This window comes from Nicotiana tabacum, chromosome 10, assembly GCF_000715075.1.
Source record: "Nicotiana tabacum cultivar K326 chromosome 10, ASM71507v2, whole genome shotgun sequence".
Lineage (NCBI taxonomy): Eukaryota > Viridiplantae > Streptophyta > Magnoliopsida > Solanales > Solanaceae > Nicotiana > Nicotiana tabacum.
In genome coordinates this window covers 47,560,710-47,632,798 of record NC_134089.1, presented here as the reverse complement: position 1 = coordinate 47,632,798, position 72,089 = coordinate 47,560,710, and the positions used below count along the sequence as shown (strand labels likewise).

General features: G+C 39.3%; 1 protein-coding gene across 1 annotated transcript; it reads right to left on the bottom strand.

The window, feature by feature from the left end:
* Positions 1–39,853: 39,853 nt before the first annotated feature.
* On the bottom strand, positions 39,854–45,540 carry LOC107816607 (uncharacterized). The gene is made up of 6 exons (XM_016642336.2): positions 45,494–45,540; positions 44,003–44,115; positions 42,552–42,748; positions 41,541–41,738; positions 40,766–40,831; positions 39,854–40,175 (listed from the first exon to the last, which is right to left on the bottom strand). The coding sequence occupies exons 2-6, from the start codon at positions 44,112–44,114 to the stop codon at positions 40,011–40,013; spliced, it is 738 nt and encodes a 245-aa protein (XP_016497822.1). The 5' UTR covers position 44,115; positions 45,494–45,540; the 3' UTR covers positions 39,854–40,010.
* Positions 45,541–72,089: the final 26,549 nt, after the last annotated feature.

Below are 72,089 nucleotides of genomic sequence, written 5' to 3'. Positions count from 1 at the left end.
TCACTTGTTGTTCCTATCATATATTCACTCTTTGTTGTCCTTATTTGGTTTAGTTTTCGTTGTTAGCCTTATATCATCGTACTGATCTGTTGTCATCTATTTCTTTACTTTCGGTTATTAGATTATATTATACTTTGTTCTATTTTTCTTTTGTCTAGTAGGTGTCTTGACCTAGCCTCTTCACCATTATGGTGTACTCATGCTATGTTTTCTGCACATTTTTGTGCAGATCCAGGTACATCTGCTCGTTTCGGACGTTATTAATTTGACCAGATATCTCGGAGACTTCAAGGTATACCTGCTTGACACTCGTAGGCTCCGGAATTACCTACTATTGTCTTTTCTACTGTTTATCTTCACATCAGACAATATTGTAATTTTGAGGTTTCTAGTGTACTTCTTAGAGCTTATGACCCAGTTTCACCGGTTTTCGAGAATTTTTGGTGATTGTTATTTAGTATTATGATATCATGAGACTTATTAGCTAATTTAATTTTTTAGTGGCTATTTCTGTTAAATTACTTGCATGGGGTCATGACAATTTTTATGTGAAATTGCTTATAATGTTCAAACTTTCAATTCAGTTTCAAATTACTGTGATCATATTTGTAAAGACCCAACTGATCATTTTGAGAAATTATGCCAGGTTTGGCAATTTGAGGTCATGGGTAGCTTCATCTAGTGTATTATGACTTGCCTACATCATTGGCATCCGATTTGTGATTCTAGAGGTTATTTTGATATTTTGATCGTGCGAGCGAGTTCGTGTTATGTTTTTGGATTGGTGTGGGTGTTTGGTTTGGAACCTCAAGGGTTCGGGTGAATTTCGAATTGGGTTCGGAATGATTTTATATCATTTTTGAGTGTTGATACTGGTTCCATTGCATTTGCAATGTTTCTGCCGCAAATGCGATAATCACATTTGCGAGGTAGTCCTCGCATTTTGAACCTGGGTTGTTGGGGGAAGGGATCGCATTTGCAAAGAAATGTCGCTTTTGCGAAGCCTATAGAGTTCGCATTTGCAGACTCTGTATCACATTTGCGATGTAGGCTTGGGCTGGGTAGGGTCGCTTTTGCAACCAACTGGTCGCTTTTGTGAAAGACCAATGTCTGCATTGCAACCTTTTTGTCGCATTTGCGAAAGTGTCAAAAAATTTCAAGCTTCACTTTTGCGAAGGATTCTTCGCTTTTGTGAGTTTGCATTTGCGAACCTAGTGTCGCAAATACGACATCTGCAGCTTGCTTATAGCTGAGTATTCCGAAACTGAGCTTCACTTTATCATATTTTTGAACCCTAACCTCAATGGGAGGCAATTGTGTGAAATGATTTTCATATCAATACCATTGGGTAAGTGCCTCTAATCAATTTTCAATTATATTTTATGACTATACATTAGATTTACCATCAAATTCATGAGAATCTAAGGAAAAAATTTGGGAATTTTGCCAAAGTTCTGAAAAATAAAAATTTGGGATTTGAGAGTCGAACTGGACACATATATGGACTTGTGGGGCTATGGGTAGTCAAGACTTGCCATTGAACCCAGGTTTTGACCGGGGGGCCCGGGGTTGACTTTTGTTGATTTTTTAGAAATTGTATAAAGATCATAGCTTTACTAATTGAAATTATTTTTTCTTGCATTGTGTGATGTATTTAAGTCGTCTTTGGCTAGATTGAGCATAGCGGAGGTGAATTTTCAAAGGAAAAGCTAAATTGAGTATTGAGTTGGCCGAAATGAGGTAAGTGTCTTCTCTAACTTTGTGTGGGAAAACCTACTCCTTAGGAATTGAGTTAATTATGCTATCTTGTGTGCAACATTTTTCCGGCGAGGATTTCCGGCAAGGTACGTTAATTCTGGCGACTTCTGGTCAGCTTTCCGGTGGGATGCAACAGGACTATCAGTGCCATTGAGCAGATCCGATAAACTTCAGGAAAAATTGCTCCATGTTCTTTCGTTCTATAACTGGTATTCGTGATATTGGTATTTTATTTTATTTTTTATTTTTATTTTTCCATTTTTGCGTGCCGGTATCCTTGACATCCACAATATCTTGTTTAAATTATATTTAGTTAGACTTGTTTGCTTATATCGGTCTCTGTCTTTCTCCTTAGTGTTATAGCCGATACATAGTTGGTCGCTGCTTAGTTGGATCACTTATTAGCACCTTGTGTACCTGTAGGTTTCTATTTAGTTTATTCCTTTCTAGTCTATCCTTTTTGTAGCTTTGTGCTGGTCTAGTGGTCGTGCCGAGATATGATAGAGTGAGGGCATGTCCTCGGGGGGAGCGGGTGGAGCGGGGGGTAGAGGGTAAGGGTGGCAAGGGGATTAAGGCACCTTCTAGGTTGACAGTGGGGTCATGGAACATAGGGACTCTAACGAGGAAGCCTATAGAGTTAGCAAAGATACTCCATAAGAGGAAGATTAACATAGCTTGTGTCCAGAAGACTAGATGGGTGGGGAACAGGGCTCAGGAGGTGGATGGTTTTACGTTGTGGTATTCAGGGAGGGTGAGAGGGGAGAAAGGGGTAGGCATTTTAGTTGATAAGGATCTAAGAGAGCTAGTGTTTGAGGTTAAGAGGGTGAATGATAGGTTGATGGCCATTAAGATAGTCATGGGAGGGTATACTCTGAATGTAGTTAGTGCTTATGCGCCTCAGGTGGGTTTGGACGAGGAGGTTAAAAGACGTTTCTAGGATGATTTGGATGGGTTGGTGCGAGGTATACCGTCCACCGAGAAGTTTATTATAGGGGGTGATTTTAACGGCCACATTGGGAGGTCGCTTGGGGGATATGACGATGTGCATGGTGGCTTCGGTTTTGGAGATAGAAATGGGGGAGGTACTTCGCTACTGGAGTACGCTAAAGATTTTGAGCTGGTGATCGCAAACTCATGTTACCCGAAGAAAGCAGAGCACCTGATAATTTTTCGGAGTGCGGTGGCCAAGACCCAGATTGATTATCTACTTCTCCGAAAATGTGATAGAGTTTTATGTACGGATTGCAAGGTCATCCTGAGTGAGAATCTTACGACCCAGCATATGCTTTTGATTATGGACTTAAAGATCAGGTGGACAAGGAAAAAGAGGGCTATGTCTGGTATACCTAGAGTCAGGTTGGGTGCATTGACTAAGGACAAGGCCCAGGAGTTGAGGGAGAAGTTGCTAGCTATGGGGGCCTGGAGGAGTAGCTGGGATGTGAGTTGTAGTAGTCTACGACAGCAAATTGCATTAGAGAGGCGGCGAGAGAGGTGTTAGGGGTCTCAAAGGGTTTTTCTGGTGGCCATAAAGGGGACTGGTGGTGGAACGAAGAGGTTTAGAGGAAAGTGGAAGCCAAGAAAGCAGCATATTTGAAGCTAGTAGAGAGTATAGATGAGGGGCAGAAGAGTGCTAACAGGGAGGGGTATAATAAGGCTAGGAAGGAGGCGAAGTTGGTGGTTACTGCAGCTAAGACCGCCGCGTTTAGTCGTCTATACGAAGAAATTGGGGATAAAGGTGGGGACAGGAAGGTGAGGGAGCGGAAGGCCCGAGATCTGGACCAATTGAGATGCATAAAGATGAGGAGGGAAGAGTTTTATTGGAGGGGGCACAGAATAGGCAGAGATGGCAGTCTTACTTCCATAGGCTCTTGAATGAAGAGAGAGATATGGGCATTGTGCTGGGGGAGTTGGATTACTCGGAGCGACAACGAGATTTTGGGTACTGTAGACGTATACGAGTGGGGGAGGTTATAGGGGCCATGCGCAGGATGAGTGGGGGTAGAGCGACGGGGCCGTACGAGATCCCAGTGGAATTCTGGAAGAGCGTGGGTAAGGAGGGCTTGGAATGGCTTGCTGGGTTGGTTAACTTCATTTGTAGGACGAAAAAGATGCCCGAAGAGTGAAGGTGCAGTACGATGATCCCGTTGTACAAGAATAAGGGGGATGTCCAAAACTGCAATTAAGTCATACGATGAAAGTGTGGGAGAGGGTGATTGAAGGGAGGTTGAGGAGGTGTCTATTTCCGAGAACCAGTTTTGTTTCATGCCGGGACGGTCAACCACTTAGGCCATTCATATTGTGAGGAGATTAGTGGAGCAGTTTAGGGCGGTGAAGAAGGATTTGCACATGGTGTTCATGACCTGGAGAAGGCCTATGACAAAGTCCTCAGAGAGATTCTATGGAGATGTTTGGAGGCTAGAGGAGTACCTGTAGCATATATTAGAGTGATTCAGGACATTTATGATGGATCTAAGACATGGGTTAGAACATCAGGTGGAGACTCGATTTACTTTCCAATTGAGATGGGGTTGCATCAGGGATCAACACTTAGCCTGTTTTTGTTTTCCCTGGCGATGGATTCTTTGACACGTCACATTCAAGGGGAGGTGCCTTGGTTCTTGTTATTTGCGGATGACATAGTCCTGATTGATGAGACGCGAGGTGGCATTAACGAGAGGCTGGAGGTCTGGAGACATACCCTAGAGTCTAAGGGTTTCAAGTTGAGCAGGACCAAGATAGAATACTTGGAATGTAAGTTCAGCGGTGTTACCCAGGAAGCGGATGGGGATGTGAAACTCGATACGCAAGGCATTTCCAGGAGAGAGAGTTTCAAGTATCTGGGATCTATAATTCAGAAGGATGGGGAGATAGATGAGGATGTCACACACCGTATCGGAGTAGAGTGGATGAAATGGAGGCTCGCTTCCGGTGTCTTGTGTGATAAGAATGTGTCGTTGAGACTTAAGGTTAAGTTCTACAAGGTAGTGATTAGACTGACTATATTGTATGGGGCATAGTGTTTGCCAGTCAAAAACTCTCATGTCCAGCAGATGAAGGTAGCGTAAATGAGGATGTTGAGATGGATGTGTGGGCATACTAGGTTGGATAGAATTAGGAATGAAGTTATTCAAAACAAGGTGGGAGTGGCCCCTGTGGAGGCAAAGATGCGTGAGGCAAGGTTGAGATGGTTCAGGCATGTTAAGAGGAGAAGGGCAGATGCCCCTGTCAGGAGATGTGAGAGGTTGGCCTTAGAAGGTGAGAGGAGGGGTAGAGGTAGGCCAAAGAAGTCTTGGGGAGAGGTGATCAGGCGGGATATAGCGCTACTTAATCTAACCGAGGACATGACTCTAGATAGAAGGGTGTGGAGGTTGAAGATTAGGGTAGAAGGTTAGTAGGTAGTCGTGCATCTACCTTTATCTTCTCTAGCTCGATAGTATTAGCACTAGTACAGTACATTTTTTTCCTTAGTTTGCCATATTCACATGTCTCGTTTTGTTGTTACTTGCCATTGGTAATTCCGTAATTTGCTAGCAGTACTTCGTTTATATTCTCGTCTACTGCCTTGAAATTAGTTTTCTAAATATGTTATCCTGCTACTACTTGTTATTAGTACCTCTTTCATATTATCTGCTGCTATCTCCGATTTAGTTTTCTAATTATTGTTTTGCTATTACTTGCTACCAGGGCTTCTCTCACCTTCTTTAGCTGAGGGTCTATCGGAAATAGTCTCTCTGCCTTCCAGGGTAGGGGTAAGGTTGCATACATCCTACCCTCCCCAGACCCCACTTGTGGGACCATACTGGGTTGTTGTTTTTGTTGTTGTTGTTATGGAAAACCGTGTACGCAAGGTGACGAGTGGGTGCACGGCCTATATGTGGTATTTGACCGGTTTAGATTGTCTAGTCTCTTTCCATGCCTTTAATTGAATTGTCATAACATGTGATATCTCGTTGTTAGTCTACTCTTACATGTTCTATTTGACGTTGTTAGCACTTATCTTACCTCTTACTCGTTATTTTGCCCTTATTTGCTTTAGTTAAAGTTATTGCGTTGCTTATTGTCTTGTTACCTTTTAATTGTTGAGTCCCTTCCATGACTTCATGCCTATTTCCTACTTGTCTTAACTGCTTTACTTGCACACCTTAGTTGTTACGTGCTTTAATTATCCTGTCATTTTTGTAATATTTGGGGTATTCCTTTAATTATTACGTGGTTCCTTTATTATTGTGTACTCACACTGTATGACTGTAGAAATTCTTCTAAATTGATTAATTGATTGGTTATGTTATTGATTTATTTATGGATTGGGTTGGGTTGCACGCCGCAATAGGTGGAATAAGGGTGGATTTATATTGATATGGTGGGATCGGATTTTTCACCGCAACATGTAAAATAAGGGTGGATTGATATGGTAAAATAAGGGTGAATTTTTATTGATACGGTGGGATCGGATTGCACGCTGTAACATGTGAAATAAGGGTGGATTGATATTGTGAAATAAGGGAGAATTATGATATTGACTATGATTATATAGTGGGATTGGGTTTCCCGCCACAACAATATTTACTTATTATTATTGTTATTTACACAGTGGAATAAGGGAGGATCGTGTTGTACATTAGGATCGGGTTGCGCGCCGCAACAGTTTATGTATTTTGTATTCCTTGTTGTATTGTGTTGGCTTCGGTTCTTTCGTACGAGAATATGAGGATTGGTATTTCTTGTTCTTTTACTGGTGTTCGAGGATTGAGTTATTTCCATTAGTTTACTACTTTGCCGCCATTCCCTATTTTGCATTCCTATTACTATTATTTTGGTTAATTGATTTTCAAGATGAAGTTTGCTACACTGAGTCACTATCTCGTTCCATGTTGAATTGTGGTAACATAACAGTTTTTAATAAAAGAATTAATAACATGCTTACCTTATGCGACTGTTAAGTTAAAGCTCGTCATTTTATTCAGTACTTTACTATTTCTAATAGTTATTATTTTTCACTTTAATTGATTTCTCAACTTAATCTCCTTACCCTATTTGATATTTTTACTTTACTTAAAAAGGAATTATTATTATGTTTTAACTTAATAAATTTTATATTAAATTTAGTAGCTTATCCGATGTTTTATTTTTTTTGAAAATGTTATTTTTTCACCCAATTGATTTCTAAAATAAAATTATTTTTCTCATTGATTTCCTACTTGGTTCAGAAACTGTAATTTTACTTTACGGTATATCAATAAATCTCTTGAACATCCTAATTAATATTTGACACGGATCCTATGTACTGGGTAGCACGTGGATTTTTCCATGCAGAAGTAATTTGGAAAATGTGGGTACAAGGTGCCTTATGTGTAAAGTTTGGAAAATTGGGACTTATGATCTGAGATTACGAGAAGTGGTATTTGGGGATAATTTTTGTTGAAATTCGTGCATTAGAAATGATTTGATTGATTGAATTGTTATCGATTTCCCTTGCTTGGACACATTCATATCTCAATTGTACCCCGGCTCTGTTGTTGCTTAATTATTTGGTCGTTTATCGTTGCTGTTCGTGCTCCCACTATTTTCACAGTTGAATGTAATTTGGAATCCTTCTACTATTGGCCTTAAATTGATGTTCTTTTTTCGTTAGCTTTATTTTATATATTGCATAGATTTACATGTCTGGTAGGTGTTTTGACCTGGCCTCGTCACTACTCTACTGAGGTTAGGCTTAATACTTACTAGGTACCATTGTGGTGTACTCATGCTACGCTTCTATAGATTTTTGTGCAGACGCAGGTACTTCGGATCGAGTTGGTTTTGAGACTTATGCTTGTACGGTGGAGACTTCAAGGTACACCTGCTGGACATTTGCAGGCTCTGAAGTCACCTTCTATTGTATTTATTTTCATTGTTTCCTATTATTCTGTAACTGTGATGTATTCATTAGGTATAATTACTTCTAAAAAGGCTTATGACTTATACTACCAATTTTGGGATATTGTATCATGTTGAGACTATTGGCTTATTTAGAAATTTTTGGTTCATGTTCAATAGCTATTTAGTAGAACCTATTATCATTTTTTATGTGTTAGGCTTACCTAGTTTTAAAGACTAGGTGCCATCACGACTCCTTCGGAGGGATTTTGGGTCGTGACAAGCTAGTATCGGAGCTCTAGGTTTAAGGTGCTATGAGTCATAAGCATATTAGTAGAGTCTCGCAATCGGTATGGAGACATTTGTGCTTATCTTCGAGAGGCTACGGAAACTATTAGGAAACTCCACTTCTTTCATGCCTTGTCGTGCGGTATTGATTCAGCTTGAAACATATATCTTATGTTCCTTTGCATCCACTCATGTACGATATTGCACTCTCGGTATCAGCTATGTGCCAGTGATTCGTGATGCTACGGATGGGCTACGAGGGAGTTAGGGATGCTCAAAAATTGTCTCAACGTGTCGTCCAGACTGAGGATGTAGAGGTATTGAGAGACTATTCAGTTGTTCACCTGGGGTTGCAGCGGGTTCTGGCATCTGGTTGATAAGTACGAGCTTGGGAAGGTTTAATTGGTTGACTAGTCATTGCGATCATGGTAGGGTCACGAGGTGGATGTTGATTTGAGTATAGTTGGTGGTATTAGAGACTATGTGGTTCGTATGGAATTTCTACTCAGTGGAAGGTACATATTATCATTTGAGGCACTGGAGGAAGCGAGTTTGATTATCATTAGTTTATGGATCATCAGATGTTGTGTCCTATGGCTTTGCGCCAAGTGGGGGAGTCCACTATCTACGTGCACCTTACAAGGTAAGGTGTTATATCAGTTTTAGCCTGAGGTGTATGTATACGGTATTGAAAGGTTCCCCAAAATTTATATATGATTAAGATATGAGATTTGCATGGTGATGTTTGGGCTTATGGTGTTTCTGCATCATTAATGAATCTACATTTCAGTATCAAAAGGGTTAGAGAAACAACTTCAAATTCATAGAAGGTCTATTCAACGTGGCCATCTCGATTGCAGTATTATGGGGTGCTTAAGAGGAAATACTGTGGTTTATGAGCTTCTGGGCTACATGGTTCGTGCTAGGATTTTCTGCATTGAGCTTTGTTTGGGATCGTTGTGTATCGACAGGAAAAAGTGTTACCCCAAGAGAAAGTCGAGGAGTATCCAAAGAAATAGGTCAGCTTGATGGTGTTGGGTCAGCATAGCAATGGAAGTAATTGGTCCTTTTTGGATGTAAATTATCTACCGGCGTTTGTGGCAGTACTCGTTTGGTTGGACGGTTTGTGTGACTCAGTTTAATTTGGGAGATGCGGTCCTGATCGCTTAGTTTCGTATGGGGAGGTCTCGAAGAGTTCTCGATGGTGTCGACCACAACTTGGGTTGGTTGTCTGCTACGGGCTTAAAGAATATATTGTACATTATGGTTTTCTCCTGGATGGATATTAGAAGTTAATAGAACGCTGGCGTTATTGTATATCGCATGTGAAGAGCGTGCATTTTAGGAAGACACCTTGTGTTTTGACGTGTGGATGCTTGACTAGTGGTATGGTCATTGCCGGATTTTGGGGCTTTTGAGGTTCAGGTTTCGCTACGCGGTGTGGAAGATCTACATGGTTGTTTTCGTAAGATAATGGAGCATGGGTGATGCATCACCCATGTGAGTAACATAGTTGAAATCGAGTATGGAAGTTCTGGTATTCGCGAGATTTTGGGGTGGGATGTCCTCATAGGTGGACTATTTCTTGTTTGTGGATTGTGAAAAAATGTTGAGAATGGGATAACTGATGGCGTAGATTATCGATAGGTTGCTATGGACTTTTGGAAGGTTATTTACCTGTTTGGGAATGATCAGGATTTGGTTTGGGGGTTATTTGAAAGCCCAACGAGAATGTGTATTTTATATCGGATCAGGTTTGGGTACTTTTATAAAGTAGATATCACGGTTATGTTACCGGGCAGAATGGATATGTTATGTGCTTCTCTCTTATGCGGTGATGGGCTGCGAGGTTGTATGATTATTCTCCATGCATGTTGTAATTCCATTCAGGCCTTATGGCGATGTGGGCAAGATGGCCCTCATGATATTGATTTGCTCACTGCACCTTAGTTGTGCTTGATTTCCTCCATGTTGTATTATTTCTTTCATTTTCCCACATTTATACTTGTGCACTCTATCGTGCTCGATATTAGTATTCATGTGATTAGTGAACCCGAGCACTTTGGCTCGATGGACATCCCTATGCGGAATGATATATTTGCGATCAGGCTGCACGCCGTAGCGAATGTTATATGAATACCCTTTCCTTGTGTTTATTTGGTGTTGTGTTTCCCTCTGTGGGATGAGTTAATGAAACTATACTTTTGTTGTTATAGTTGTTGCACTTGTTAAATAGTCCTTGTACCTTGCTTTCCTTCTATTTTGCTGCATATCTGAGTTATTGCTGGATTGGTGTACGGACCGCATTTTGTGAGAATTCGTGTGGTTCCATGATGAGTTGTCAGTTAGGCTGTTTGTATTGGATGAGATGAGGTTTCTAGACCTGAGATTTGCACCATCGTATCAGGATGAGGACTGTTTGGAAGGATAATGATATTTCCACTCAAAATCGGGCAATAGCCCTGACGGACGATTGAGCTTCTTGGCTTGTTGATTTCATGGGTGGTTATGAGTTTCTACATGTTCCTTTTATCATGGTCAGCATTTCAGAGGTCCGAAACAAAGTTTTATTCGATGTGAAGTGTATTACCGGTGCCAAGATTGTTATTGGACAGCTATAGTGGTCGGAAGTCATTACTACATGTATTTGAGTTGTGTCGAACATCATGTGATTATAACTTGGGTTGGAATTGTGGCTCGATTCAACTTGTTAAGGTTTATACAGTGTATTGATGCGATATTCGGGTCCTATGATGAGTTTCAGATGTTGAGTGTTGGGTTTTGTCCTAAGGTTATGGACTAAGGATGAAGTGAGATCCTCAGTCAAGTTGCGTTGTCAGGCCTACATGGATTGGGGTGACTTGGAATCACCCCCGAGTGTATCTATGGTGAGCTTATGCAGTGATTTGATAGCTTTGGAACGACTCCTGGCACGTTCGAGGACGAACATATGTTTAAGTGAGGAGGATGTAACGACTCGACTGGCCGTATTGAGCAACTGCATCCGGTTCGATAGTTTGAGGTCATGGGTCACTTCACCTAGTGTATTATGACTTACGTGAATCATTGGCTCCAATTTTTGAGAGGTTCGGAAAGGATTTTAAGGAGTGACTCTCATTTGAGAAGCTCGAAATTGAAAGAATTGATCAAAGTTTGGCTTTAAGAGCTATCAGGTTCAGATTTTGGTTTCGAAACTTAGAATAGGTCTGTTTCGTCATATGAAACTTGCCTGCAAATTTTGGAATTATTTGGAGTTGATTTGATATGGTTCGGACGCGTGGTTGCGATTTTAGAAGTTTTTGAAGGTCATGGGAAGTTTCATGTGTTTTGGCATCCGATTCGTGATTCTAGAGGTTATTTTGATGTTTTGATCGCGAGTGAGTTTGTGTTATATTTTTGGACTGGTGTGGGTGTTTTGTTTGGAGCCTTGGAGGCTCGGGTGAGTTTCAGATTGATTTCAGAATGAATATATAATTTTTGAGTGTTGGACTGGTTCCATGGCATTTGCGATGTTTTTGTCGGAAATGCGACCACCGCATTTGCAAACCTGGGCTGCTGGGGAAGGGATCACATTTGCGAAGAAATATGATTTTCTGAAGCCTGTTGAGTTTGCATTTGCGGACTCTGTATCGCATTAGCGATGAAGGCTTGGGCTGGGTAGGGTCGCTTTTGCGATCAGCTAGTTGCTTTTGCAAAAGAACAATGTTAGCATTTGCGACCTTTTTGTCGCATTTGCGAAGGCGTCAGAATTTTTCAAGCTTCACCTTTGCGAAAGATTCTTCGATTTTGCGAGTTCACATTTGCGAACCTAGTGTCGCAAATACAACATCTGCAGCTTGCTTATAGCTGAGTATTCCAAACTTAGCTTTATTTTATCATGGTTTGGAACCCTAACATTGATGGCAGGCGATTTTGTGGAAGGATTTTTATACCAAAATTATTGGGTAAGTGCCTCTAATCAAATTATATTTTATGATTATACATTAGATTTACCATCAAATTCATGAGAATCAAAGGGGAAAATTTGGGGATTTTGCCAAAGTTCTGAAAAATAAAAATTTGGGATTTGAGAGTCGAACTAGAGTCGGATTTTGAAACAAAATACATATATGGACTTGTGGGGCTATGGGTAGTCAAGACCTACCCTTGAATCCGGGTTTTGACCGGGTGAGCACGGAGTTGACTTTTGTTGACTTTTTAGATAATGTATAAAGACTATAGGTTTATTAATTGAAATTATTTTGTCGTGCATTGTGTGATATATTTACGTCGTCTTTGGCTAGATTGATCCGAGCAGAGGTGAATTTGTAAAGAAAAAGCTAAATTGAGCATTGAATTGGCAGAATTGAGGTAAGTCTCTTGTCTAACCTTATGTGGAGGAAACTACCCTTTAGGAGTTGAGTTAATTGTGCTATCTTGTTATGTGAAAGCCGTGTACGCAAGGTGACGAGTGGGTACACAGCCTATATGTGGTATTTGACTGGTTTAGATTGCTAGTCTCTTTCCATGTCTTTAATTGAATTGTCATAACATGTGATATCTCATTGTTAGTCTACTCTTACATATTCTATTTGACGTTGTTAGCACTTATTGTACCTCTTACTCATTATTTGCCCATATATGCTTTATCTGAAGTTATTGCGTTCCTTATTGTCTTGTTACCTTTTAATTGTTAAGTCTCTTCCATAACTTCGTGCCTATTTACTACTTGTCTTAACTGCTTTACTTGCACACCTTAGTTGTCATGTGTTTTTCTTGTCCTGTCATTTTTGTTATATTTGGAGTATTCCTTTGATTATTACGTGGTTTCTTTATTATTGTGTACTCACACCGTATGACTATAGAAATTCTTGTAACTTGAGTACTGGATTGGTTATGTTATTGATTTATTTATGGATTGGGTTGCACTCCACAATAGATGGAATAGGGGTGGATTTATATTGATATGGTGGGATCGGGTTGCGCGCCGCAATCGGTGAAATAAGGGTGGATTGATATGGTGAAATAAGGGTGAATTTATATTGATACGGTAGGATCGGGTTGCGCGCTGCAACAGGTGAAATAAGGGTAGATTGATATGGTGAAATAAGGTAATTACGAAAGTGATTTGAAAAATATGGGCACAAGGTGCCTTGTGTGTAAAGTTTGGAAAATTAGGACTTATGATCTGAGATTATGAGAAATGGTATATGGGAATATTTTTTCACAGTTGAATGTAATTTGGAATCCTTCTACTATTGGCCTTAAATTGATGTTCTTTCCTTGTTAGCTTTATGTTATATGTTGCACATGTTTACATGTCTGATATGTATCTTGACATAGCCTCATCACTACTCTATTGAGGTTATGCTTGATACTTACTGGGTACCAGTGTGGTGTACTCATGCTACGCTTCTGTACATTTTTGTGCAGAACCAGGTACTTCGGATCGAGTTGGTTTTGAGACTTATGCTTGTGCGGCTGGAGACTTCAAGGTACACCTGTTGGACGTTCGCAGGCTCCGAAGTCACTTTTTATTGTATTTATTTTCATTGTTTCCTATTATTCTGGACTAGTGATGTATTCATTAGGTATAATTATTCCTACAAAGGCTTATGACTTGTACTACCAGTTTTGGGATATTGTATCATATTGAGAATATTGGCTTATTTAGAAATTTCTGGTTCATGTTTAATAGCTGTTTTGTAGAACCTAATATCATTTCGGTATGTGATAGGCTTACTTAGTTTTAGAAATTAGGTGTCATCACAACTCCTTCAAAGGGATTTTGGGTCGTGGCATATTTAGAAAGGGAAAAGTCGTCAATCTCCCTTAGCATGAGTGCCATGGTCGCCAGGGTAAGCTAACACATGCTTGCAGGTACTAATGTGCTCAAATAGGTTGAGCTTGATTGAGCTACTCGATGGCCCCATATATGGGTTGAGCTTGAGTGAACATAATCAGAGGCTTTACTAATGCGGTCAGATCGGTTGAGCTTAATTTAGCTACTCGATTGCCCCACAAATGCGTTGAGCTTGAGTGAGCATAACTAGAGGTCCCACGACAGCTTTAACAGTCCCGTACGTGTTCTTAGATGCTCATATATGCAACGCCACTATATGTAAAGTTTCTAGCAAAGTTATTTTTTCAAAAGTGACGCATCTTTCCGTTAGCTTTCAGTTATGAAATATACATTCAATTTCAGCTTCCAGTTATCAGTTTTAAATTCACTTTTCAGAACCAGTTTCAGTTTGGAGCAAATAAAGTATTTATTACATGAATTGCATAGCCTAATTACTGCGTTTTATTATATTTATATAGTTCATGCTAGTTTTGTCCTCCGCTTAGGGGATTGTCAACGAGACATTTTAGACATTCTTTGGCGGTACTTAGCCCGCTTGAGCTTGCCACGTCATATAATAGACATTGAGTTTGTAGATGACGAAGCACGCGACTAGAAATAGATTCAATAGACTCATCAGTGAGGTGTTAATTTTTTCTGGCGTGGTCAACATTCTTTTCCGTTGTTAGCTGTTATTAGACATTTATATTATTCTAAGAATACCCCAAAAATTTATGTACTCAGATTTTTCAGATAGAAGCTCATAACTGGTCATAGCGGATTTAGATAATTACAGTTTACTGATAAAAGTGCATGAAAAAACATATGTCATGTATTGGGTAAACTAAACATGGCCATAATTCGAAATGAAATATCCTGAGCGCGGATTCAGTGCGGTTTGGCCATTATTTTTAATTTTTAATCAGATCGTTTTCCTCGCTCCCTATGAATTTTATAAAAATGAAAAAACACGGCGTCTTTGCACAACAAACTCTTCAACCAAATAATTATTAACTAATTCTTTAAGCGATTAATTAGACCAGAAAAAACATTTTAAATTTGTTTAGGCAAACGAGAAGTGGAGACAGGCAAAATGTTGGGTTAGGAATACTCCAAATGAAAAAACGAACATGATGCAACCAATTCTTTTAAGTGAACATGTTGTAACCAACAATCCTAATACTCCAAATATATAAATGACATCTTTGTAATTATAGAAACCTTGGTTTGGTTGGACAAGTCTTATCTTAATCGTTGGGCAAAATATAAAATTGATCACTCGTTTGAAACTAAGCTAACATTTGGACATGGATTTGATTGAAATTTAAAAAGAAATTTTTTGAAATTGTATTGAAAAATAATTTTGAAAGCTGAAATTGTGTTTGGACATGCATTTTAATTGAAAAAAAAATTGAAGCTTTATAAGTGGAAGAAAATTAAAAAAAAAATTAATTATATTCCATGTACAAATAATATTTTCAAACAAAAAATTGAAAAAAAGTTAAAAAATTGAAAATAAATTGCCAAAATCTATGGTCAAACATGAGGTAATTGAATTTGTTAGCCAAAAAGTGTTATATATATATGTGTGTGTGTGTGTATCCTTTAAATAAATGCCACTAATAGGGAGAACTACTATTTCAATTTTTCCTATAGCAGTATGGGACCTTCAAAATATCTGCAATCTTATCTTTGACAAAGCAATGCTGCCAGCCTGCCCTTTGTCGCAAATAAAAAAATTGGTCCCTGTTCTTTTCAATGGAAACAAAGGCATTAAGGAATCAGATTAATATATCCTTTTCCAACAAATATTTAAACTTTTCTAATCCACATTTTTTGTTATTATAATCAGAGATTATTTCACGAGCTTAAGTTATGGGTGCGAATTCTTTGTGTCTATTTATTATCTCGATTTAGTATTCGATATCTATTTTGGGCTCGAAAAATTTGTATTCGCATCGAGAAATACCAATATAAGAGATGCAATGGTCCGATTCATTCTAAGACTCGAGACTTAATTTCTTTTTGTTGTCCATAATGCAAATCTATCCATGCTTCTAGAATCTAGAACCAAAAAGCTTCGTATAAGACAAGTTCAAACTTCCAAGGATTTGATAATTATCTCTCTTTCTTTTTTTCCCCGGAAAAGAAAAATTCTTGTGGATTAAATATTGGTGCTTTTAGGTAGAAGGAATTAGTTGGGTTAATATGAGCTTAGGCAAGGATTTGGATAAGACTTGACAAATTTTATCCTTATCTAACATGAAAAACATCAAGCTTTTTCTTTTTATAATAATAATGAGTGATGTATCAACTATCAACTAGCATAGTTGTTAGTTGAATAAACTCCAGCCAAAAAGAGAAAATGTATTTAGGGTTTTTTAACTCGTGTAACCACTTTTGACGTAGAGTTAGAGTTTATCCATTGTTTTAAAAAAAACATGACTGCGCTGAATGGTGTGGTCCATTAACCTATATATTCTAATTTTTAATAAGGATTAAGAAAAAGGAGGGTGGGGGAGGAGAAATGTATCGAGACCCCACCCCGTAGGCTATATTATTTTTCTTCAAAATACATGTCACACCCCCGAAAATGGAATGGGACGCGATGGCATTCGACCTGCTTAACTAGTTGCAATGGCATTACTGAGCAAGTTGATAATGTTAAAGTCTGATAATCCTTATATAATATAAATCCAAACAAAATGAATAACATCTTATGAATAGGATTTAAAGATAATTAATACATATTTTAAATTTATTTATTTATTTTATTATAATAAATTATTATAATTTAGTACAAATATCGAGTACAAATAAATTTTTATCTTCGCAACACTAAACATATATTGGTGACTGGGAAGGTGTCTATTGGCTTCACCTAGGAGGTGGAGAAAGAAAAATTCTTATGGGAAAAGATCCTTTTTTTTTAAAAAAAAAAAAAAAAAGAAGAAGAAATTGTTCTTCTAATTACAATATTTTCAGATACTTATCCAAACTAAAAAGGAGTTGTTAGTTAAAAAGAGCGAGCGGGTTGAAATATCAATTAAATTTCTACATCTTTCTGCCAACTCTTATCTTCTGTGCACTCATAAATAGAGACAAACACATGTTGATTTATTGGGTTATCAATATTTTAAACTTTTAATTATACTATTTATAAAAAATTATTAAATTTTCAACAAATATTAAATTCTAAACTCATCTTGAATCCACCTCTATTCACAGACCATATATGACTCCTAAAGGCTAAAGACATGATAATGCTCAATTACTATAATTATCGGATTGTAACTGGTTCCTCGTTGCCATAACATTCAATTACTTTAGAATGTTTTTAAAGACGGGCATATATAGTATATAAGATACAGGTTCATCCGATTTAATAGCTTTGATTCAAATTATATATATATATATATATATATATATATATATATATATATATATATATATATATATATATATCTACCAAATAAGTATAAGCAAAAGATTTTTATTAGAGATTAAAGCGTGTACAAGAACAAATTCAATTGAAAACAAGAGAAGTAAAATATAAAATAGATAAAAGATGGCAAACATATTTTATGTGAAAACCAAACATGAATGTCACGATCCAAAATCCCAACCCGCCGTGATGACGCTTAACTTGCTTGCTAGGTGATCGGCTCCAACCCTGTTGTCACGACTCAAACCCGGACCCGGTCGTGATAGCACCTCTCGTGAAGACAAGGCCAGCCAGCACTTCCTCTTTTTCCAATTATTAACAGTTAAGCATTAAGAAACAGTCGAAAAATGATAAAATAATCCAAAATAGCAGATAATGTCATAAATACGCGGAAGAACAACCCAACACAGCCCGATACCGGAGTGTCACTAATTATGAGCATCTATAAAACCTAATACAAGTCTGAAAAATCGACAAACTATTACAAATGTCTGCTAAGAGATGGAAATGATAAAGAGGGAGAAACACGGGACTGCGGACGTCAAGCAGCTACCTCGTGGACTCCGATATCTGCCGGGAGCTCTCAACTCACACTGGCAGGATCTGCAACGCCTGAATCTGCACACAGGGGTGCAGGGAGTAAAGTGAGTACTCCAACTCAGTGAGTAACAAATGTAAATAAAGACTGAAAGTGAGAAATCACGTAAAGCACAAAGCATTCTATAATGAAGCATTAAAACCATTTAAAAATCAGTGAATCAGTGAAAGATAGGCAAAAGTCTTTTATATCAAATGTAATTTCATGAAAAGCCTTTTTCAACAATTAAGCAGGTAATGGACAGTTAATTAAGAAAATAAACACATAAAGGTTCGCCCCTCGGGCACAGTACCAACAAATCTACCCCTCGGGCAACATCTCAGAATAGTACCAGCCCCTCGGGCAATCACATAGAAAAATACCAGCCCCTCGGGCTCAATCTCACATCACAATGGGTACCCGCGCTCACTGGGGGTATACAGACTCCTGGAGGGGCCCCTTACGGCCCAAGCGCAATATCAAACCACCTCGTGGCATCATCACTAGGCCCTCGGCCTCATATCAATCAAGCCACCTCGTGGCGTACATATCTCAGACTCTCGGCCTCATAATCAGTATCAAATGTTTCCTCACAATATAGGCCCTCGGCCTTACTCAGTCAAAAATCCTCACAAGACACTCGGGCGATAGTAAACAATGTTTCTCAGCCCAAACATCATTTAAAATATCATTTAAGTATTAAAATTGAGTAAACATGGCTGAGCTTGAAAACGGTGGAAAATAACGTGACTGAGTTCAAGTATAAAGTCAAAACAGTGAGGAAATATCAATAAAAATCCCCGAAGGGTTCAAATAATTGGAATGAAGCCCAAATATGGCATTTAACCCAAATAATGATGATAGCGAATAAATCTCAGTCAAATACGCGATAAAATCATCAATCGGGACGGACCGAGTCACAATTCCCAATAGTGCACGACCCCACACTCGTCATCAAGCGTGTGTCTCACCTCAATATAGCACTACGATGTGCAATCCGGGGTTTTAAACCCTCAGAACATCATTTACAATCATTACTCACCTCGATTATAATTCAAAGTCGAGGGCCCACAACAATCCTAGCTAAGATTGAGCAACACAAATGGCTCCGAGAAGCCACTCGATGATTGTTTAGTCAACACAAGAGTCTAAAGGTCACAACTAGAACCATTCTTTGCAAATCACTTGTTTCTAACCATGAGGTCAAAGGTAAATGTGCTAGGCCCAAGTGAAGCTTGCCTGAGACACTTTTATTCATTACTATTATTTACACAAAAACACAAAGAAAACGGACTCCAACCCTTAAGAAGGTTGTCACCCATCCATCATCGGGAAGAGCCTTTACGGTTCACACAAATTCCACCTTTAGAAAGAACCGCGGCATGAAGAAAACCAAAGGCTTATTGATCATAAAAACTTATAAAAGTAAGAGGCTACAAATTGAAAAAGAAACTACTAAATGAAATAAGAAGCTATGCTATTAAGAAAAACTTCAAAAGAAGTTATAAAGTAAAATACGGAAAGTAAACTGAATATGTACAATAGGGGATGGGACGAATATACATAAAAGAGGAATGAATATATACATGGAAATGTAATTTTATATACATACCAAAAGTAAAAAAAATACGAAAATAAAGTACGATAAGTAGAAAATAACGAAAAAAATAGAATCAAGGTTATTACAGACCAATTATCCACATCATCTAAATAAGGCCACCCCCCCCCCCCAAATAAAAATTAGCATTGTCTTCAATGCTAACAACAAAAATAGAATAGGGGAAGGGTAGAGTAAAGAAAAATCCCTATGATGCCTATGTCTTCATGGGGTCACTGGCTGGGTCTTGTGGATGGCATGAGTCACCTCTCTCGGGGTCTTCCAGTTCAATCTCCAAACCCTCAGCCTGGGGGATCACCACTCTTCTCACGGGGTCTCTATCAGCCTCCTGTTCTGGTCCATGTGCTGGCTGAACTGTCTGTGCTACAAGGGCAGTCTCTCCCTTAAGGAGATCCATATGAATGTCGCCGACTGAAGCAAACTTCTCCACCTCCTTCTTCAGCTCTCCTTGACCCTTCTCCATTTTCCTCACCTATTTATCCAGCTCCTTGATTGTTTTCCCATGAGCATCCAGAGTCTCCAGAATCTTTGTTTGGTTGGCGAGAATAATCTTCAATTATTCCTCCACTGATGGAGGCATCTGGAGCTGTGCCGGAGCTGCTTGAGTTGCTACTGCACTGGATAAGGTAGATAGCTTTGATGTATCTAGCTGCATCCAATTGTTGATGTAGGACAATGTCTGGTTGACCCTTAGAGCAATCTGAGGGTATGCTGATGAAGAAGGCATTGAAGTAAGAATAGAAGCGGAGGATGTGGCATGGCAGTGGAAGGCTCGGAACTAGTGGCCACCACCCCTGGCTCTTCAGACTGGCCAGTGGAAGTGGTGGCTTTGCCCTTGGACTTGGGGTTGTCCGGACCCTGAAGGCTGTACCAGGAAAATGGCCTCTTTGGCTTCACTTTGGTGTTAAAGTTCCTTCCTTCTACATCCTGATCCTCTAGGTACATGGTGAGGAAGTTTGGGAAGAGATATGAGCTCTCATCCTTGCCAATCGATCTGGTAATCACATTGTCCATAATATTTCCGACGTTGATCGGGTACCCCACCATGATAGCCCCCACAATAATAGCTCGGGAGACCGGCATATCACTATCATGCGTAGTAGAGTCTAACCGGATGCACACAAAAGTAGACCACCCCTTCGCTTCAAAGCTCAGAGAGTTCCTGTAGATCGGGACCCCAGGTGTTAGCCAAGCTGGAATATTCCCAGGAATAGCAATCACCGATGCAAGCCAAGGGCAGGCTAACTCATCCATAGCTACCTTCTCCAGATAAAGGGACTCATCCTCGTCATTGAACCTAGCAAAGTCATTTAAAGTCTTTCCATCAAACATAGTCTTCCTGTTGCGAACATTGGTCAAATATGTACCCTTTTTTATGTGGGCGACATTTGCATAGAATTCCTTGACCAAATGTTCATTGGACTCCGGTAAGTTGCTAGTGAAGAGCTTCTACCCCACTCTCTCGTGGAAGTGCCTCTTGACATTAGGGTTGTGGGGTAGTAGATCTCACTAAATGAACACCCTCTCAAGTGTTAGTGAACTTTGAGGCCACTACTATCGAAACTTAAGGTAGGCTTTCTCACTTACAACCGTTCTTGCCATACCACAGGGTTCCTTGATCTCACCAACCCCCATGTCTAGGTGTCACCACCCCTCTTGTCGTTAGGGATCTCAACATTAACATTAATAGGATCCGCTGGTAAGGCCAAAGTTGTAGCGGGTGGGGAAGCTGATGCTGAAGCCTCACTACTTTCCTATGAGCTATCGGACGACTCAGCAGGAGAAGAGGGTGTAGGCTCGTCTTGCAACTGGAATTTCCCTTGAAAGTCTGCGGGGACATGGGTTGGCACCGAGTCTCTTTCCGAAACTTTCTGGGAAGGGACATACTCACTACCTTCAGAATGGGATGCGACTTTGTCCGCAGTTTTTAGTGCAGTTCTCATTTTACCAATTGATTTTGCATGGTGAGGGGTAATTTGATCTTCCTTTTACCTCGGTCCTGGGAGGACTCTGCTCTCCCTTTTGGCTTATCACTTCCCCCTCTAGATCGGACCATTGTATGCATATATAATCAGTGAAAGCTCATTAGTATTGGTATTCAAGCGAGTATCGATGAAGTAGATAAATGATTACAATATTTACAACATAGTAGACCGCTGTCAGCGGAAAAAGGTATGCGACCATGGACTGGCTACCACTGTCCGCAAAAATTGGGTTGTGGTTGAGAGAGACTAGAGTTCAGACTACCCAGTCTCTGAAGCTTGACCACCGCTGATAGCAAAATTTGGGCACGGCCGCGAAAGCTGCATCGCTGTCCGTGTAAAAATGAACGCGGTCGCCGACCCAACTTGTCATACCTCCCTTTTCACCTACACCCCCAAAAAGCGTATACAAGGGAGTTTTTTCCAACTTAAAGTGACAATCGAAACGGGATTATTGCAATTAAAGATTCAGAGTCGCCACTTGGGAGATTTATGGTGTCCCAAGTCATCGGTTGAATCCCGAATCAAGGAAAATATGACTCTGTTTAATAGTCCGTGAACCAGAAATCCGGGTAAGGAATTCTGTTAACCCGGGAGAAGGTGTTAGGCATTCTCGAGTTCCATAGTTCTAGCACGGTCTCTCAACTGTTATATTTGGCCAAATTATCTGATTTTAAGACATTTTTAAACTTATGTGCAAATTTTAACTTTCCACCGCTTTTATTCAATTTTGAAGAAGATTGAACGTCATTTAAAACATGTTTTTGGATCGCGCCATATGAAATGCACCCATAATCCGGAACACATTTATCCAACTTTTTAGGATGTTACAACCCATATCCACATGTGTTAGTTCATGCCATATATTAGTTAACATAAATCCAAGAAGAAATTATTTTTGAGATGATAAGAAGTCAATCCTATTGGTCTTAAGTGATACAAGAGTGTATAAGGGTGATTAACCAGTATTAGAAGTTAAACGAACCAAGGATGTTGTAACTCGTATTTTCAGGTAATCTAGCGGTGCTTAATACACTCAAGAGGTCATTTATTAAGGTATTTTAATCATATAATATCCGTATCATAAGTCTTGAAGTCAAACGAGTTATGAAACAAAAGTCGACAAAAGTTGTCGCAACTTAGGTTCATAATTTTACTTAAACATTAGGTCAAATGTTTCTAATCTTTTCTCATATTTACAAGGAATTACGGGGTGATCTACCAACAAAATTAAATATCTATGAGTCTAGTTTCCAACGCATTAAACCGTTCATCGATACGATCTCGGAGTAGAGAGATATTCACGTTTTCGCGAGACTGCGCCAAGCACCTCTCTATGGGGCCCACTAAGGCGGTTTAAGATATTTGGACCTATATAGGATGCCTCCAACCCGTTTTAAGTCATTTATTCTCACTATTTTCAGACCTTAGAACCCTAGGAACATCCTCTCAAGGTTCTCTCAAGATTCAAGACCCAAAAAAGGGCAAACAACACAAATCAAGTGTTGGGAATTCCGTGGCGCTAGTAAGTCTCTTGTTCTTCTTGTTGTTGCTCATTTTTGTGTCGTTCCAGCTCGTGTGGGAGGTTGTTTTAAAGGGTTTATGTTCTGTAAATACTCCCTCATGTTCTTAATATCAATCCTAGGTGATTTCAAGCCTTCCAAAGTGATTCTAGTGCCGAAAAACACTAATTGATCGCTAGTTTCGCTTTTTTGTTGTTGTGGCAGCATTGGAGGGATATTTCATGGAAATTTAAGGTCAAATTGGAGTTGTTCTTTAAGTATAAAGGTAAGTAACCTCTTACTCTATATGTATTTAAGATTATCCAAGTTGTGGCTAAGCCATTGAAGCTAGAACTTGTGAGATATATATCGAAAGGCTTGGTAGTAATGTTATTGTTTTGTGGACTGTTTTGCGTTGTTGTTGGGCTGCGTATTTTACTACTATATTGTGGAGTGTTGGAGGAGGAAGGGTGTGGAGAAACACCATATATATGTAGGGTTATGGGCTGATAGTTATTCGTAACATTTTCAGGTTGTTTGACACGACTACGGTGGTCGTCGTATGTATGGAGTGATTAGGTTGTGTGTGGACTATTTTGGGAGGATCAATATGTTTATTATTGATGTTGTTTGGGCTGTTTGGTGACTGTTTTGAATGGTGTGAGGTCATATATATAGGGGAGGTGCTGTCCGTTTCATCGTAAAATAGGTTGTGGTCGATACATAATAGTTATGACGCTTAAATGATAACGATAGTATCGTTTCTCTTATTGTAGACTAAGGAGTTTTGACAATTGCATAGCTTGAGATTGGGGCAGTATATACAAGGTATGTGAGGCTATCCCTTTTCCTTCTTTTGCACGACTCCGATTGTACATAATGTAATGAACGAGCTTCCAAGATACTCTACTCTTAGAAGCTAGCAGTACTTACATTGTTTTCCCTCTTATGGAACGATTGATGTTAATGTTGCTTCTCTTATTATTACGTTATCAATGTTGTTGGTACTTCCTGATTCTTATAAGGTTCATAGTGAAGAGTTAGTCCTAATAACGCGTACAGAGGATACCGACGTTACGTCACTCCGAAAGGTTTAGAATGTGATTCCATGAGTCGAGCATGCATTATATATATGTATCTATTTTACTCTACCGAGCCACGCTATAGTTGGCCGGGTACGGCACCTATTGTGCAACCACTGATCAGTTGGGTTTTACCGAGCTCCACGTGGCCAGGTACGATTCTACCGAGCCCTATTATGGCCGGGTACGATATGATGATGATGATGCCCACAGAGGTGAATGCTTTAAAGGTTTATGTATTTATACATATGTATCATGCATTTCATGTAAGTAGCCCTCAGAGGTACTAAGATGTTACAGGTTGTATATTCTCTATCTTTGCTTACATTACTGATCGTATTTATGGTTCCTTGCCTTACATACTCAGTACTTTATTCGTACTGATGTCCTTTTATTTGTGGATGCTACATGTCGTGCTGCAGGTCCTGATAGACAGGCAGGTGCAGCTCCCCCACCACAGTAGACTGTCCAGTTCAGCGGTGATTGGCGAGATCCCTTCTCCGGACTTGCCTTGGTCTTGGTATGCAATTTTTGTTATAGACATTATGGGTATGTCGGGGCCCTGTTCCGGCTATGTTGCAACACTTATGTTCTTTTAAAGGCTCATAGACAGGTGTCGGCTCATGTATAGTTTGGTATGCCTTGTCGGCTAGTTTTTGTTGTATAGTCTTTCATAGTAGCATGGTAGCTCATACCTTATATGTAGTTTCTTGATTGTCTGGTCATCCCCTGCTATGTATGTTCATGCCGTCATATTTTATTGTTGGTTGTCCATGATCTAGGTCTACCATTTATATTGATCTCGTCAGCCCTAAAAGATAATAATGAAGGTTAGATGAAATGTACGTTGGTGCTCGGCAAGTGTGGTCGGGTGCTAGTCATGGCCCTTCAGTTTGGGTCGTGACATAGGATTTGGATTTGGGTCACATGAAATGCGCACCCGAGTTTAAGAAGGTAAAATTATTAAGTAACGTGCCTAAAAGCAACTAACGCGTTGTTATTTATGCGAGGGCCATGGAAATTTGCTAAATGGCACGCCTCAAATTCTAGAGATTTCAAAATTAATTGAGCGAGAGCCGTACATTTAAGATTTTTGTTTGGCACGGTACACTTCCATGAAGGGCCATATACTACTTGTGTTATAAGAGATGATTCGCCTCAGTTATTGATAAGGGCCTAATTAATCAAAATGCCAAGTGCAATCAAAGGTTTCTCTAAAGGCTTACAAGATAGGGTCGGTTATTTAAGCCAAGGGGTTTAACCCAACTCCAAATGAGCTGATAGCTTAGTGAACAAGGGGCCGCACACTTTGGGCCCAAGCGTGAGCCCAAGACTTTGGGGAGATAGGGCATCAGCGGAAAGAGGGATTCCTGATCGAATCCCGGAGGCCCACCAGTAGCGTCTGAAAAATGTCACTGGATACAATATGAGTCCAATTGGCTAACAACGGAATACGCATATATATTCAATCGACCTTAAAAATCAGCCTCCAACTACTCAATGCATGATTATGTGCAGTTTAACAATAATTAAGTTTGCAAGTAGTTGAGAGTCTGATTAAAATAACTAGCAGTAGGCAGCTTACTGCCAGACCTCCAGATTAACTTAAAGGCCTGACGATTTAAAAACAAATCAAACCAGTCTCGCTTAAGTAAAATCCAACTAACAATTGACCATTTCACAGTGGAAACGTACATCAACATCAAAGAGCCCCAGTAACTCACAGCCAAGAAACTAACTGAGATCTATACCTCACAGCCAAAAATATCAAAGAGTCAGCTAGTGCTACAGGGCAGGTTTACAACTAAACAATTAAAAGAACATGATAAAGGGAAGGTCAAACTACTCTACACATTCTGACAGTTCCCCAAAGACATGAGTGACATTTGTGAACAAGACATAAACGTGGCTAAACTTAGCACTGACTTACAGCACTGTAACAGTCCAACAATCCAACATTACTTATAACACATAGGTGCAAACCCAAAGTCTGAAAAGGAAACAGGCTACAAACTATATATAACTAACTACTCATAATGATTAACGAGAAATATGTGGAGGAACCGCAAGAAGACCAATAGCCTCTGTTCGAAAGAACAAAATAGCCATTTCAACTTGATTTCATAAAACTTCTTGTCTACATTTACTCAGGGATCAAATGTCTTTACATACCTGAAAATGTGAAGAAAACAACAACGAGATAATTAGAGATCCAGCATCAGTAACAAACAGCAGAGTGGAACTCAAATCCAATGGAACAGTGTACCAAAAACAGCTCAAACCCCAGAAAATGCACTTCAGCAGACCAGATTGCAGTGTCAAACACACTTTCAAACAAGCAAACACCAAAACCTAGCCTTAATGACTAAATCTCAACCCATTTCGAAGTCCAAACCTTCAGGAAATTGATTTAAAAGGAGAAGGATTTCAGATTCTCAAGCTACAATTCAATGGAACAGTGTTTTTCCTAGAGGTTTCAGCCGTTGCAGATTTTTCTTCTTTGGATTCTTAGCTCTCCACTCTCTGTTTTTTTAAGTCTCTCTCTATCTCTTAGGTCTTGGGTCTCTCTTGAAAGGCAAGAAAAGTTGCCTTTATAGGCAAGTTATTAGGGCAGCATAAAAGGGATTCTTATTTGCACTTTAAACCTTTTGATATTTTCATTTTTGCTATTCAATCCCTAGCTTAATATCAGTATTTTCAGTGAAGTCCCAAAGCCAGCTTCCGAGAAGCTTCCTTCAATCAGTTACAAGAGATTCTCCTACCCAATCTCCCTAAACTACCCTTAAAACCCCGGCCAATTACCCTAGCTTACCTCATGGGTCAAGTCTACCCAGTGAATTAAACCCAACTAAGCGGGCTCCTCTTGAAAATGGGTTAGAAATGACCCAAACCCCAAACCAAAAATCAGAACTCCCATTGACTAACTCGAACGAGAAGCAGAAAGGAAAACAAATGAACAACTATAAAAGCCCAAAATCTAAACTAACCATTGATTTTCTTTTAAGCTAAATACCAAACTAGAATTAAACTAAACTAACAAATTAACAAAATCCAACTTAAGCTAATTAACAGAACATGCCATAACCTAAAATAAAATTAAGAACACGGAGAACAACAATTAAAAACTTGAAAAGAGGAACTGAAAAACCAACAAAATGAACCCTAAATTAAGTTAAAAGGAAAGGTATGGTTCGAAACTTTTCAACAAATTCAAACGGAGGACATGCCATTCAAACCGATATAGGAGAGAAGGAGAAGAACAAGAGAAGGGGCGAATAATAATGGACAAAGAAAGAAAGAAAAACTCACCCATCAACTTGAAATCGAAACTGATACTAATTTAAACCTCAAATAATTTCAAACGCCTGTTCTTTACCAAGAATAGGCGAACAACATTATTTGTGGTGAAATCAGTCTTGAGAACTCATCACGACTCAGAGAAACGACCTTGCATGCATAGGCTTAGGTTAACCTTAGATTTAAGATTCGAAGATTTCGGAAAAGTTTCGAAGGAAACGGGGTGAGGATTTGGAGTGATGGGGTAAAGGGAGTTGTAGGGTGTTATTTTGGGGTTGAACGGAGGCGCGACGCCACCGGAGAAACTATGGCGGCGCTAGGGTTTCCACCTGTAAACTGAGATTCGAGAGGTTTTGGGTATATTTGAGAGAAATTGAACGGAGATTTGGGATGAGGTGGTGGAGGGGAACATTTGGTGTAAGTCTGGTGGCGGTTTGTGGTGGCGCTTCCACCGGTGGTAGAGGGTTTGGGGGCGGCTAGCTAGGGTTTCCAGGTCTCTAGAATGGGGTGTGTGAGAGAAACGAGAAATGAGGGGGGAGGGGGGCTGGTTCGGACACTTAAATATAGAGAATAAACCAGTTCTGGACCGTTTGATCAACTGAGATCAACGGTCCAGATTAGAATTAACCAAAACGGGGTCGTTTGGTCACAGCATGGGCGGATCGGGTAGAGGCGGGTTTGGGCTCAGTTTTTGGAACGGGCATAGGAGGAAATAACGTTGGGCCTGAGTGTTTGGACTTAAAGAGTAGCCCAATTCTATTCTTATTTTCCATTTTCATTTTAAGACAAATTATCCAAAATTCCTTTTCTTTTCTCTTTTCTTTTCTCTTTTCTTTTTCTTCTTTTTTTTTAAATTCATTTTCCTTCAAAATTCTTTTTCTTTTTTCAAAATTAAATCCTAAAACTAATTATCCTACCAAATTAAATTAATTAACCCTAATAATTGTTACTACAAATAATTAAAAACCAAATTAAAGGAAGAACTACCAAAATTCAAAATTAAAATTAAAAGTGCAAAATAAACTATTTTTTGTGATTTTTTTCCATTTTTATAAAATAACTAATTTGTCACTTAATCCTAAAATGTAAAATTAAATCCTAAATGCAAATGCAACATATTTTGTATTTTTTATTAATTAAATAAAATAAACATGCACAGACAAATGCAAACAATAACAAACAAATATCTACGAAATTGCAAACGAATGGAAAAATTATTTTGTTTTGAATTTATGGGAGTAATTCATACAGGGCAAAAATCACGTGCTCACAGCTGCCCCTCTTTTCCCGGAAACGCGAAGAGTTTTCGTGCAAAGATAAAGTGAGCAGATACGAGCGATTTTTCCCCGTCTGAATACTTCGTGGGAGGCATCTTTGAAAGATTTGACTGTACCCTGCTTCCGAGGTTGCCTACATATCCTTGGCTAAAAAGGAATCAGGTCAGTGTAGTTCTGGAATGTTTGGTAGCTGGGACTACCATGAAGCTGGGCTTTCACTGCTGTTGCTGCTACTTACTGAACCCCTTATTACACCATGTCAAAAATAAAAGAAGCTAGACTAGACTATGATCTATGTTTTACAAAATCCTATCTAGATCTTCAAAATTGCTCTTGTGTTTCTTGTTGCCTTGTTGTCCTCTATTCTCTCGGTGATATCCATTTGTTGTCCCCTTGAATTGTAAGCTGGGATGTCTCCCCCTTCTTCAGGTGGGTGTCTGGCCGCTGAAATTGATACGTATTCCCATGTTATCCCTGCGGGCTCCTGACTCCAAAATGTGAATGTATTCCCATGCTATCCAGGCGGGCTCCTGACTTCAACAAAAATAGACAAAAACAAAGAAAATTTTCTGCTCCAGTTTGGGTATGGGCCCATGTGTAAGTGTAAAACGAATCACGCTACCGAATATCAACAAGAACTTAAAAGCTAAAACTTGAATTGTACTCCCTTGTTCTCCAGGTGGGCTCCTGATTGCTGACTGGAAATGTGTTCTCTGCTCTCCAGGCGGGTTCCTGGCTACTGAACTTGAATGTATTCCCTGCTCTCCAGGCGGGCTCCTGACTGCTGACTTGAAATATATTCCCTGCTCTCCAAGCGGGCTCCTGACTGCTAAACTTGAATGTATTCCTTGCTCTACAGGTGGGCTCCTAACTTCAAAATAGACAAAACAAAGAATTTGAAAGCTAAATTTAAATTGTACTCCCTTGTTCTCCAGGCGGGCTCCTGACTGTTGCGCTTGAAAGTATTCCCTGCTCTCCAGGCGGGCTCCTGACTGCTGCATTTGAAAGTATTCCCTGCTCTCCAGGCGGGCTCCTGACTTCAACTTGAAATGTATTCCCTGCTCTCCAGGCAGGCTCCTGACTTCAAAATAAACAAAGCAAAGAATTTGAAAACTAAAACTTAAATTGTACTCCCTTGTTCTCCACGCAGGCTCCTGATTGCTGCGCTTGAAAGTATTCCCTGCTCTTCAGGTGGGCTCTTGACTTCAACTTGAAATGTATTCCCTGCTCTCCAGGCGGGCTCCTGACTACTGACTTGAAATGTATTCCCTGCTCTCCAGGCGGGCTCCTGACTGCTGAACTTGAATGTCTTCTCCCTGTTCTCCAAGCGGGTACCTGATTTCAACAAAATAGACAAAAACAAAGAAAATTTTTTTGCCCCAGTTTGGTAACTGTTTTGGTGCTTGCTCTTTTCCCCTACGGAGAGTTTCTCCGAATCAAACGAATTTTCTGCCCCTGTTTCAATCAAAGAAAATTTTGTCAGTTTAAAGTGGTGGTTAGTTGATGGCATTCTTACTGAAGATCTTTCTGCTGCAATGTTTTGTTCTGACTGGCTTCTCCGAACTGGTCCTGAACCGCTTTGACTTTCTGACTGACTTTCAAACCCCATGACCTTTGATGAGCCGAGTGTTCTATACCCCCGTTAATCTTTTTATCTGAACCTTTGCATCTCCCATGACATTACCAAACCATTCCACCGATGAAACTTCCGGTGATTCCTTGTATCCCCCTCTTACATCATGTTATCCTTAGTATGCTCCAACCATGATGTGCTTTGCAATTTTGGAAGTTGGTAGTGAGCTTCGACTTGCTTTGAACAAGACTGACATTGAAACATCTTTAGATAAATACCCAAAAGAAAATGAAATGCAATGACTTTGCGGGTTAAGGATAAGAAGAATCCAAAACCAGATGACTCCTACAAAAGGAAAAAGAAAAGGAAACTTATCTGAGTGGAACAACTAGTACCAATTATCATGACATGCATTTCGGATTAATCGGCCCAATCTGTCCAACCAATCAACTTTCAGTTGCCGTACTTTGTTGCCCCAGAATTTCCATGACCTGATTACTTTACCCAAACCTTGACCTTGTTCATCTTGCGGTGCCTTGAAAGGTTTTCACCAGCAGACCTCTTTCATTCGTTCATCTCTCAACTCACTTTCGCCTTATGGTGCCCGTGAGGGTATTCACCAATAAGACTCTCTCATTTTTTTTCTCTCAACTCTCGTCACCTTACAGTGCCTGTGAAGGTTTTCACCAATAAGACTCTCATTTTTATTTCTCTCAACTCCTGTCGCCTTACGGTGCCTATGAAGGTTTTCACCAATAAGACTCTCTCATTTTTATTTTTCCTACTTGAACCAGAGTGTTGCCCCTGACATGAATTACATTTACCTGCTCGACTTGGCATTTCTCAAAGACTGGTCAGAAGGTCTTTCTTTGGACCGTAATGTAAGCTTCTGGACAGGGTTAGAAAGAAAGGGTATAAAAGGCTCAAAACAATACAAATGGGTTAAAATTACAACTTTCGGAATCAGGTTTCTCACAACAACCACAACTTCTGCCCCAGTTTCTTGCATGGGGATTTTTGGATTTTTGTTTTGATGAGACCGAACTGTGAGGCTGCCTACGTATCCTTAAAAGGAATCAGGTCGAACGTAGTTCATGTCATAGAAATTACTTTGCTGTTGTGATTTTTCTTTTCTCTTTCTTCTTCTCTTCTTTTTTCCTCTCTTGCTTTTCTCTTTCTTTCTTTTTCTTCTTTTCTTCTTTTTTTCTTCTTTTGCTTTCCTCTTTTTCTTTCCTTTCCTTTCTCTTTTCCTTTCTTCCTTTTCTTATCTTTCATGCTTGTGTTTCTGATATTCGCTACTAATTCCGAAAGAGGGGTAAGAAAGAAAATAAATAAGGCTCAAAAGGGGTGATGAGGGATCAAGTGTTTAGATAGAAGAACAAAACGCCTTCGTCATTTCAATCTTCAAAATATGCCAAATACAAACAAGTACAATCAAACAAAGAAATCATACATAGTAACTCTTGACCGCATCGGAATTGATAGCCATTTCCACACATTTCCCTTCTACATCTGTCAAATATAACGCACCATCGGACAACACTCTAGTTACGACAAATGGTCCCTGCTAGTTTGGGGAGAACTTTCCTTTTGCTTCAACCTGATAAGGCAAGATACGTCTCAACACTAACTAACCCACTTCGAACTTCCGTGGACGTACCTTTTTGTTATATACTCTCGCCATTCTCTGTTGGTACAATTGGCCGTGACATACTACTGCCAATCTATTTTCATCAATCAGACTTAATTGCTCCTAGCGGGTTTTGACCCATTCAACGTCATCAATTTCTGCCTCAATGACAATCCGAAGGGATGAGATTTCAATTTCTGCAGGTATTACTGCCTCCATGCCATACATCATTAAATAAGGAGTGGCCCCTACTGAAGTACAAACAGTAATGTGATAACCCAACAATGCGAAAGGTAACTTCTCATGCCACTGTCTAGAACCTTCTACCATTTTTTGAAGTATTTTCTTTATATTCTTGTTGGCTGCCTCGACTGCTCCATTCGCCTTAGGGCGGTATGGGGTGGAATTGCGATGTATAATCTTAAACTGCTGATATGTCTCTGTCATCAGATGACTGTTGAGATTAGCTCCATTGTCCATGATGATTACCTTCGGAATCCCAAACTGACAGATGATATTTGAATGCACAAAATCGACCACTGCTTTCTTGGTCATAGATTTGAAAGTTTTCGCTTCAACCCACTTGGTAAAATAATCAATGTCTACCAGAATAAACCTATGTCCGTTTGACGTTGTTGCCTCGATTGGCCCAATGACATCCATGCCCTAAGCAACAAAGGGCCATGGTGCCGACATTGTGTGCAATTCGGATGGTGGGGAATGAATCAAATCTCCGTGCACCTGGCATTGATGACACTTGCGCACAAAACTGATACAATCTTGCTCCATAGTGAGCCAGTAATAACCTGCTCGGAGAATCTTCTTTGCCAGAACATATCCACATATGCGGTCCACAAATTCCAAAGTGTACCTCAGTCATGATAACTGTGGCATGTCTGGCATCTATACATCTTAGCAATCCCAGATCCGGAGTTCTTTTATACAATACCCCTCCACTGAAGAAAAATCCACTTGCCAATCGCCGAATCATTTTTTTCTGATCACCTGTGGCCTGTGCTGGATATACCCCTATCCGGAGGTATTCTTTGATATCATGGAACCATGTCTCCCCATCAAGTTCTTCTTCTACCATATTATAGTAAGCATGCTGATCAAGGACCTGAATCTGCAAAGGGTCCATATAAGCCTTATCTGGATGGTGTAACATTGACGCCAGAGTAGCCAAAGCATCGGCGAATTCATTATGGATCCTTGGGATATGCCTGAATTCTATTGACTAAAATCGTTGACAAAGATCATGCAAACATTGTCTGTACGGTATGAGTTTCAAATCTCGTGTTTCCCATTCTCCCTGAATTTGGTGTACCAGGAGGTCCGAGTTACCCAAGACCAAGACTTCCTGGAAACCCATATCCACAGCTAACCTCAAACCAAGAATACATGCCTCGTACTCAGCCATGTTGTTGGTACAGTAAAAACAAAGTTGAGCCGTAACAGGGTAGTGCTGCCCTGTTTCAGAAATAAGTACTGCTCCTATCCCCACACCCTTCATGTTTGCGGCTCCATCAAAGAAAAGTTTCCATCCCGGCTTCTCGACTTGTTCCAACTCATCAATGTGCATCACCTCTTTATCAGGGAAATAAGTTTTCAAAGTTTCATAATCTTCATCAACCGGGTTCTCGGCCAAATGGTCCGCCAAGGCCTGTGCTTTCATTGCAGTTCAAGTCACGTAGACAATGTCAAACTCTGTGAGCAGGATCTGCCACTTTGCAAGCCTCCCTGTGGGCATAGGCTTCTGAAAGATATACTTCAATGGATCCAAGCGAGATATGAGATAGGTAGTGTAAGATGACAAATAATGTTTTAGCTTCTGCACCACCCAGGTTAGGGCGCAACTCCTCTCAAGCTGAGTGTACTTGACCTCGTACGGTGTGAATTTCTTACTGAGATAATATATGGCCTGCTCCTTCCTGCCAGTGATGTCATGTTGACCCAATACGCAGCCGAATGAATTGTCCAAAACCGTCAAATATAGAATCAACGGTCGCCCTGGTTATGGCGGGACCAACACGGGTGGATTTGACAAATACCCCTTTATCTTATTAAACGCCTCCTGACATTCATTTGTCCACTTGACCGCAGCGTCTTTCTTTAACAGTTTGAAGATTGGCTCACAAGTTGTCGTGAGCTGAGCCATGAACTTGCTGATATAATTCAATTTCCCCAACAAACTCATCACCTCAGCCTTGTTCCTCGGAGGTAGTAATTCCTGGATGGCCTTGACTTTTGATGGATCCAGTTCAATGCCCCGGTGGGTGACTACGAACCCCAACAACTTTCCAGACGGCACCCCAAAAGCACACTTTGCAGGATTAAGCTTGAGATTATACCTGCGAAGCCTTCGGAAGAACTTCTTCAGATCCTTAACATGGTCGGACTGCTTTCTAGACTTTACGATAACATCATCCACGTACACCTCGATTTCCTGGTGTATCATATCATGGAATATCGTTGTCATTGCCCTCATGTAGGTTACCCTAGCATTCTTCAAACCAAATGGCATGACCCGATAGCAGTACGTTCCCCATAGCATGATAAATGTCGTCTTTTCTGCATCTTCCTCGTCCATTAAGATCTGATGATAACCCGCGTAACAATCCACAAAAGAACCAATCTCATGTTTGGCGCAATTATCAATCAAGATATGAATGTTCGGCAATGGAAAATTATCTTTTGGACTCTCCTTGTTGAGATCCCGATAATCGACACACACCCTGGTATTGCCATCCTTCTTCGGCACAGGCACAACATTGGCTAACCAGGTGGGATACCGGGTGACTCGAATGACTTTGGCATCGAACTGCTTGGTGACCTCTTCTTTGATCTTTACACTCATATCTGTTTTGAACTTTCTCAGTTTCGGTTTGACAGGAGGGAATGCCGGGTCAGTGGGCAACTTGTGAACCACTAAATCAGTGCTTAGGCCCGGCATGTTGTCATAGGACCATGCAAAAACATCTTTGTATTCGAACAATGCTTTAATTATCTCCTCCCTGAGTTGAGGTTCCAGATGGACACTTATTTTAGTTTCACGGACATTTTCTTGGTCCCCTAGATTAACTGCTTCTGTGTCATTCAAATTAGGTTTGGGCTTTTCCTCAAAATGACTTAGTTCCTTACTAATTTCTTCATAGGCCTCATCATCCTCAAATTCCAACTCGTCATCACACTCAATTTCTTGTATTATTATTTCAGAGTTAGATTGGCTTTTAAAACTGGGCCGAAGATTCCTCATACATGTCATGTCATTGATATCAACATAAAAAGAACTGTACAAAAGAAGAAAACAAAATAAAATTAGAAGAAATGAAGGGAAAGGAACAATTGCATTTCATTGAATATAAAGATAACAGGGTTTTAACACATCCAACCGGATGGAACATAATATCTTAATTACAGACCCTGGAATAATCTAGACAACTAAAAGAAAATCAAAGCCCACTACCAAGACTCCCTCCGGGTAGGAAGAGGAGTAGCTTTCCAATTGTTGACTTTTGCGCGTGGTCCCACGAATTGCACATCTGCCTTGCTGGACCCTTCCCCAGCCTCAACCATGTTGACCTCGGCAAATAATCTTTCGAACCCCTTCTCCAAGTCTCCATCGGCACCAATCAGAGATCCAGGAACTTTTGACAACAATTGCTTTCTGATACCCGACATGACGAATGATCTGGATAGATGCGGGATTGGCTTTGGCAATGCCCATGCTCTCTGTTTTATTTTTCTAGCTCTTCTCACGTCTGCGACCATGGGCTTGAACCCCAGACCAAAAGTATCCAAATTCATTGGAAGAGAAACTGGTTGCACAATACCTTGCAGAGATGCACCCAAACCCTTGCCCGGTACGAAACCATTTTTCAACATTTCAACAGCTACCATGACTGATGCAACAGCCATCTTTGGAGTTGGAACGCACTTTCCTTCCGGAATTTTCTCTATCGATACTGTGTCGAAAACCTGATAAACCCATGGTCCCTTGTCATCATCAACCTTTATGAACGGAACAATGGCACCATTGGGCACACACAAATTATCTTCGCCATATGCAACAAATTCCTGTTGATCCCATTCAAACTTGACCATTTGATGCAGAGTAGACAGGACTACTTTGGCCGCATGGATCCAGGGTCGTCCCAACAGCAGATTATACGAAACAGCCACATCGAGCACCTGGAATTCCATGGTAAATTCAACTGGCCCTATTGTGAGCTCAAGCACTATGTCCCCGACTGAATCCTTCCCTCCATCGTCGAATCCCCGAACGCAAATACTGTTCTTGTGAATTCTTTCATCCTCCACTTTCAGCTTGGTCAATGTGGAGAGAGGACAGATGTTCGCGCTAGACCCATTGTCAACCAATACCCGAGTAACCATGAAATCTTCGCATTTCACCATCAGATAAAGGGCTCTATTGTGCTCGGTACCCTCCACAGGCAACTCATCATCAGAAAAAGTGACTCTCTTTACCTCAAATATCTTGTTAGCTATCTTTTCCAAGTGGTTTACTGAGATTTTGTCAGGAATGTGAGCCTCGTTCAAGATCTTCATCAAAGCACGACAGTGTTCATCTGAATGGATCAATAATGACAAGAGCGAGATCTGAGCTGGTGTCTTCCTTAACTGTTCCACAATGGAATAGTCTTGCACTTTCATCTTTCTCAGAAATTCTTCTGTTTCTTCCTCAGTCACTACTTTATTATATATATATATATAAAAGATGAACTCGGTGTCAAAGTTGCAAATTAAAGTTTACATTTAATACTTCAAATTAAAGTTCAATGCCTTCAACATAATACTTCAAATTAATCTAACAAGCTAAAACATTAAGCATAATACGTTTAATAATTTTAAAATAACACAAATTATCTCAAATCATCTTAAAATCTTAAACACGAATGTCTTGAGAACGCGCAAGACAACTCTTTATATGCCTCCTTAAACAGCCTGTGCCCTCCAACTTTGGACGATGAGTGTAGACTCGATCACAGTTCTTGCACTTTATTATGTAAACTTCTTCATTTTCTTATACCACATTAAAGTGTTCCAAAACAAATGGGCGAAATCTAGAATCACCGGGCATGATTTAACTTTAATTAAGAATTTGAGTTTGAGAAATAAGAGATGAGTGAACACTTGAATACTTCAATTTGAGTTTGAGAAATGAGAGAGATTGATGATTTTGTGAGAAAAATGAAAGAATGAGGGGGTATTTATAGTTGAAAATAGAGAAAAAGTATAATTATAAAAAAGATTGGGGTTAAAATAAAGTTGGGGGGGGGGGGGGAGGGATTAAATGGCTATTCTAGAAAGCCCAGACGGCTATTTTTACAGGCCAACGACCATTTATTAAATGTTGCTACAGCTAAAAAAAATTGATTTTTTTTTAAAAAAGTAGCCGTTAGGCTCGTTTGAGCCAGTTTAGGACTGGTTGAACCGGCCCACTTAGGACCCGGTCCCGGGCCCAAACGATCCCTGTCCTAACGGGCTTCTTCAATGAACCGGACCCACTTGGGCCTGCACCTCCCCCTAGTCCCCGCTTAAACGATTAGGCCTGTTTAGGCCCACTACCCATATGGGCTCACGAGCCTGGCCCGGACCTAACCAATCCACATGCCAGCCTTACTTGTAAATCTGGTTATTTTTGAATTTCTCCCGAACATTGCCCAAATCAGTATATGCTCACTTTAAACCCATCTGAAACCATCTTTACATGTATTCAACCTGTATTTAGAATATCATTTGATAGACAGTTTCGACAGGTTACAAGAATTGGGTTTGAAAATTGCCACAGCATCTGGCATATGGGTTTCCAGTTTATATATATATATATATATATATATATATATATATATATATATATATATATATATATATATATATATTTTTTTTTTTTGAACACGTGCGTTGCACGTGTATTCCAAGTTATATTTATAAAAATTAGATAAAATATAATAAATTTAAATTACATACGTATTGTTCAAAGAATATTGTTGATACACTATTAGAAATTATACATATTAAAAGTTACAGCTCATTTGAGTGAGAATATATGATATTTAAGGGACCATATCTCAAATTCAAAGTAAATCAAATTCAAAATAATTGAATAACCTTCTCTATCTGAAAAGATGAACCATTACATTAACTTAGTTTATTATTTATAATAACATTATTTTAGTTTATGAGGTAAAAATATGTCACTTGGTCGCGACTACCTAACATTTTCTCATGTACATATTTTTGGTGCATATACGATTACATTGTTTTAGTTGGTTTTTTTCATTATTGTGTAGCTATAATATCAAATTCCTCATTTTTTTTTTCTGTCCCTTTTAATGATCGTCTTAGTTGATCTTTTACGGGTGTAGTTGAAGGGAAAAGTTGGTTATAAGATTATGTTATTATCTCGGAAGCAAGAAAATTAAAGCAAAATATAAATTTTATAAATTAGTCATCAACGAACCAAAAATACACTGCTAAAAGTACAATATTGCAAGAAGTTCTACCTTGTGCACCATACATGAGAGGATTATAATGACAAGAGATTCGAATTTAAAAATATTTAATATCAAATTAACCATAAGATTGTCAGATGTATATGGCAAGATCCTTTTTACAATATAAACTACACAATCAAATAAGAAATTATCTAGAAAAAAGAATTTCAAAAGCTGAGCCAAAGAATAAAGATTCAAGTTACAAAGACGCACACTTCATTTGTGTTGATGCCCATTACAGTAAAGCTAGTTGAGAGGTCTATTCAATTGTCTACAAAAGCATCATGCGAATTCATTTTAACGGAAATCTCATGATCACAAACTTGATGAAAACAAAACTCTGCCAACTTATTTCATGTGGTAGAACAAATCCTTAAACTAACATGATTTTCACGATAAGTAAGAAGCAAAAATGAAAAAAATTAAAGAGAACATGTGCGAGAAGAAAAATCATTCTCTGCTATCTAAAAGGAATTACCAAAAAATAATAATTGGACTCAATATATCCTCATAAAGTAGTTCAGAACAGATTTAAGGCACTCAGCTAATGTTAAAAAGTCAATTCTCGCTGGAAGAGAAAAGAGCTCACCTCAGTGAATTTATCGCTCGCTCCTTACACATTACCTATATATATTTGTACTGTATTTGTTGAAAACAAACAAAATTATACTTTTTAAAAAAGGTTAATAATCATGTGTCCGAAAGGGAAAAGAATAATTCAATTTACATCAAGAAAAAGCAAATAATTTTGAATTATATGAATAAAATTTGGTCAAGAAAATAAAAAACTCATTTATTTTTCCAGCAGATTAGATTTGTGCCAAAAGCATTGCATCATCTAGCCTTGATATTACTCGATTCTTGAAAGTAATGGAATTAAGAATTCTATCAAAAGGTAGTCGAATATTAATCTTTTCGGCTCTGCTATTGTCACCAAGTTTTGAAGACATTCATCTTACAACATGACTTTTTTTTTATGAAATCTTTAAATAAATAGGCTTATTAGAAAAAGACAATTGCAATAACTGAAAGGAGAGAGATAAATTGAGGGAAACGAATAGACATACAACATGGAAAATGCAAAAGGTGTTAGTTCATGAATGTATTAATTAATTTATCAACATAAGTGATGGGATTAATGTCCTTTCATTTGCTTTCAGGTTTAGATTAACCGAGATGATATTGAAATTCATATCAGTTTAATTTAATAAAAGAGTACAAATGGCAATTGAAGAGACATATATAAAGAGTACGTTTTTGTACAAAAGGAAGACTATTCAGATACAATTTGAATTGAAGAGAATTTGGTTCATATTATATTATTAATTGTAACTCCTCGAATTCTTAACTTATTACTGGTTGCTTTTTCGTGTATCAATGTTCCATGAGTGTTTTAGTAGGGTGGAACAAATTTATCATTTATTGTACAATAAATTTACTTTTTAATATAAAATCATTATAAAAATATCGTTTAAGAAAAGGGTAAAATTGTCAGTTAGTTTTAATTGGGTAGTATAGTAATTCAACTTTCACTTGTGATCTTCCCACTTATAATATAATATATATATATATATATGATGATATGATGATATATATACACAACCCCATCTCTGTTAAACCTGTAACTTGGAAACTTAGAAATATATATTTACTATTGCATAAATAACTGTAAATGAAGGTTGAGTCTCAACCTATCACGCTATACACAACTTGATGATGGTGTTTAATAGTTTACATACAACAATATGTACGTCCCCAACAAAGTCTAAAAGCTCTGAATTCTTTAAGAGGCCGAATGCAATGAAGCTTGCATCTTTGGCGATGCTTGTAGCTCTTTATCTGCTGCAGGCTCACAAGCGTGAAGAATAGCACATATGTCATTTTTTTCCAGAAACTGTTCAGCATTTACGAGAATCACTGGCGCATATTCAAAGATCAGTTTCTTGCACTGCCAAAAAATAACAAAAAGGAGAGAGTGAGAAAAAAAAACATCAACATAGCTATCAAACAGGGTTTGTATATCCTTCATCTATTTATCATCAGGCAAAAAGTTTGATAGTTCTCCTGGATGCAAAAGTATCCCAAATAATGTAGGACAACTGTAGCGCTTATTCATCGATATTTAAGCATGGTTTGACTTTTTTTTCGATGGACAACATTATTCATAGGACAGCAGTGCATGCATATAAGGATTGCAAAATCTTTTCATAGACTTCAAAAGGGGTGCAAAATACATTAATTATGATATTATTTATATCTACCGTCCAAAAATCTGTTGCACTGGAAATCTGGAAACTAGCAGCAAGCTTGCAGAATTATACAACTTCAACATACCCAGAGTGATCCCACAAGTGGGATCTGGTGGGAGGATTGGGGTATACGCACACCATACCCCTACTTTTGTGGGGTATAGAGGTTGTTTCCGATAGACCCTCAACTCAAGAAAAGCGTTTTTCAAAACAGGTTAGAAAATTACAAGAGGAAAAAAGCCTTGCAGATTTACTATGATCAAACAATTAAATCACAGATGTTTCTAACCTTTGTGGCATAAGGTTTGAGTTTGACAGCTCCACATGCCTTCAAGAGCAGCTCAAGTATTTCTAACTGAAAGGATTTCAAAAATAAAATGAATTTAAGCAAACATATTCCAAGTATGTATATTACTTTGTATATTCAATTCAACTCACAGTTATCAAACTTAATACATCGTTCAGATATCATGTACGAGGACTAGCAGCTGCAAAGAAATCCTACATGGAGTTCTTATTTTGTATATACGCAAGTTGAGAAAGATAAACGGAATGTATTAAACAGAGCTACAGTCCTATGCAGATGTTCGGACTTTTTCTAAATTTCTTGGCATGTTGAAGGATTGGAATACAGTAACATTATCTTTGTTGGTCCATGCAACATGCAACATGCAACATGAATTTAGCTTCCTGCTCTTATTTCTTTTAAGAACTTCTTATCGAACAAATCTAAAGCACACAAATGATCGGAAACTAACTACTCCATGGATATTCATGGAAGTAACTTACTTGGGGAAGTACTTTAAAACATTCTTCTTTAGGAAGATTTCATCCAAATATTAATGCATAAAAGTGGAAATTTAGGCATTGCATGATATTCTGCATTATTGCTTATAATATAACTACTAACATGCAGAAATAATATTAGAAATCCTAAAGTTGTCTTTAGTAGCAGATATCCAATTTTTAAGTACAAAAATATGTTCATCTCTTTTGTACTTAGTTCAGGTAACTATATACAATTTTATTAATATGTTATATACATAAAATTAAACATAGTGCACCTGGGTGTCGGGATCTTTCAACTTAGATTCGGCCTCTGTAACTACTTGGTGGCATAAATCACAGCTCTGTCCAGAAAGCACCTGAGAAATGGTAACCACTCGTTCACAGAGGTCAAACTTTTCGCAAAAGTCTTCAGGACTTATTTTGTTGATCTCTGAGAAGAAGAGAGGAGCATAATAATCCACAAGTACGACGCACTGCAGCCAAAAAATCAAAGAGATTCACTCACAACCTAGCTATAGAAACCGTTCAAAATCTCATATTAAGCAATTCAGAATAAAGAACTGACAGCAAATCCGAACAGGCCACCCAAATTTACAAATACAAAGGAAGGACGCTTATTGCTACTGACTGTTACACAGAGTTCAGTTTCATCTTGCACGTTTTCGCTTATGATTTCGTTCCTTCTCTTATTAACTTACGTACAGTTTGACTTCTTAAAAAATTCATATGGCTTATACTTGCTCATTACAGTATATAAGGAACCTCATCTGATTACTTCTTCTAAAGACCGTGAAAAACAAAACGATTTCGAACAATTTCTGTCAACGTTTAAGGATGCGAGATAGTAGATAAATATCAGACAAAATTAATTTAATTCTCACTTAATCTTTCCTTCCTTCCCTTACTTAACTTTATTTTCACTGGTAAATTTTGATTTCTTAAGAAGTTGGAAGCTTAGACATACTCATTATAATAATGAAGACGACATCCAATCAATTAATTAAGTTTCTTTTTTTATCTCATCAAGGGAACCCCAAATGATCAGTCCTTTTCAAGCTCTGTGAACAAAATAAATTTATCTCAACAAAATTTTACCAAGCAATTAAGGATGTCAGACAGAAGAACACACTAAAATACGAATGCAACATCCATGACTGTACATCGGTAGTTCATTAAACAATAAAACGTCTGAATTGACTCAGCCTCTTATGTGCAGTGAATTTCAATCATTTAGGTGAAAGAAATGGTCAATAGATAGACAATTTTTCAAGTTAGATTATAAGTACCTCCTGCTTGTAAAATGGCATATTCAAACAGGACTCATGAAGATGGTCAATGATCTCTGTTTGGGTCTTGTTATTAGCCACGTACTTTAGTGCCTTGGCAGTATATTCTTCACACAATGTGCACCACTGTTCATTTCCTCTGACTTCTTCTGGAGGTTGAACTTGTCTCGGCACCTCTAGGTTATTTATCTGCAGAACTGTTGCAATAAAGCCAATTGTTAACAAATTCTTTTTCAAATTAATGAAGCTACACAAATACACCAAGCAGTTCAATTCATGTACTGTAGAGCATCTAGGTAAAAAGAGTACATTAAGCTAGCAAGTAAGATTGACATACTCAACAAGAAAGATGCATCGCATGGAGAAAACCACTAGCATATTCATTTAAAATGAAGCCAAATAAATGGATAATAAAAAGATGCAAAGATTGCTGAACTTGTCAGCAAGAGATCCCTAGTCAAATAGGTACATATTTAAAAAGTTTCAGAAATAGTCTAGAACCATTTGCATGAATTGCAACCTGTTATAAGCAAGCAGCTATAACAAAACACTTGCTCTTTCATATTTATAACCCAACTGCCTATCTTCATAAACTACCAATATCTGACACGTGAAATGGAGAATATGAGAATCCTAAGAGGCCTTATGGATGCAAATCAATTGAGCACAACATAATATAATTCACATTGGCAAACTTGTAAATGTATTACGTAATGTTTCGATCTCCTATTTATGTGAACATTTTCAGATATTGGTTTTCATCCTAGCCCCTTCAAAGTTGAAAGGAACATGATACAAATGTGATTCATTTGAAAAGACAGAAAGACTTGAGCAAGTATATTAATGGGAAGCGTCAATGGAAGGTTTGGTTCATTTGGTGAGGAAGGAAGAGAATAATGAAGGCAAAGAAGTTTCGATTAGAGGAGGTCAAAGTTGCACTCCAAATAAGAATTTTTGAGGAGTGGAAAATTAATCGTCTAGAGACTTACAGGACATATATTTATTTTGAGACATTACAAAATGTTTGATATATTTCAAAATCTTTAAGAATATGAATTCAGTTGACCATATGAAATTAAACTTTTCGAGACTATGTTTCCTCAATCAAACCATTGTCCTAGTGTTTTCTTCCACCACTACCAATAAGTCATTATCAACATTTTAAACTATGCGGCCAATCAAATTCTGTCCCATGAAAATAGGATGGAGGAAGTAAATTTATAAACAGCAAGTAGCGGTCTAGCAGAAAATAACAAATATCCATTACATAACTAATGATGTCGTGGAGAATTAAGGAGGTTCTTGTTAATGGAAGGGCAATTGGACGCTGACCATAGGAGAAATCAAATAAAGCTGTAAATAAGGTTCATAAATTAATTGATTTTTTGGTTGCTCAGTTAAAGCAGTACAGCTATCCCACGACTGCATTAAACTAAAAAAAGAGAAAGTACCAGAAATATCTTCAGTTTCAGTAATAAGGTGGCTACGCGCTGATAATTCTCTAGCAGTACAGCACCAGCTAGAACCAAGTATGAAAAAACACAGGCAGACCCTAAAATCCATGCTGCCAACGAGAAAACAATCAGTCAGTCTTGATTGAGGAAACAGTAAATCGAAGCACAAAGAAAGAAATCAACCAATAGATATATTAATAGGACTTGAAGAATGGCAATGGGAGTATCAAAGGGTTTTCAATTTCAATAGTGAATTAACAAAGTGCTTCTGTCCCGACAAAGTATATCTGTTAAGAACTGTAAAACCAATACAAATACACAAATGAAGCTTATGCCTACATAAAGACTTCCTTTCATTAAACAGGAATATGATCTCACATTTATTCATAGCGAATAAACAGTGATATCTTTAATAATTACAGTGTGTTGTCATGATTCGCAATCAATATCGTGCTTTTGGAACTTCAACCACATAAAATCAGCAGAAGCAAGCAAATCAGAAGAAGATTTAATTCTGTTTTGCTTGGCCTATTTTCAGGCTCATCAAAGTCCAAGCCGTTCTTACTATAGGACTAGAATGTCAGCCTTAAGCTAATCTCAACTACTCCATTATCAAACTACTCTAAGCAACAAAATGGATTACTTATAATGCTTATTTGGTGATCTCTAAAATGATTAAGATGCACCGAGACTTAGAAAAGGTCATCTTTATCCTTTTACGTTTAACTCTTGGTCTAGATTAGAACTGCACCAGCTAAAAAGAACTCAATTTTGCACATGCGAATCAAACAAAAACAAACTACTCTAAGCACTAAATAGATAAAATTGTAACTATCATTCCCATCTCCTTTATGCTTAAGTTACCCTGAAAGCTAAACAAGATCTTTCTTTTTCCCCCTCTAACTTACAAAGCAGATTGGAATTGGACCTGTTAAAAGCCCCCCCCCCCTTTCTTTTTCTTTTTAAAATCAGAGATATTTGGACCAACTTGTTTGCATCTCGACTAATCCAGTGGCCAATCTATCCAGCCTATGATTTAAAAAGAACCCAATTTTATGCACAAAATTAAACTATTAATCTGATATGCTTAATAGACCCTTCACCAAAAGATGTCATCTTTTATCCCCCTTTTAACACAGACCAATATGGAAGAATACCATGTAAAAAGAACCCAATTCTACATATATGAACCAGAGAAAAAATAAAACATAATATATGCCTGGTGAAGAATATGATCGGATAATGAAAAATCAATCAAAATCCACACAAGAAAACCCATAAAAATACAAAGTCAAGGAAGTTTCAGCATGAAAGATTTCTTTAGACATAAAGAAAATCAGAGGCGGTTCCATAATTTACAGTTTATCAATTAATACAGCAGTCTCAAGTTAATAACAATTCGGTTATAGTCCAAAAATATAGAGACAGATGATAGTAAAAGAAAAGAAAGAAACTTTGACTAAAAAAGAGGGTATAAAGAAGGATGACCAATAGCATAAGAAAAGGGTGAATTGTAGAACTATAGAGGAGCATTTACCCGTAAAGAAAATTTTAGTTTTGGAGTTATAGTGACAAATAGAGAGAATGGCAAGACGAAGCTATTCCTTCAAGCAATGGCTCTTTTTCCTGTTTTGTAGGAAGCTGTCCGAATTATTGTTCCATTGGTTTCCTACTTGGATATGGTTTCCTACTCCTGCTATCCTCAGGATCACTATACAACTGACCTTTTTTAAAAAAAAATAGTAGAAGAAAACGAAAAGGAAAACGATAGATAAATTGGATAAACGGACTAGTTATTTAGTACTTAACTTTTTTGTCTGAATTATGGATATAATTTTGCTCGATAATAAAGTTATAATACTACTCTCTCAACGAGTCAATACATATATAATAGCTAAAACCTAAAGGTCAGCATTTGAATTACAGTGGAACCAGTTTGATCTTAAATGGATTATATTATAGCCTACATTTCCTTTTTTTATTTCCTATTTGGTGTTGATGACTCAACTAAATCTAAATTCGTCGAAAGTATCATATTAGAGAGTAAAGTGTTTTCTAACACAGATTATATTTCCTTTCATCTTAAAGGAAAAAGTAGTTTTTATTGTCTTTTTCTCTTTTCTAAAATCCAAACTTGTCTATTATATTATTTGGCCACCCTAGATTTATTACGTTTTCCTTAATATCTCTCACCAAATTTTTACACTAGTTTTATAATATATAACAAATTGCTAAAAGATTTCAATTTTGAATTCCATTTTGTGAAGAATTCTATTTAATTACTGTCACACCTCCTTTTTGCGCGCCCGCCCCGAAGGGTTAAACGCGCGAGGGGAGTTTTTCCAATTTAAGTGACAATATTCGAAATGGGATTATTTAATTCAGAGTCGCCACTTGGGAAAGGTTTGGCTTTTGGCGTCCCAAGTCACCGGTTTATCTTGGATCCCAAATCGAGGAAATTTTCGACTTTTCCAAATGAAGTCTGCGAACCAGAAATTCTAAGTAAGGAATTCTGTTGACCCGAGGGAAGGTGTTAGGCACCCTCGAATCCCGTGGTTCTAGCACGGTCGCTTAAATTGTTATAATGGCTAAATATCTGATTTAAATACATGTTGTGACTTATGTGCTTTTATTAAGTTAAGACCGCTTTTATTATTATCATTTATTTTTATAGAATTGCAACGTCGTGAAAATTTATTTCGAACTACGTCACAATCAATGCACCCGTAATTGTTAAACACACTTCGACTCCGTTGAGATTTGGATTCGGGTCACATCAATGCGCACCCAAGTTTAAGAATGTAATTTAATCGAGCCGCGCCTAAAGAGTTTAACGCATTATTATTTTTTGGAGAAGGCCATGAAATTCGCTAAACAGCCTATCCTGAATTCTAGATATTTATTATGGTTAATCATTGAGGGCCCCGCAATTTGCATTTTTTATTTAACGAGGCTCGTCTCATTATTTTAGAAGAGGATATCCTAAAGTGACTACATTTCTATTATATTTATTTCCAGAAATAGAAGCAAAGAAAGTGTATGCTAATTGAAGTATATGCTTTGGCCTAAACCGGATTCTTATTAATTATCTAACTAATCATTTACGAAGTGAAGAAGCGTTATACCTTATGGAACGTGCTTTTAATTGAGTAGAAGAATTATACACGAGATTGATGAAACACTACACTTAGCCCCAAATACTCCTTGAGTTAAACTTTGAATTTATTTTAACAGAATTAGAAAAGTTACTCATTAGGTGGTAACTACTAATGATATTCAGAACTCAACCTAAAATTGCCTACCGAAACTGAAGCTCCTAAACTTAAGATTGTGTTGTATTCGGCAGGATTTTTTCAAGCAACCATTCACCCTACATACTCAAAACATAACTGGAAGAAGAGTTTGAATTAACAATTCTACCAAATGATAGCACGTTCCATAAATTATATGACTACATCACGTGTACTGCCAACAAGCCATATCGCAATTTTAGACCAGAATATTTTCAATTAAGTACAAACTTACTAATGTGTTTTCTATTGGGCTACAAATAAAAGAATTTATACAACTTTAACAATATTCGCAAAGCTGTAAGTAAGGCAACAGATGATTAAAATTCTTCAGATCTTTCAATTCATGCCTTTCATGGTTACATCAGTATGAAATGTGTACCTGGATGTTGAATACAACAGAAGAAGAGGAAGAAGATAGAGAAAATCAGCAGCAGCAGGAACAAAGTAACAGCAGCAAACAAAGCAACACAGCAGAACAGGCTCGAGTGCAAGAATGCAACTATAGCTGATAGAGAAAGTAGCCAAATGACAGCAGCACACAGTGGAGTAGAATCAGAACTCCAGGCAGACCAAAACCAGTAGTAAACCAATGAAAACACTCGACTGGTAGACTCAATTGGAACTTCAAAGAATCAGAATTTATTGAACAGGTTGAACAAATGAAACCCAAACAACAATAGGAAGAAACAGTTTCTGATTGTTGACTGTATGTTTTCTATCCCTGAACCTCTCTCTCTATCTGTGTTTTAAAATCAGTTCTATCCTTTTTCAACCCTCTCTGCCTCTTCTCCCCCTTGTATTCTCAATGTGCCTCCCTCTTATAAGCCTAAAACTTAGCCCTTTAACAGCCTGTTTAGACCATCAGAATACCCTCCCATGTGCTGCCCCTTTTCAGTTTCCACTTAGCTAATTAAGTATAAACAAAACCCCATGATATTCCCTTGGCAGGCTTACCTTTAGTAATGTTTATTATTTCTGAACTAAAGCAGGATGTGGGCAGCAGGATGTAGTCTGACAGCATATGCTGTCAAACTATTTAATTCAAAAAGCCCTTAGGCAGGGCACAGGCTGTTCACAAATGCACATGTTGTGCACAAGTGCACATGCCCTCCAATTTCAAAACTGTAACTAAACAAAACATTGATTTTACATTTCTGATTCAAATTAACAATTATAAGCACTAGACTCAGTTCTTAATTGATTCAGGCAATGTTTAACTGCAGCAGGTCAATTTGTTATTGTTCAGATAGTTAAAACTAATTGACGACATATGTCGACTCGACTATATTAATCATAACAGGTACAATCGTAGCCAAAATCAGACATTTAAAAGTATCAACCACATGATTTGAATTGTACTGACTAAGCAGAATTGTACTCGAGGAATCAGTTAATTAGTTCAAATTTGAAGCTCAATTATTCGCACAGCACATACACATATACACATTATCAGTAACAAGTAGAAGAAAGAAACAATCAAACACAAAGGTTCGGGCAAGGTGGACAGGACACAGTTAATAAAACTCAAAACACAGATTTCACCAAACATGAACAGCTTTTAGAACAATCACATGGACTAAAACAAATAAAGAAAAGAAAGCAAACTCACCTTAAAACCCGAAAAATCAAGAAATCTTAACTTGGATTCGAACAGACCTTTCTTAAGGCTGAACGGACGTTAATCGAAGTGTTTCTCAGATGAGAAACACTTCGATTAAGGTCCATTAGACCCTAACCTCTTGGCTTAACAGGTACGGACCAGGCTTGGGGTTTTTTAGGTTTTGTGGAAGGTAGATTTGGAACTTGGGCTTCCAGGGTTAGATTCGGACCAAACCAAGCATGGTTTGGTCACGAGGGGGGTCCGGGGGTTGTCTGGTATGAATCTAAGGCAGATCGGTGTAGATCGAGTTTTGCTCGAATCTTCAAATGAAGATTCGAGGACCTAGAGGATGATTCGAACTAAACGGACTACAGATCCATGTTCAGGGTGTCAAGGTGGTTCATCGGCGTTCATGCCGCCGGCTTTCATGGTGAAGGGGTACAGAGGCGGCTCTAGGGTTTGGGGTTCTTGTGAAGACGATGAAGGCTGGGGTTCGGATAGGGGGGCAGGGTAAGGTTATGAGCTTATATAGTTAGTGGGTAGGTGGATCCTGGCCGTTGGATGAGATGTGATGAAGGGCCAGGATCCTTCGACTAACAGGGAACGGCGTCGTTTCAAGGGTAAAGGGTTGGGGTCGGTCCGGGTGAGACGGGTCGGGTCTGTTAGTGGGTTCGGGGTGAGAGATCTTGGCCGTTGATCTTTCAAAGATCAATGGCTTAGATCAGCCTGGATTAAAACGACGTCGTTTGTATGTTCTCGGAGTAGGCTAGTCACGGACCGGGCAGGCCTGGGTTTTGGGCTTAGTTTGTTTAGGCCAATTTATTTAAAATTGGCCCAAGTCCGGAAAAAAGATTTTTTTTTATTATTTTCTTTTCTTCTTTATTTTAAAAACAAACCTAAGTAAAATCAAATTAAAATTAAATAAACACTTAATACAATTATTTGCACACACATTAAAATATTTCAAAACAGGTAAAATCAAAGAAAAACAACATCACGGACAAAGATGCCTATTTATGATTTTCTATTTAACAACCGGATTACGGTTCAAATTATGCATGACACACCATTTTTTGTATTTTGTTTTAATAAAAATAAAAATGGGCAAAAATCATAAATAATTAACAAAGTGCCATGTAAAAATCCAAAAATTGTACAGCGGGACCAATTGTTATTATTTTTTATTTCTTTTGGAGCGATTGTCGCGCGAAACAAAAATCACGTGCTCACAGCTGCCCCTCTTTGTTCGGAAATACAAAGAGTTTTCGTGCAAAGATAAAGTGAGCGTGTATGAGCGATTTTTGCCTATGGACTACTCCGTGTGAAGCATGTTTTTTTTTGAAAGATCTGACCGAATCTTGCTTCAAAGATTTCCTACATATCCTGGGTTGAACAGGAATCAGGTCAATGTAGTTCGGGAAAATTTTGGTAGCTGGGACTACCATGGGATTGCAATGCTTGCTGTTACTGCTGTTGCTGTTGTCACCGCTGCTTTACTGACCGCCTTATTACAACCAAAGAAAAATTGAAACTGAACTAAACACTTATATGCATGTCAACTGCTAGTTACAAGATTCCTATCTATGATTCTTTTGCGACTTGATCTTGGGTCTTAGCTGATTCTGCTTGTAGACTCCGATCTGAATCTTGATGCTTGCGAGTTGCGGCGACTTGTTTAATCTCTGGGATACTGAGTGAGACGCGATTGGCAGGGTTTAGGACCTTAATCAAATGTTGGAGTCAATCTGCCTTCCATTTACTCCGATATCTCGGGACATCTTCTTTTTTTGTTTTTCTTCTTTGATTCCGAGCTGGGACTCATCTCGTGGGTCATTTCGATCCGTGTGGCTCGAGGTTAGACCTGCGGGAGAAAACAAACAAACGAACGAAATTTTCTGCCCCAGTTTCACTAGGAAAATTTCGTTAATTATTCGCCAGGAAGTTCATAAAATTGATGAAGGAAGATAAAAATGCTTAGTTCAGGATTGGAGCCCTAATACCGACTAGCTGGGGAGAAGTTCAGTTTTAGAGTTTGAAACACTAATACTGACCAACTGGGAAAAAGTTCAGTTTAAGGTTTAAAACCCTAATGCTGACTAAATGGAAAAATTCAGTTTAGGGTTTAAAACCCTAATGCTGGCTGAATGAAAAGAGTTCAGTTTAGGGTTTAAAACCCTAATGCTGACTAAAGGGAAAATTCAGTTTAGGGTTTAAAACCCTAATGCTGACTGAAAGGAAAAAAGTTCAGTTTAGGGTTTAAAACCCTAATGCTGACTAAAGGAAAAGTTCAGTTTAGGGTTTAAAGCCCTAATACTGACTAAAGGAAAAGTTCAGTTTAGGGTTTAAAACCCTAATGCTGACTAAAATGAAAGAGTTCAGTTTAGGGTTTAAAACCCTAATGCTGACTGCATGGAAAAGCTCAGTTTAGGGTTTAAAACCCTAATGCTGGCTGAATGGAAAAAGTTCAGTTTAGGGTTTAAAACCCTAATGCTTACTGCATGGAAAAGCTCAGTTTAGGGTTTAAAACCCTAATGCTGGCTCAATGGAAAAAGTTCAGTTTAGGGTTTAAAACCCTAATGCTGGCTGAATGGAAAAAGTTCAGTTTAGGGTTTAAAACCCTAATGCTGACTAAAGGAAAAACTCAGTTTAGGGTTTAAAACCCTAATGCTGATTGAATGGAAAGGCTCAGTTTAGGGTTTAAAACCCTAATGCTGACTGAAGGGAAAAAAGTTCAGTTTAGGGTTTAAAACCCTAATGCTGACTAAAGGAAAAATTCAGTTTAGGGTTTAAAACCCTAATGCTGATTGCATGGAAAAGCTCAGTTTAGGGTTTAAAACCCTAATGCTGGCTGAAGGGAAAAAAAGTTCAGTTTAGGGTTTAAAACCCTAATGCTGACTGAAAGGAAAAAAGTTCAGTTTAGGGTTTAAAACCCTAATGCTGACTAAAGGAAAAGTTTAGTTTAGGGTTTAAAACCCTAATGCTAACTGAAAGGAAAGAGTTCAGTTTAGGGTTTAAAACCCTAATGCAGACTGCATGGAAAAGCTCAGTTTAGGGTTTAAAACCCTAATGCTGGCTGAATGGAAAAAGTTCAGTTTAGGGTTTAAAACCCTAATGCTGACTGCATGAAAAAGCTCAGTTTAGGGTTTAAAACCCTAATGCTGGCTGAATGGAAAAAGTTCAGTTTAGGGTTTAAAACCCTAATGCTGGCTGAATGGAAAAAGTTCAGTTTAGGGTTTAAAACCCTAATGCTGACTAAAGGAAAAACTCAGTTTAGGGTTTAAAACCCTAATGCTGATTGCATGGAAAGGTTCAGTTTAGGGTTTAAAACCCTAATGCTGGCTGAAGGAAAAAAGTTCAGTTTAGGGTTTAAAACCCTAATGCTGACTAAAGGAAAAATTCAGTTTAGGGTTTAAAACCCTAATGTTTATTGCATGGAAAAGCTCAGTTTAGGGTTTAAAACCCTAATGCTGACTGAAGGGGAAAATTCAGTTTAGGGTTTAAAACCCTAATGCTGACTGAAAGGAAAAAAGTTCAGTTTAGGGTTTAAAACCCTAATGCTGACTGAAAGGAAAAAAGTTCAGTTTAGGGTTTAAAACCCTAATGCTGACTAAAGGAAAAGTTCAGTTTAGGGTTTTAAAACCCTAATGCTGACTAAAGGAAAAATTCAGTTTAGGGTTTAAAACCCTAATGCTGATTAAAGGAAAAGTTCAGTTTAGGGTTTTAAAACCCTAATGCTGACTAAAGGAAAAATTCAGTTTAGGGTTTAAAACCCTAATGCTGATTGCATGGAAAAGCTCAGTTTAGGGTTTAAAACCCTAATGCTGGCTGAAAGGAAAAAAAGTTCAGTTTAGGGTTTAAAACCCTAATGTTGACTAAAGGAAAAGTTCAGTTTAGGGTTTAAAACCCTAATGCTAACTGAAAGGAAAGAGTTCAGTTTAGGGTTTAAAACCCTAATGCTGACTGCATGGAAAAGCTCAGTTTAGGGTTTAAAACCCTAATGCTGGCTGAATGGAAAAAGTTCAGTTTAGGGTTTAAAACCCTAATGCTGACTGCATGGAAAAGCTCAGTTTAGGGTTTAAAACCCTAATGCTGGCTGAATGGAAAAAGTTCAGTTTAGGGTTTAAAACCCTAATGCTGACTAAAGGAAAAACTCAGTTTAGGGTTTAAAACCCTAATGCTGATTGAATGGAAAGGCTCAGTTTAGGGTTTAAAACCCTAATGCTGACTGAAGGGAAAAAAGTTCAGTTTAGGGTTTAAAACCCTAATGCTGGCTGAATGGAAAAAGTTCAGTTTAGGGTTTAAAACCCTAATGCTGACTAAAGGAAAAATTCAGTTTAGGGTTTAAAACCCTAATGCTGATTGCATGGAAAAGCTCAGTTTAGGGTTTAAAACCCTAATGCTGACTGAATGGAAAAAAAGTTCAGTTTAGGGTTTAAAACCCTAATGCTGACTGAAAGGAAAAAAGTTCAGTTTAGGGTTTAAAACCCTAATGCTGACTAAAGGAAAAGTTCAGTTTAGGGTTTTAAAACCCTAATGCTGACTAAAGGAAAAATTCAGTTTAGGGTTTAAAACCCTAATGCTGATTGCAAGGAAAAAGTTCAGTTTAGGGTTTTAAAACCCTAATGCTGACTAAAGGAAAAATTCAGTTTAGGGTTTAAAACCCTAATGCTGATTGCATGGAAAAACTCAGTTTAGGGTTTAAAACCCTAATGTTGGCTGAATGGAAAAAAGTTCAGTTTAGGGTTTAAAACCCTAATGCTGACTAAAGGAAAAATTCAGTTTAGGGTTTAAAACCCTAATGCTGAATGGAAAAAAGTTCAGTTTAGGGTTTAAAACCCTAATGCTGACTAAAGGAAAAATTCAGTTTAGGGTTTAAAACCCTAATGCTGATTGCATGGAAAAGCTCAGTTTAGGGTTTAAAACCCTAATGCTGGCTGAAAGGAAAAAAGTTCAGTTTAGGGTTTAAAACCCTAATGCTGATTAAAGGAAAAAAGTTCAGTTTAGGGTTTAAAACCCTAATGCTGACTGGCTGGGGACAAAGTTCGAGAATACTAAACGATCTCTTTTTTTTTTTGAATTTTCTTGTTTTAGTAGAAGATAAAAGGGAGTTTCGTGGAAACTTACCTTTCGAGTGAATTCATCATTGCCAAAGTATTTCTTGTACCCGTGTACCTTCTTCTTTGGGTGACACCTGCTTGTTGCACGGTTGTCTTGGATTATACCTGTTTCAACTTTTCAGACAAAGAACAATTGTTAGTTCGGAAATGACGGTCGGTTTGGTGACCTTGATCGTTCCTGTTGCTTTGTTGCGTCCTTATTTCTGTCGCGAAGCCCTGCCGTTGATTGGATTCAATGGTGAAACTCTTTTGACTGCTCAGGCTTTGTATTTCCAGATTCTGTGATGATTTGCCTCGCAAGGCTCTTTTTTTTTTTTGGTGTCCCATCTTGCTTGGAGATTCTCAACGGGGATTTTATTGGGGATACTCTGTGGGGATTTGTACAAAAGGAAGCTCTGTGGGGGGGAATATTTACAAAGTGGATTCTTTGTGTGGATTTTTGTACAACGGGGCATGTTGTGAATTTGTTTCAAAGCGGGCTTTCTAGGATTTGTTGGGGTAAGCTTGTTGGGGAATTTTTACAAAGGGACTTGCTGGGGATGTGCTGGGGAAATTCCAACGGGGATTTTCTTTTTTTTTTATTATTATTTTTTTATATTGGGGAGACTCTGTGGGGATTGTACAGGGGGAGACTCTGTGGGGATTTGTCTGAAGGCGGACTTGCTGGGGGAAATTTCTCTTTTTCCTCTTTACTTTGAACGCCATCAAGCATCATGATTTATCAAGTTTGGACAGATGTACCGATGAAACGGGGTGTTTTCCTTCATGAAACGGAATCCCGTGAAAATGAACCTGCCACCTGCCCTTTCCGGTGTATCCTGAACTTGGGGTCAAAACATAAAAAGGGTTCGAAGAGAAACAAAGAAAGGAGAAAACAATTTCAGGAAGGGAATGTCCCTTTCTGGACGGAAAAGACTTATCTGAGGAAGATAACGCTGGCTTTAAATGACATGACATGCTCTTTGGCATGGACGCCTGACCTTCCATGAACTTGCGTTTCCCTGAACCAGAACGAATCTATGATTCCAAACCGGTGGAACTTTGCCGAGACCTCCTTGGGGTGGAGTCACTCTTTTCGGCCAACAGCGCCCTTTGTGGGTTTTCGCTGGCTGACCTCTCTCATTTCTCTTCCTGTCATCGCTTGATAGCACTCTTTGTGAGTTTTTACTAAACAAGCTCTCTCATTTTTGTTTCTCTGCTCCCGTCGCCTCGTGGTGCCCGAAGGTTTTCACCGACGAGACTCTCTCTTTTTATCTCTCTCAATTCAGCGTGTGCCGGTCTCCATGGTTCCCCACTATCTTTGGTAATTGATTTGAAGGCTTGTGCTTGGTACAGAGAGGTAGATGATACTAACTTCTCAACTGCTCGACGTGCCCCGGTTTCAATTTCAGGGTGAATGGGATTTTATTGTTGGTGTGACTGAACCTCAGGGAGAGGCTGCCTACGTATCCTTTCGGAATCAAGTCAAACGTAGTTCAGGCCTCAATCAATGTTTTTGTTTTGTTATTGTTTTTTTTTTTTTTTGTAAGCGGCTCAAAGGTTTGTAGAGAGAATTGGGTAGTGTTTAGGGAGTAGTGGGGAATAAAACCTTCGTCATTTTAAATGCGTCAAGATTAACTGGAGTATAATTCAGACGTAGTATCTCTTGACTGCATCCGCATTTACTGCTGTGTCGGGGTCATTTCCTTCGATATCACCTAAATATAATGCTCCTCTCGGCAATATCTTCCTTATGATGTATGGGCCTTTCCAATTTGGAGCAAACTTCCCTTTTGCTTCCTCATGATGCGGCAGAATACGCCTCAGTACCAGCTGACCTACTTCGAAATTCCTGGGTCGGACTTTTTTGTTGTAAGCACGGGCCATCCTTAGTTGGTACAACTGTCCGTGACAAACAGCGGCCATTCGCTTTTCATCAATCAAAGTCAATTGCTCTAACCGAGTCTTGACCCACTCGCTGTCTTCGATTTCCGCTTCGACAATGATTCGAAGTGAAGGAATTTCTACCTCTGCCGGTATTACAGCCTCGGTCCCATAAACCAAAAGATAAGGAGTCGCTCCTACTGATGTGCGTACCGTGGTGCGGTACCCCAACAATGCAAATAGTAACTGCTCATGCCACTGTCGGGAACTTTGGATGGTTTTTCTCAAAATCTTCTTGATGTTTTTGTTTGCCGCTTCCACAGCACCATTGGCCTTTGGCCGATAAGGCGTGGAATTCCTATGCGTTATCTTGAATTGCTCGCATACATCTCCCATCAAGTGACTGTTCAAGTTTGCTGCGTTATCTATAATGATAGTCACGGGAATACCGAAACGACAGATAAGATTTGAGTGTACGAAATCCACTACAGCTTTTTTAGTGACCGACTTGAGAGTGATAGCCTCTACCCATTTTGTGAAGTAATCGATGGCAACCAGTATAAACCTGTGTCCATTCGAAGCCTTTGGTTCGATTGGTCCAATGACATTCATGCCCCAGGTGACAAATGGCCAAGGTGCAGACATGGGATGCAGCTCAGTGGGAGGTGCATGAATCAAATCATCGTGCACCTGACACTGATGACACTTCCGAACGAAGCTAAAGCAATCCTTTTCCATGGTCATCCAGTAATAACCTGCTCGAAGGATTTTCTTCGCTAAGACATACCCGTTCATGTGAGGTCCGCACACACCTGCGTGTACTTCGTGCATGATTTTCCTCGCTTCCTCGATATCGACACATCTTAGGAGATTGAGGTCCGGGGTCCTCTTATATAACAATTCACCGCTCAGAAAGAAACCACTTGCATGTCGCCTAATGGTCCTCTTTTGATCTCCAGTAGCGTGCTCGGGGTATTCTTGTGTCTTTAGGAATCTCCTGACGTCATGGTACCAAGGCTGCATATTTGATCCCGCCTCGATTACATTGCAGTAACCGTGTCTTTCCTTGATTTGGATTTCCAAAGGATCAACGCGGGCGTTGCCCGGGTAGGGTAGCATTGAAGCCAAAGTAGCAAGTGCATCTGCCAGTTCATTGTGACACCTCGGGATATACCTGAACTCTATTGATGTAAAGCGCTTGCTGAGGTCCTCCACATGCTGTCGGTAAGGGATAAGTTTGACATCCCGAGTTTCCCATTCGCCTTGAGCTTGCCGGATGATCAGGTCAGAATCTCCCATAATCAGTAAGTCTTCGACATCCTGATCGATTGCCATATGCATGCCCATGATACAGGCTTCATACTCAGCTGTATTGTTTGTGCAAAAGAAACGCAGTCTAGCTGTGGCGGGATAATGTTGACCGGAAGGCGAGATCAAAATTGCCCCAATTCCTACACCTTTAGCATTCACGGCTCCATCAAAGAACATCTTCCAAACATGAGCGTCCTCCGAGACCACTTCTACAGTATTTACCTCTTCATCTGGAAAGTAGGTACGCAATGGCTGGTATTCCTCATCAACCGGATTTTTGGCCAAATGATCTGCTAGCGCCTGGGCTTTCATTGTCGTGCGAGTGACATAGACTATGTCGAATTCAGTAAGCAAGATCTGCCACTTGGCCAGTCTTCCAGTAGGCATCGGTTTCTGAAATATATATTTTAAAGGACCCAGCCTGCTTATGAGGAAAGTAGTGTGGGCTTGGAGATAATGTCTTAGCTTTTGAGCAACCCATGTGAGAGCGCAGCATGTCCTTTCCAGTAGAGTGTATTTGGCCTCGTAGTCGGTGAATTTCTTGCTCAAGTAGTAGATTGCTTGCTCCTTTTTCCCGGTTATGTCGTGTTGCCCGAGGACGCAACCGAAAGAGTTCTCCAAGACTGTTAGATACAAGAAAAGTGGCCTCCCTGGTTCTGGAGGGACCAAGACCGGGGGATTCGAAAGGTATTCTTTGACTTTATCAAAGGCTTCTTGACACTCAGTTGTCCATTTAATCGCCGCATCTTTCCTTAGAAGCTTGAATATGGGCTCACACGTGCTTGTCAACTGGGCAATAAACCGACTGATGTAGTTCAACCTGCCCAACAGACTCATCACGTCTTTCTTTGTTCTCGGGGGAGGCAGATCTCTGATGGATTTTATCTTAGTTGGATCTAGCTCGATACCTCTCCTGCTTACGATGAAGCCCAAAAGTTTGCCCGACGGAACTCCGAAAGCACATTTGGCTGGGTTTAGCTTCAAGTCATACTTCCTTAGTCTCTCGAAGAATTTCCTCAAGTCTTGGATGTGATTATCCTGCGTCCTAGACTTGACTATCACGTCGTCCACGTACACCTCTATTTCCTGATGCATCATGTCATGAAAAATGGTAGTCATGGCCCTCATGTAAGTAGCCCCAGCATTCTTCAAACCAAATGGCATGACCCGATAACAATAGGTGCCTCAAGGCGTGGTGAAGGCAGTTTTCTCGGCGTCCTCTTCATCCATCAATACCTGATGATACCCGGCATAACAATCCACGAAAGACTATATCTCGTGTTTGGTGCAATTATCAACGAGGATGTGGATGTTGGGTAGTGGGAAATTATCTTTAGGACTTGCTCTATTCAGATCTCGGTAATCTACACATACCCGAGTTTTACCGTCCTTCTTCGGTACTGGAACCACATTTCCCAACCAGGTTGTATACTGGACTACCCGAATCACTCCCGTTTTCAGTTGTTTGGTGATCTCTTCCTTGATCTTGTCACTGACCTCAGTTTTGAACTTTCGCTGCTTTTGTTGAACTGGAGGGCAGTCAGGATGAATTGGCAATTTATGAACCACTAGATCAACCCCTAGACCCGGCATGTCATCATATGACCAAGCAAACACGTCTTTAAATTCAAAAAGAAGTTGAATTATCGCCTCTCGCGTTTTCTCGTCCGTGTGAATGCTTATTTTGGTCTCCCGGATTTCTTCAGGAGTTCCTAAATTAACCGGTTCGGTGTCATTCAGATTTGGCTTAGGTTTATTCTCAAAATATTCCAACTCTCGGTTTATTTCCCTAAAAGCCTCTTCCGCATCATACTCTGATTCTGGGTTCATTAATTCGCAGTTAAATAGCTCATTGTGATCTAGGCGTGAAGTCTGCAAGCATGTCATTTTTAAAGCCGCATTATTATAACTGAAAAGAAAGATAAAGGGAAAAATAACAAAAATCAGAACAAAAGAAAGAATGGGAAAGCATTGATGATTTTTTTTATTTTCTTTGGAAAGTTGGAGGACAACAATGTTTACAACTCAGGAATACAAAACAACAACGGAAAGGAAGAAAACGTTCAAGTTATGTCCTGGAGATAACTTGTGACACAGGAAAGGTGGCAGGATAGGTCTACCCGGACTTCCGTCTAGTCGGGAATGGCGTGGCCTCCCAGTTTTGAAGTTCGGCATTCGGCCCCACGTACATCATCTCAGCAGCGCCTGTGCCTTCACCTGGTTGAACCATGTGGATCTCGTAGAGCATCTCTCTCATTGCCCCACATATCTCCTCGATTTCCTCAGCTGTGAAGACCTCATCATCTTCTTCTTCGGCGTACCTTGGCCTGATGAAAGTTGCATATAAATCTGGCAGTGGTCGAGGTAACTTCCAACCCTCATTTTTTCTTTTCTTTGCCCACTCTTCGTCTGCTGAAGTAGGTTTGAAACCTAGTCCAAAAGGTTTCTTGGTGATTGGCATGGTAATGGGTTCTGTTATTCCCTGAAGGGTTCGTCCAAGCCCCTTCCCTGTCCTAAATCCGTGCCGGATCATCTCTTTAGCCACCATAACCGAGGCGTTAGACAAGAAAGGCTGGGGGTAGGGTATTCCCTCTTCGTGCTGCTCTGCCAGTACAATCTCAAAAGCTTGATAGACCGTATGTTCGCTCATTTCTCTTGGTTCCAGATATAGGATCGATGGGTCCCGATAGATAGCATGCTCATCTTCCCCATGGACCACGATCTCTCGGTCTTCGTACTCGAACTTCACCATCTGGTGAAGAGTGGAAGGCACAGCTCCTGCCGGATGGATCTAAGGTCTGCCAAGGAGAAAATTGTAGGATGTATCCATGTCGAGCACCTGGAAGGTTACTTGAAATTCGACTGGTCCTATGACCAACAACTGGTCTATTTCTCCCATGGTATCCCTCTTGATGCCGTCGAAAGCCCTTACGCAGACATTGTTGGGTCGGATTCTTCCGGTCCCAATTTCCATTCTTTGTAGCGTGGAGAGCGGGCAAATGTCAACGCCTGAGCCCCCATCCAACATTACCCGCTTGACATAATAGTCTTCGCATTTAACTGTTAGATGCAAAGCCTTGTTGTGTGCCGCTCCTTCCGGGGGTAGATCGTTCTTGCTGAAAGAGATTTGATTGACGGCGAAGAATCTTTCCGTTATCCGCTCTAATTGTTCCACCGAGGTTTCAACTGGCACATATGCTTCATTCAGGGTCTTCAGTAAGATCTTTTGATGCTCGGTCGACCTCATTAATAATGACAACATGGACACTTACTCGGGGTACTTGCGCAGTTGATCTAGCACTTCGTAATCCGGCATTTTCATTTGTTGGAAGAACACCTCCGCTTCTTCAACACTCACGGGCTTCTTTGGCGGGAAGCGCCTTTGTGTGGCGTCGTTTAGTTCTTGGGTATTTGAATACCTTCCAATGAAAGTATTCTCTGGAAGTTCTCCCCTGACCTCTTTACCTTTGTACATTACCAAAGTCTTCTGATAATTCCACGGCACTGTGGACGGGTTGGTCATTGGCTTTTGTGGCACGCGTCCGATAACCACTGGCTCGTTCAGCCGAGGTGGTTGAATCATTCCCCGGACCACATAGGCCCCTTTTGGCACGTACATAGGTTTTGTCTTTTTGATTCTGAAGTTCTGCGTCTTCTCAGCTCGACCTCGTGGTATGTAAAGAACTTCATCCTTTACCGGTACCACTTTCTTCTCCACCTTCTTTTCAGGCACTTTCTTTATAGCTTTGGCCTCCTCCCCTTTTTCTGGTTTCTGGTCTGTTTCGGGCCTCTTTCCCGTGTCGACAATGGCAATTATGGCTTTCAGAGCAGGGTCGAACTCTTTGTCTTCACAAATCATTCCGATCAGCGGCCCATTATTGTGAGCAGGTAATGGATTGTTAGTTACATTCGGGATCTCCTCGTCCCTTAGCACTATTTTCCCTTGCTCTATCAAGTTTTCGACCACTCTTTTCAACGACCAGCAGTCATTTGTATCATGTCCCTCGGCCCCTGAATGATAGGCGCATCTGACTCCAGCTTTGTAAGAAGGTGACGTCGGGTTTTGCCTTGTTTGAGGGATTGGTTGCAAGAAACCCAACTGGACCAGCTTTGGGAACAAAGTTGAGTATGGTTCACCGATGGGCATAAAAGTCCGTCTTCTGGGTGGCTCTTGAGGGCGGAAGTTATTCTGCGGGGGTTGTGGATTATAGTGGTTGCGGTAAGGAGGCTGATTTCTGGGAGGTGGAGCTGGGCCTCGGTTGGCTGGTTGTGGTGGATGGGTATAAGGTTGGGCATTCATGACCATATAAGGTTGATGAGCATATGCCAAATTTGAGTGGGGGTAGTAATGTTGTGGGGTTCTTCCGGAAAATGGGGCCTGGGATGACGATACTCCCTTGCTTCCGAGGCTACCATAGTCGTTTCTTCCTTATTTTTCCCTCTTGTCGTTCCTCCGGACCCGCTTTGGACGGCCTGGGAAGTCTCCCTTATGGCTGCTTGACTCAGAATCCTGCCTGTCTTCAAGCCATTTTCCACCATCTCTCCAATCTTGATTGCTTCCGCGAATGGCTTACCCATGGCTGACATCATGTTTTGGAAATAATCAGACTCTTGAGCCTGGAGAAAGGTAGTGACCATCTCCACTTCATCCATGGGAGGCTTCACTCTTGACGCCTGTTCACGCCACTTAATAGCATATTCTCTGAAGCTTTCTGAAGGTTTCTTCTTCAAATTCGACAGAGAATTTCGATCTGGCGCAATGTCGATGTTATACTGGAATTGTTTCACAAAATCTCTGGCGAGATCATCCCATATATGCCATCGGGACATTTCCTGATCCATATACCATTCCGAAGCTATCCCCACTAGACTTTCCCCAAAATACGCCATCAGCAGTTCTTCTTTTCCGCCGGCTCCTCGTAATTGGTTGCAGTATTTCTTAAGGTGTGCAATGGGGTCACCGTGCCCATCGTATTTCTCGAACTTCGGGGTCTTGAAACCCGTTGACAGGTGCACGTGAGGGAACATGCACAGGTCGGCGTAAGAGACGCTCTTTTGTCCGCTCAATCCTTGCATATTCTTCAAACTTTGTTCAAGGCTTCTCATTCTCTTGGCAATCTCATTTTGTTCTGCAATTCTGGGGTTCTGATCCGGCCCAGGTGCAAGCTCGCACTGAGGCGGTAGAGGATTAGTACTGGTAGCGAACCTAGTTGGTTCCATTGAGAACGATGGTGCTTGGAATGTAAAAGAGGATGAGTCAAAGCTTGGCTTGTACGTGGCCGGCTGTGCCATGATCGGGCAAGGCGATGCAATAAAGATGTTCATGCTTGCATCAGTGGCTGACATTCGGGGATGAGGCTCAGAAGGCGATCCAGCAGAGAAGGCTGAGGTGGCTGGGTACCCGAATGGGGTAGCAGGATAATTTATGGGAACATTAGAAGTCCCACTTGACCTAGAGAATAATTCAGGGAATCCGGGGACGACACTTGGCAGTTCTTTCCCATTATTCCAGTCGTCCAGCATTTCCAACATGCGGAGCCGTAGGATTCTATTTTCCTCCGCAGTTGCGGATTCAGGTGTGAGGACGGCTGAGATTGAGCTCTCCTCAGAAACAGGGATCGTTTGCAATGGAATTTCTGAAGACATTTCCACACTTCCTTTTGACCTGGTGAAGTAAGTGTGAGTACTGCTTCTGGTCCTAACAACAGGTAGTTGAACACTTCTCCTTGACCTCGTGAAGTATGAGTGCGAGGCCAGACTTTCACCAAACCAACCATCTTTTCAAAAACCCTGGAAGATACTCAACGACAAATGCGCGGTTAATTTGCAGCAAATAACAGATAGTCAATCTCACGTTGGGCATGATGCACCTATACAGTTAAGTGGATTACTATATGTTTGGCTACGATAGCATGCGTCATTCCGGCGTTTTTCCTCTTATTTGTTTTCCCCTTTTTTTATTATTATTTTTTATTATTTTGCAGTAAAAGAAATGCGACCGGATCCGATGAGGATTGCCTACGTATCACGATGCCTACGTGAATCAGATCATTACGTAGTTCGAAAAACACAAATGAGCGTAAAAGAAACAACCTCTTTATTGTTGAAATGGTCTATTACAAACTACATTTTGCAAAAGAAAGAGCAAACTTTGAAAATAAACCTAGACTCAAAATAGACTAAAAATCACCCTGATGGGAAAAAACAGGCAGAAGATGCTAAGATACAGGCTTGACTTATGAGTGCATTATGGTTTTGAAAATTGGTGTCCGCGGGGCATCGTTCGGCCTCGCCGCGGTCCTAGGCGTGAGATCCCTCTCAAGTTGCTCCAGCTCATGCATAGTCTGCTTGACATAACCCATCACTGCCGAGAGGACGGTAACGCTGGACATGTTCTCACATCGTAGACATCGTCTGGTGATGGCATGGGCAATGGCCTTGATCCTATCTCTGGTTTGCTTCTTCTCTATGAGTAGGCGTTTTATCTGATCGCTACATATCTTGAATACTTGAGCATCCTGTATATGCTGGTGCTTCAGTCGCCGTACTTCCAACTTCATCTGGGCTATTAAGTCGTACCAGTATCTGCTCTCAATTTGGAAACCCTTGGCTTGATTAGCTGCTTTGATCTCAAGTGTAGCCATCTCTCTCTTTATTTTAGCAACAGTTTTCTCGTGGTCGCCTTCCAATTGATTCAGGTATCGGCGATGCTTATCTGCTCTTATATCCCACTGTGCCCTGAGCTCTGCTATGACGTTTTCAGATTTCTCCAAACCATCTTGCCATTCCCTAATTTCACCTTTTAGCCTTTTTATCAGCTGCTCGTCTGATCGATGCCTTGGCTGTTTATCCGCATCCACCCTTATCTATTTGATCTGGGCTCTGAGTCTTTCGTTGTCCTGAATTAACCTGTTCCGCTCTCCCAGATTGGTAGCATCTTGCACGTTGTGCTCATATTTCAAACTTTCCACTTGTTGCTTTAACCTGCTGATTTCGGCGCAATAGCCTCTTTCCTTTGCTAACCAATCCCACTGCCTTTGCGATGATTCGGTGAAATTCCGGATGTGGGGTCTCTTAGCTGGCCTTTCATGCTCAAGTTCCCTTCTATACCATGCAAGGTAACCTGGCGTCGTCTCTCCTTTGGCTCGATCCCGCACGCAAGTATCTGATTTCAAATATTGACACTCACTCCAGATTTGGCGAATCTTTGCTTCTGGGAATTGTCCGTTAGGACTTATCTCAACTGCTTGAGTGCTAAGATCTTCCTCATGAGGTACTGTCTGGCATCTTCCGAACTGTCTCAAAACTCGGCAGGGTGCGTAAGGTTGAATGCTCTTAAGCCCCATCAGTAAGAAATGAGTTTTAGCTGCCGACGTATATAGGATCTCATCAACAGGCAACCATCCTAGCGTCCACTGTATTTGGCTGGCAGTAAGAGCTTGAAAGAACGAGGTCCATGCCAGGACTCCTTTGGGCAAACTGATCTCTTTGGTTCTCGTGTAAGATTCTTCTATGCAAGTCTTTTCCGGGGAACCATGGCTCAAAATCTCGGAATGATGGCAGAGGTGCTCGGTCATCCATATCTGTAGGAGCAAGTTACAACCTTCGAAGAAATTTCCCCCTGTTTTACAAACTGTAAGAGCTCGAAAGATGTCAGATACCACCATAGGTGCGAGAGTACTGTCACTTTGCGTGAGTAAAGTGCTGACGACCCCGGATATCTTCAAATCAATGTTTCCGTCTTTCCTTGGAAATACCAGAAGGCCTAGGAACATCATCATGAACGTTGTCCGTCTGTGTTTGTCCCACTTCTGACGAACACCTTTGCTGCACAGTTTGTTGATTGGATTATTGAATCCCCCCTCATGACCGTACCTATCATATATGAAGCATGGAGTACAAAATCCGGCCGCTAGATTCGGGTTGTGGACTGTTCTGGGTATCTTCAATGAATCTAGGAACCGGTGTACCGTGACAACTCTTGGGGCGACCAAGTATTTTTGCCTCAAGGGAAGTTCAGCATTCCCGATGTATCCGGCCATTTCTTCCAAAGTGGGGGTGAGTTCAAAATCAGAGAAATGGAAAACATTGTGCGCCGGGTCCCAGTAGGTAACCAAAGCTCTTATGATATCTCCCCGAGGCTGGATTTCCAACAAACCCACGAGACCTTTCAGATATTTCTTGACCTCATTTTGTCCTTCAGCGCCTAGATCATTCCACCATAGCCGTAACTTGACAGGGATTTTGATCATTATTGAAAAATGTTCATTTTGCATCGTGCTCATCCTGCACATTTATTAAGGTGATTTCAACAAAAATGATTTTGACTCAAAAATATTTTACAAAGGGGGTCAAGTTTTGAACACGGCCTTTAAACACTTTGAGGACGAAGATTTTAAGGCCGTGGGTCAACTGGACAAAAATACTAAACAAGACCCAAATGTGGCTATTTATGCAAAGTCAGCCTTCCGGCGTCCCTTTCGGGAACATTCGGCTATTTATGACAAAACAACATCACCTGATTTATTTACGACTCTTTTTGAAAGTTTGAAACACATTTTTTTTTATTCATTGATTTTGGCTATTTTAGCAAAAATGGGGGTTGAACCCGACGAGGGTTGCCTACGTATCTCACATCCGGTGAGAATCAAACCGGCGTAGTTCGGGCATATCGTGAATAGAGAAAATCAAATAAACCTAGAAAACAAGAATATATATTTTTTTTTTTGAAAAGAGATAAAGACTAAAGAAATTTTTTTATTTTTTTTTAGAAAATATTTGGACTATTAGTCTGATTTTATAAAAGGGGTACTACGAAAGAAAACAACATTTTTTATTTGAATTATGAATTTTCCGTTTTTTTTTTGATTTTGGGAAGTGATAAAAAAAAATTATATTATTTTTTTTTATAACTCAAACTAAGAAGACAAATTTTGTTTTTATTCTCTTTCTTTTTTAGAAAAATTCCGGCGAGGTTTTGACACTACTTGGACATTGGTTTTATTTTTCCAAAATAAGTAATTATCTCCCTACGCTGCTATTTTCCCTTTTTTTTTTAGAAACCGGTCAGCATACGGAACCGAAGCAAATAAATGCGCAAAACAAATAGGATGCAGCAGGGTGGTCTTTTCATTTCAGGTTGCCTGTCCTAGACGGACCCAACCCCTGTGTTGAGCCCCTAAGTCAAATGCAACATGATGCAAATAAACGTTCCTACTAGGGATCCGGCATGAAGTTTCGTTATACTAGGTTTATACCCTGGGTATTTGTTCTAGACTGTGTACCCGAGCGGACAACTCGAGTCGAGGAGGGGGCTACGTACCGGGGACCCGCGAGATCGTCCGGCTTTGTAACTTGTCCGACCTCTTTCTTATTTCAGGTATTGACACTAACAGAATAGGGAGTCTCGACCAGCGAGCTTCTCCCCGGAGGTAAGAAAAGAAGGGTTTCGGCACAGTTTATATACAGTTCAGATAATATCAAAGCGGTAAAAGACAACATTTAACACGTTATGCAAAAACATGTAATAAAGATCAGATAATAAAGCCAAATATAACAATTATTCTAAGCTCGAATTCTTGAACCCTGAACCAGTGGTTCTGGGTTACATCCCCAGCAGAGTCGCCAGAGCTGTCACACCTCCTTTTTGCGTGCCCGCCCCGAAGGGTTAAACGCGCGAGGGGAGTTTTTCCAATTTAAGTGACAATATTCGAAATGAGATTATTTAATTCAGAGTCGCCACTTGGGAAAGGTTTGGCTTTTGGCGTCCCAAGTCACCGGTTTATCTTGGATCCCAAATCGAGGAAATTTTCGACTTTTCCAAATGAAGTCTGCGAACCAGAAATTCTAAGTAAGGAATTCTGTTGACCCGAGGGAAGGTGTTAGGCACCCTCGAATCCCGTGGTTCTAGCACGGTCGCTTAAATTGTTATAATGGCTAAATATCTGATTTAAATACATGTTGTGACTTATGTGCTTTTATTAAGTTAAGACCGCTTTTATTATTATCATTTATTTTTATAGAATTGCAACGTCGTGAAAATGTATTTCGAACTACGTCACAATCAATGCACCCGTAATTGTTAAACACACTTCGACTCCGTTGAGATTTGGATTCGGGTCACATCAATGCGCACCCAAGTTTAAGAATGTAATTTAATCGAGCCGCGCCTAAAGAGTTTAACGCATTATTATTTTTTGGAGAAGGCCATGAAATTCGCTAAACAGCCTATCCTGAATTCTAGATATTTATTATGGTTAATCATTGAGGGCCCCGCAATTTGCATTTTTTATTTAACGAGGCTCGTCTCATTATTTTAGAAGAGGATATCCTAAAGTGACTACATTTCTATTATGTTTATTTCCAGAAATAGAAGCAAAGAAAGTGTATGCTAATTGAAGTATATGCTTTGGCCTAAACCGGATTCTTATTAATTATCTAACTAATCATTTACGAAGTGAAGAAGCGTTATACCTTATGGAACGTGCTTTTAATTGAGTAGAAGAATTATACACGAGATTGATGAAACACTACACTTAGCCCCAAATACTCCTTGAGTTAAACTTTGAATTTATTTTAACAGAATTAGAAAAGTTACTCATTAGGTGGTAACTACTAATGATATTCAGAACTCAACCTAAAATTGCCTACCGAAACTGAAGCTCCTAAACTTAAGATTGTGTTGTATTCGGCAGGATTTTTTCAAGCAACCATTCACCCTACATACTCAAAACATAACTGGAAGAAGAGTTTGAATTAACAATTCTACCAAATGATAGCACGTTCCATAAATTATATGACTACATCACGTGTACTGCCAACAAGCCATATCGCAATTTTAGACCAGAATATTTTCAATTAAGTACAAACTTACTAATGTGTTTTCTATTGGGCTACAAATAAAAGAATTTATACAACTTTAACAATATTCGCAAAGCTGTAAGTAAGGCAACAGATGATTAAAATTCTTCAGATCTTTCAATTCATGCCTTTCATGGTTACATCAGTATGAAATGTGTACCTGGATGTTGAATACAACAGAAGAAGAGGAAGAAGATAGAGAAAATCAGCAGCAGCAGGAACAAAGTAACAGCAGCAAACAAAGCAACACAGCAGAACAGGCTCGAGTGCAAGAATGCAACTATAGCTGATAGAGAAAGTAGCCAAATGACAGCAGCACACAGTGGAGTAGAATCAGAACTCCAGGCAGACCAAAACCAGTAGTAAACCAATGAAAACACTCGACTGGTAGACTCAATTGGAACTTCAAAGAATCAGAATTTATTGAACAGGTTGAACAAATGAAACCCAAACAACAATAGGAAGAAACAGTTTCTGATTGTTGACTGTATGTTTTCTATCCCTGAACCTCTCTCTCTATCTGTGTTTTAAAATCAGTTCTATCCTTTTTCAACCCTCTCTGCCTCTTCTCCCCCTTGTATTCTCAATGTGCCTCCCTCTTATAAGCCTAAAACTTAGCCCTTTAACAGCCTGTTTAGACCATCAGAATACCCTCCCATGTGCTGCCCCTTTTCAGTTTCCACTTAGCTAATTAAGTATAAACAAAACCCCATGATATTCCCTTGGCAGGCTTACCTTTAGTAATGTTTATTATTTCTGAACTAAAGCAGGATGTGGGCAGCAGGATGTAGTCTGACAGCATATGCTGTCAAACTATTTAATTCAAAAAGCCCTTAGGCAGGGCACAGGCTGTTCACAAATGCACATGTTGTGCACAAGTGCACATGCCCTCCAATTTCAAAACTGTAACTAAACAAAACATTGATTTTACATTTCTGATTCAAATTAACAATTATAAGCACTAGACTCAGTTCTTAATTGATTCAGGCAATGTTTAACTGCAGCAGGTCAATTTGTTATTGTTCAGATAGTTAAAACTAATTGACGACATATGTCGACTCGACTATATTAATCATAACAGGTACAATCGTAGCCAAAATCAGACATTTAAAAGTATCAACCACATGATTTGAATTGTACTGACTAAGCAGAATTGTACTCGAGGAATCAGTTAATTAGTTCAAATTTGAAGCTCAATTATTCGCACAGCACATACACATATACACATTATCAGTAACAAGTAGAAGAAAGAAACAATCAAACACAAAGGTTCGGGCAAGGTGGACAGGACACAGTTAATAAAACTCAAAACACAGATTTCACCAAACATGAACAGCTTTTAGAACAATCACATGGACTAAAACAAATAAAGAAAAGAAAGCAAACTCACCTTAAAACCCGAAAAATCAAGAAATCTTAACTTGGATTCGAACAGACCTTTCTTAAGGCTGAACGGACTTTAATCGAAGTGTTTCTCAGATGAGAAACACTTCGATTAAGGTCCATTAGACCCTAACCTCTTGGCTTAACAGGTACGGACCAGGCTTGGGGTTTTTTAGGTTTTGTGGAAGGTAGATTTGGAACTTGGGCTTCCAGGGTTAGATTCGGACCAAACCAAGCATGGTTTGGTCACGAGGGGGGTCCGGGGGTTGTCTGGTATGAATCTAAGGCAGATCGGTGTAGATCGAGTTTTGCTCGAATCTTCAAATGAAGATTCGAGGACCTAGAGGATGATTCGAACTAAACGGACTACAGATCCATGTTCAGGGTGTCAAGGTGGTTTTAGGGTGTTAAGGTGAAGGTCATCGGCGTTCATGCCACCGGCTTTCATGGTGAAGGGGTACAGAGGCGGCTCTAGGGTTTGGGGTTCTTGTGAAGACGATGAAGGCTGGGGTTCGGATAGGGGGGGCAGGGTAAGGTTATGAGCTTATATAGTTAGTGGGTAGGTGGATCCTGGCCGTTGGATGAGATGTGATGAAGGGCCAGGATCCTTCGACTAACAGGGAACGGCGTCGTTTCAAGGGTAAAGGGTTGGGGTCGGTCCGGGTGAGACGGGTCGGGTCTGTTAGTGGGTTCGGGGTGAGAGATCTTGGCCGTTGATCTTTCAGAGATCAACGGCTTAGATCAGCCTGGATTAAAACGACGTCGTTTGTATGTTCTCGGAGTAGGCTGGTCACGGACCGGGCAGGCCTGGGTTTTGGGCTTAGTTTGTTTGGGCCAATTTATTTAAAATTGGCCCAAGTCCGGAAAAAAGATTTTTTTTTATTATTTTCTTTTCTTCTTTATTTTAAAAACAAACCTAAGTAAAATCAAATTAAAATTAAATAAACACTTAATACAATTATTTGCACACACATTAAAATATTTCAAAACAGGTAAAATCAAACAAAAACAAATCACAGACAAAGATGCCTATTTATGATTTTCTATTTAACAACCGGATTACGGTTCAAATTATGCATGACACACCATTTTTTGTATTTTGTTTTAATAAAAATAAAAATGGGCAAAAATCATAAATAATTAACAAAGTGCCATGTAAAAATCCAAAAATTGTACAGCGGGACCAATTGTTATTATTTTTTATTTCTTTTGGAGCGATTGTCGCGCGAAACAAAAATCACGTGCTCACAATTACTTTACGCAAAACGTTGTTACTAGGTGTACATGGACCGGATTGATTTGGTTTGTAGGTTTTTATCAAAACCAAACCAAACCAAACCAAACCAACTATATCGATTTGGATTGGTTCGGTTTTGTCGGATTTTTCGGATTTTTTGTTACATGAATATTATTTCAATCTTACTTTGTTAAATTTTTTATAAGTAAATATATATTTAGTGAAAATTAAAAAAAGACAAACATATGATCAATTAATATATTCTTATGAGAGATCGATCTTTTTAGTAATATATGATAGTTATTTTTTTAGTGGCATGACAATAATTTTCGTTGATGTACACTTTGAAGGTTAACTGAATTTAATAATTAAACATAAAAATTAATATGATACCGATATAATGATATTTTTTGTTTAATTTTAAATTATAGAAATATCACTTCAAATTCGAAAAAGATATAAGAATTTAATAGATCTTGACATATGAATATAGAAGAACAAAGAGATTGACGCATTTCACTAACACCTGATAAGAAAGTAATCATACAATCCATTTTTAAATTTTATAAAAATAGAGTAATTCATATTTGACTAAATATTACATCCCATAAGAGAATTGCAAATATTTTTATATATTTTTTTAGAAATTTTTATAAAAAGTCTTATATATAAAAATTATATATTTATATGTCGATTTGGTTCGGATATTTTTACGCAATACTAAACCAAATCAAACCAAACCTAATCGGATTTTTTAATCAATTTGGTTTGATGCGATTTTTCAATTTGGTTTGTACAGCTCTAAGTTACTGCTATGTTAAAAGTTGTAGTAGTACCATAAATGTTGTAGTTGTCTGCCATAAAATAAGGTCCCTATCATTACGCTATTTGAAACTTCAACATTTTCAGTCTCCAATCCTTTCGATAATTTTACCCAACAGGCTACAATTGTTCTTTATTTTAATGATTCATTAGAAACATCTTTGTCAAATGAAAAAAAAAAAAAAAAAAAAAGAATGTCTCCAACGTAATTATACAGAATACTGAAGGAATATTACACGCAAGTGGGTTACCCAAAAGAATAAGCAAATGGATTTGGACGATAAGTCAAGGAGCAACCAAGATTTTTAATAAATGAGATATTTTGGATTGATTATTTTTCCCCTTCTTTCTAAACCACTTAGATTCCAAATCGGATTCCATGTGGGTTAATTTATAATTAGCAAAATTTATGTACACGGAAGGGACATAAAAGTCTTACCTCCTAAATCCAAGATGGAGAATGGACAAATTCAAATATCGTTTAGTTATTGGGATTAGAATACTAATTCCGGCATAAAACTTAAAATTGTGTTTATACTTCGTATAGTTATTGAAATTATCTAAAATCTGTATAAATTTTATAATAAATTCTTATTAT

What these genes read in the sequence shown, in the direction of transcription:
- LOC107816607 (XM_016642336.2), bottom strand. Translation starts at nt 44,114, where the DNA reads ATGGATTTTAGGGTCTGCCTGTGTTTTTTCATACTTGGTTCTAGCTGG. An exon ending in TGAAAGATCCCGACACCCAG is followed by an intron (nt 40,832 to 41,540) that starts GTGCACTATGTT and finishes AAATCCTTTCAG; the next exon opens with TTAGAAATACTTGAGCTGCT. An exon ending in TCAAACCTTATGCCACAAAG is followed by an intron (nt 40,176 to 40,765) that starts GTTAGAAACATC and finishes ATTTTTTGGCAG; the next exon opens with TGCAAGAAACTGATCTTTGA.